The 72,061-nt window shown below is 35.9% G+C and overlaps 4 protein-coding genes and 1 pseudogene across 16 annotated transcripts; 4 read left to right on the forward strand and 1 right to left on the reverse strand.

Annotated features, from left to right (window-relative positions):
- Positions 1–28,338: 28,338 nt before the first annotated feature.
- LOC114174116 (1-aminocyclopropane-1-carboxylate oxidase homolog 1-like) lies at positions 28,339–30,706 on the forward strand. 2 transcript variants are annotated; one of them, XM_028058888.1, is made up of 3 exons: positions 28,339–29,057; positions 29,602–29,923; positions 30,290–30,683. In XM_028058888.1, exons 1-3 carry the CDS (start codon positions 28,513–28,515, stop codon positions 30,359–30,361), a joined length of 939 nt encoding a protein of 312 aa, XP_027914689.1. In that variant the 5' UTR covers positions 28,339–28,512; the 3' UTR covers positions 30,362–30,683. The 2 variants fall into 2 exon arrangements, with proteins under 2 accessions (XP_027914689.1, XP_027914681.1); XM_028058880.1 differs by having other exon boundaries at positions 28,342–29,057; positions 30,264–30,706.
- Positions 30,559–32,461, forward strand: LOC114188433 (annotated as a pseudogene).
- Positions 32,462–32,791: 330 nt separating this feature from the next.
- Positions 32,792–34,831, reverse strand: LOC114194371 (1-aminocyclopropane-1-carboxylate oxidase homolog 1-like). Its single transcript, XM_028084584.1, has 3 exons — positions 34,214–34,831; positions 33,692–34,013; positions 32,792–33,214 (listed from the first exon to the last, which is right to left on the reverse strand). Exons 1-3 carry the CDS (start codon positions 34,726–34,728, stop codon positions 32,963–32,965), a joined length of 1,089 nt encoding a protein of 362 aa, XP_027940385.1. The 5' UTR covers positions 34,729–34,831; the 3' UTR covers positions 32,792–32,962.
- Positions 34,832–37,098: 2,267 nt separating this feature from the next.
- Positions 37,099–38,847, forward strand: LOC114188440 (L-type lectin-domain containing receptor kinase VIII.1-like). The gene is made up of 2 exons (XM_028077024.1): positions 37,099–37,279; positions 38,618–38,847. Exons 1-2 carry the CDS (start codon positions 37,099–37,101, stop codon positions 38,845–38,847), a joined length of 411 nt encoding a protein of 136 aa, XP_027932825.1.
- A 5,238-nt stretch (positions 38,848–44,085) lies between these two features.
- Positions 44,086–49,483, forward strand: LOC114184939. Of its 12 annotated transcripts, none has more exons than XR_003604696.1 (8): positions 44,086–44,234; positions 44,330–44,531; positions 44,759–44,810; positions 45,745–45,893; positions 46,247–46,814; positions 47,005–47,101; positions 48,000–48,053; positions 49,237–49,483. XR_003604696.1 is itself a non-coding variant. In XM_028072358.1 (3 exons), the coding sequence occupies exons 1-3, from the start codon at positions 44,172–44,174 to the stop codon at positions 45,373–45,375; spliced, it is 507 nt and encodes a 168-aa protein (XP_027928159.1). In that variant the 5' UTR covers positions 44,093–44,171; the 3' UTR covers positions 45,376–45,738. The 12 variants fall into 12 exon arrangements, 2 of the variants coding, with proteins under 2 accessions (XP_027928159.1, XP_027928168.1); XR_003604697.1 differs by having other exon boundaries at positions 44,095–44,531; positions 46,247–46,303; positions 46,646–46,814; XR_003604695.1 differs by having other exon boundaries at positions 44,094–44,531.
- The last annotated feature ends 22,578 nt before the right edge of the window (positions 49,484–72,061 follow it).

Genomic DNA, 72,061 nt, shown 5'->3' on the forward strand with positions numbered 1-72,061 from the left:
TTTATAGATTAATATACTTATATGATTAAGGTTCTTAAAATGTTCTAAGTGGACAAGACACGTCCATTATGCACTCCTATAGTTGTGAGGTCGTTAGATGTTGATAAATGTTCTTCTTAGACCTCAATAAAATGATGAAGATCTTCTTGGTCTAGAAGCACCATATCTTAGTATCATAGAAACACTAATGTATCTTTCTAATTATACTCGACTTGATATTGCATTTGTTGTAAATTTTTTTAAGCAAAATATAATTCTTCAACTACAAGAAGAAAATGATTTGGAGTAAAACATATGTTTCGTTACCTTAAGGGTACTACGAATATGAGATTATTTCATCCAAATGATTCAGAATCAAACCTGATGGGTTATGTATATGCATGTTATTTTACATATTCTCACAATGGTTGATCACAAACAAGATGTTTGTTCACATGTGGCAACACAATGGTTTCATGATGGTATATGAAACAAACCATAGTAACAATATCATCTAATCATATAGAATTATGAGGAAAGTTATGGATATGTTTGGTTAAGGTCTATTATTCAACATGTACAAGAAACTTGCGGCTATCCCCAACAAAGATGACCATATATGAAGACAATAGTGTATTGAAAGGATGATATAGATATCCAAAAAATTCATTCATGTGAAAATCTGGCAGGTTTATTTATAAAGTCTTTGCCAAGAAGAATTTTTAAGCAATTGGTCCACAAGATTGGACTTCGTCATCTTAATGATGTAAGTTTACACGAGGGGGAGAAATAGAAGGTGTAAAGAACATTATGGTTTTTAGTTTTATATAAAAATATTTTTAATATATTAATGAAAAATTATATATATTTTAATATGAAAAAATATAATAATAAAAATAATTTTAATATGAAAAGATAAATTTGAATGAAAATCAAAATTCAAAATAAGATAAAAAATCCTATATTAAAATAAAAACTATATAAAATTATAAATATATATTAATAAAAAAGTGAAGTCATAAATAAATTAGATTGACAATTAATGCAAACATGATTTATGTTCACTTAAGTGGTGACATGTATTTTATATTTTGAAAACATGTGGTAGAAGTAAGTTTTAATTTTTAATGCACAATGAAGTAAAATAGTTAGAATTTTTTTATAGTTGTTTGAATTATGATATTGTTGTATTAGGACTTTAAAATTGTGTTATTTTAAATGATGAGTTTTGTTCATGTTCTCAGGGGACCAAGTTGTATTCCACAAGTCTGTTGTGTGGCTCTAGTGTTGAGTAGTCGGGTGAAATCTTCTTACTCCAATGAAGCTCTGATGATAACGTAGGTATGCTTGCAAAAGACACTCTGATTCCTAAGTCAGTGCTGGTGATGTTAGTGGATTCAGGGAATATTTAATGCATAATCAATGAATAGAACAATGTGCTATTTATACCTCTTTACCTGTGGGTCCTACTTGGAATGGGCTTTTGGGCCCAAATACCTTTTATAGTTGCCTCTGGATCCAAGGGTAAGGAGAGAAATTACTAAGAGATCCTTGAAGGGTTGATGGTAAGCGTAAGCGTTAATGGGTTGCCATTACTAGATATCGCATACTCACATGGCTGGATACTTCCTACTTGTCTTGACCACCTAGATAAACTGTAGTTGGATTTGGGCTACTTATAGTATGGGTTCTTTAATGCGAGGTAGGCGGTTTGAGGCAATTATTGACAACTATACACTGCATGAAGGGGTTTAGCATTCAGTGTTCAGCCCACTGGATTGCCAATGGCCGCACACTGCAGAGGAGAGTGTTCAATATGGTGTATGCGGCCTAGAGGATTGTTGGTGGCCGCATACTTGAGGAGGGAGTATCTAGCAAAGGGTGTGTGGCCTATGGGATTGCCTATGGCCGCATGCTGGTGATAGGGAGTGATGAGTGCGTATTTTTTCCCTCATTCAGTGTTTAATTCTGGGTATTTAATTGAATTTGTGTGTTTAAAGATTGATTTAATTGGGATTTCCTATAATTGGGTTTATTGAGCATGAGATACAAAAACATGTTAAAAATAGCTTTTTAGTTGCATAAATGTTCTTTGGATATTTTGAGGTGTGTTAATGCAGCTGCAGCTAAGTTGAGCTCATGGAGGTGTGGAAATAAATTGATTAAAGCTTCATGACACCTTAAAGATAAATCCAAGAATAAGAAATTATCAAAAGCACAAATATTCAGGCCAAGCATTGCATGAAGACGGCAAGAAAAACTTGAAAAAGTGAAGAAGTTTGGTTAAACCAAGAAGAGAGGAACAAAAAAAATTGGACCTTGCGGTTTTCTTTATCTTTATGATAGAAGATAATTTGGGAAAAATATATCTTTAGATATTTTATTTGATATTTTTAAATAATTATCTTATTTAATTATATCATAAAATATTAAAAGATATTAACTACCAAATCTTTTTAAATATGACAAGATTTTCTGGAATCTTTTTAGATCCACAACAAACAAATATATCTTGAAGATATTGGATTATTTAGAAGATAATTTGAGGAGATTGCAAATGGTTGATTGGAAAATTAATACAAATATTAATTGGTGATAATTTATCATATATCTTTAAGTAATTAATTTATTTAATTATATTAGATATTGATATTATCAACCAACTATATTTGTCAAATACTCTATATCTCTCCAAATATTTTTAAATATTTATATTTATCTTTATTTTAAAAGATATTTAAGAGATTTTAGCAACAGAAAAGCCCAGTCCAATTCCTATATAAAGAGACCAAGGGAGAAGCAGAAAACATTCTCGACACTTCGGAATTTAGGAACCCTTAGGGGGGCCTAATTTCTTTCTTCTCTCTATTCTTCTCTCTTTATTTTGCATTCATGGAGTTTTAAATTTCTTGGGTTGATTCCATTGTAATTTCATTATGGATTCTAAGGTTAGAATGAAATAATTTCTTTGTTCTTTTTATTATTGTTGAGGTTTAATTTCATCTATGCCTTTTATCTTTGAATCATGTAAAAAGTAATGATTTTAAATCTATATGCATGTTGATCATATGAGTTCAAGGGTTTTTAAATTTAATTGAGAATTTACTTTGATTTTATTTAGAAACTTTCATGTGATTAAATGAGTTTTTACCAATAATTGAGACTTTACTTTGATTAAAGGTATTTACTCTAACTACAATTAATTGAGACTTTACTTTGATTAATTAAGCTTTTTATTTGGTGAGGAGATAAAAGAATAGACATGATTAGACATAGTAAATTTGATTGAGACTGTATTCTAACTTATTTTATCTTTTAATCTTTATCCCTCATATTTTTATAATTTTATTTGACTAACTCTTGTATAGTTTTATAAGAACTAACTTGTTAAAAATCAATTCCGTGTTCGTTGGGAGATGACTTTGGGTTACTTTACCCTTACTATTTTGTTGACTACTATCTTAGCAATACTGACGTTGTTATAGTTTAGTAGTATTAATTTGATCGGGTCAACGACAGCGTTATCAGGGAGTATCTAATATAGAGGGTGTGCGACCCAGAGGGTTGCTGGTGGCCGCACACTCGGGTGTGGTTGGGACATCAGCCTCTCAGTCTAGAGGAGCGTAGTGACGTGTAAACTTTATGTGAGTGTCTTGTCGTTGGGTTTGTGTTGCACGTTTGGGGCCGTTGTATTTGTGTTGCAATTTTCATTTGTGGGACTTGGTTGTATACTCTATGGGTATACTGGCCTCCCAGTCTAGAGGAACGTAGTGACGTATAGACTTAATGTGAAAGTGTGTTGTCATTATGGTGCAGCGGGGCCGCTATCTTTCACGCTAGAGGTTGGTTGTTATCTGTTGTATTGTAGGTTGGCCGCTATGTTTTGCGATAGAGGTTGGCTGCTATCTTTCGCTATATTTGGGTCGTTATCTTTCGTGATATTTGGCCGCTAACTTTTGTTAGATTTGGGTCGTTATCTTTCATGTTAGATTAGGGCCACTATCTTTCCTTTGGTTTTTCTGACGGTTGGCACAATGTCAGGTGTATTGAAACATCGTGATTGACAATTGACAGAATGTCAGTTATATTAAAGGGACGTGACTTTTGGTTTTACTGTGTTGTCAGGGTGTGTTTTTCGAAGCATTTTTTGGCTGTTGGGCCTTAGGCTTCTAGACTCTTAGGTGAAGGTGAGGGGGCATGAGTGTGGTCTTTAAGTATAGTTTTGCTTATTTGCTCTTAGTCGCGATTTTGGTTTCTGGAATTCTGTTGGGATTCCTCTAAGTGTTGTGGTTTTTGTGCTTCCATATTTGCCGCTTACTGAGGTATGTCGACTTCTTCTAATAGTTCTAATTTTGGTGACTCCAGTGCTAGTTTTGGGGGCTTAGGTTAGAGTTTTGTAGCACGTCGTTCGAGTCTTTACACATCGAAGTTGAGAGAGAAGTTCGTGAAGATTCGGCCAGTGAGCATGTTGAATCTCTTTGGCCGAAGAGGGAAGGATATGATTGGGTGGCCGAGGGCGTTAGAGGATGTTTTTCGAAGTATCATTGTTATGAAGGATTATCTTGTTTCCTTTTAGATTTATGAACATGGTGAAGTTGTTTAAGAAAGCTTTTCAAAAATTCCCACTGGACATTAAGATAGCAAGCTATCTAGATGTGAAGGTTCATTTCTCAAACTCATAAAAGAGAGAAGAGAGTTGGATTCAAGTTCAAGTTAGAGAACAAAAATGAAAGAAGAAACAAATAAAATGGAAAGTATAGAAGGTGGTGCAATGGAGGAAGCACGCCACTCATCGGGGGGATCTAAGCCAACCAAACCCTATAAATGAGTGAATGGTGCCGCCACTTGCAAGCAAGACAAGGCAAAGGTGAGTTTCACTTCATGGAAGGAAAGCTCATGGAAATTTAGTGGTTGAAACACAAGGTTTATAACATCAAAATGATCAACCCTTTTACAAGACAAGGAGCCCCTTTAAATAGAAGTCCATAAGGGTCCTTTAGCAGAAAAAACACAAACATGAAAGGGATCAACTAGCAAACCCTAATTCCTAGGCTAGGAATGCCACACGGCCAAAATGAGAGGCATTGATTGGTGGATGCATTTCTATGAGGATTCTAGGCTAAAATGGGAAGGAGACCAAGTAGCTTTCAAAGGAATAATCCAAAATGATAAAAGGAGACAAGGTACATGTCTACTTTTGGTTTTACTTTATGCTTTTTTCTTTTCTCTCTCTTCTCCACATCATCCACATGCTCCAATCACCATGCGCCACCTAGCATGCTCTACTTTCTTTAATTACCTACAAAAATAAGACAAACAAAGATTAGCATGTTGGTTTAAGTTAAGCTAATCTTAGTCAAAGGTCAACTTTGGTCAAAGTCAACAAGTCAACCAAAATAAGTCATCCAAAGATTGGCTTGTTAGACGGGTTTAGTCATTTAAGAAGTTTAAAGATGGTTTTTTTCATGTGCATATTCTTGCGGTTGGACGATTGCTATATTATGACAATAACGGGTTTCCTAAGTTTCCGTTTTACTGGACTGAAACGCCTACTTGTTTGGACGCAATCTCTAAGGATATGTTGGACGCTGATAGTATGCGGGTGGTGGATGTGCTTAAGAGACTGCCGACCAGGATTCCTGGCAAATGGGTTGTTTGCTGTTACTTGACGGATAGTCCTGCCAAGGATTTATGTGGTATGTTTTTTGCATTTTTGGTTATTGCTGGTTTTGGACTAATCTGAAGAACTTTGTTTTGTGTATGTGTAATGGTGAATCACGTAAAGAAGGTTGGTGGTGAGGTTGATCTTTCTGCCAAGATTCGCGACAAGATGGCGAACGTGGCCAAGGCGGAGGGGCAGTCGCAAGCGTCGAACCTTGTTGGTCCAATTGTGGATACGTACCGCCCTGCGGTTGCAAAAAGGCCGGCTCCTTCCAAAATGAAGGGTTTTGGAAAAGATAGGAAGATGTTGCATGCCCTTGCGAATACCGAAGGCGTGGGGTCGAGTGGCTCGAGTAACCCGAATTTGGGTGGATTTGAGAAGAGCAAGATTCAGATGAGGAAGGGGGTGGAGATTAAGTTGAGTGATGCCAAGGTGGGCGTGGTAGAAGCAGCTGATTCTGGGTTGGTGATGAGAGCATTGAATGAGTACTTAGCTCGAGGAGTCGTGTTAGGCAGGAGGGTCACAACTATGCTACAGGAGGAGCTGGGTGCTGGGGACAAAAAGAAATTGGCTGAGGAGATCGCTTTGTTGAAGGGTTTGAGGGAGAGTGACCAAAAGTCTTGGGCTGAGGAAAAGAAGAAGTTGGAAGAGGCGAGTGAGATACACGGGCTGCAGTAAGCCATTTATTTTGAGCATGTGAACGAATTCCAGAAGGCGCTGAGGCAAGCCAACTTCTTATATAAGGAGGTGTTTGTGACCGACTACCGGTTTAACGTGAATCTTGATGTGTACGATAATCGTATGTTGGATATTGCGGAGATTAGCCGCTTAAAGGCTGAGTAGGAGGCGACGATGGTAGGGAATGAGAAGACGGTTATGACGACTCCTCTTGCCAATGCGGATGGAGTGATGCCGGAGGGGGAAGATGGTGAGGAGGAGGCTGAGGATGCAGAGGAAATGGCTGAGGAAGTTAACGACGAGGCTGCTGATGAATAGTTTGGTTATTGGGGCCGAGGTCGCCGAACTTTTGTTTTCGGTTATTGTCATTAGGGGCGAGGACGCCGAACTTGTTTTTTTAGTTAGATCTGGTTACTATAGTTGGGATGACGACTTATTGGCGGGTTGTAGGTATCTTTGTAAAGATGGATATTTTGTTGGTTTAGATGTTTAATGAAAGATATGTTTCACTTCCTTCTACTCGATCAGTTTTTACCGAATTATTATTTATTTTGTTTTTTCATCGTTTTGTGATTTCTGTTAAGTGGATGCGTGACATCTTGATAGCTTATCGTTGGACGACTAGTTGTTGTCATGTTTGGTTTTAAATCACTTCGGTGTATTCTTAGTGTTACAATGGATGGGGTGGTTTCCCATGTTTCTGGTTGCGGTGCTTCATTCATCGTCAATGGGTAGTGATTTTGGGAAATTTATTATGCGCTCAACCAGCGGCTCTTAGATTAGAGGCTAGGAGGTTGTTAGATGCACTCGACCAGCGACTCTTAGATTAGAGGCTAGGAAATACGTTTTTGTTGGAGATCGTCTAGCGGCTCTTAGATTAGAGGTTGGGCGGTCGTGAAATTAGTTAAAGATATGCTTGTAATCCCTGAACTTTCATTACTGGTAGATGCCTCGTTAAAACCTGCCTGGCCAAATCCCTCCTTAGGAAAAAATGCCAGGTTAGGAAAGAGTTCATCTTTTGATTATAGTGTCTAGCCAATACATGATTTAACTGAAATAAAACTTCAAGCGGGAGATGTTCCAGGTGTTGGGAATTGGTTCTCCCGATAGTCGTGCTAGCCGATATGCGCCATTACCTACCTCCTGCAGTACGCGGAATGGTCCCTCCCAATTTGATGACAACTTGTCGTCATGTTTCCTGGCTTTACTTACCATCCTCCAAACCAGGTTCTCTTTGTGGAAGGACCGGGGGTCAAGTTTTGAATTGTATTTTCTTGTTGCTCGAAGTTTGGTTGCCATGTCCTGGATGTGCGCCCGCTCTCTTCTTTCTACGAGTAGGTCGAGGTGTGTGTTCATACATGCTTCGTTGGGGTCGTGTTCGAAATGTGTTTGCCAAATTAACGGTTCTTTGATCTCTATTGTATCATTGCGCCGGTGCCATAAACTAGGCTGTCTGGGACCTCTTTGGTCGAGGATTGTGGGGTACACCTGTATGCCCAAAGTATTTCCGTGAGCTCCTCTGGCCATTTTCCTTTGGCGCCATCAAGTCTCTTCTTTAATTGGCCTAAGATGAGCTTGCTCGCAGCTTCTGCTTGGCCATTGGTCTGCGGGTATTCTACTGAGCTTGTAATGTGTTGGATGGGGAGGTTTCGGTAAAACTCTACCAGGCCTTTGTCAATGAATTGTCGCCCATTGTCTGTGATGATAGTGTGGGGTATGCCACACTTGCAAATGATGTTTTTCCAGACGAAACATTGGACTTGTTTGGTCGTGATGTTCGCGAGTGGCTCAACTTCAATCAACTTAGAGAAATAGTCGACTGCGACTAGGAGGAATTTAACTTGCCCTTTTCTGGGTGTGGAAGGTCCCACGATGTCCATTCCCCACTTGGAGAATGGCCAGGGTAATGATATGTGGTGGAGTTCTTCCTGATGCAGATGGGAGCAGGGCCCGTGCTTTTGGCAAGGTTGGCATTTTTTGACAAAGTTGGTGCAGTCTTGTTCCATTGTTGGCCAAAAGTACCTGGCCCGCAGGATTCATGCTGCCATTGTTTTCGGGCCGGAGTAGTATCCATAGGTGCCTTCATGTATCTCCTTCATGACGTAGGATGCTTTGTCGCTCGTGATGCACTTGAGTAGTGGTTTGCTGAAGCCTCTTCTGAAGAGTTCTTCGGCTATCAACGTGTATCTTGCCGCCATCCTGACCCATCCTTTTTCTTCGTTGGCGGGTACCATTGGACTTGTTTGGTCGTGATGTTCGCGAGTGGCTCAGCTTCAATCAACTTAGAGAAATAGTCGACTGCGACTAGGAGGAATTTAACTTGCCCTTTTCCGGGTGTGAAAGGTCCCACGATGTCCATTCCCCACTTGGAGAATGGCCAGGGTAATGATATGTGGTGGAATTCTTCCTGGTGCAGATGGGAGCAGGGCCCGTGCTTTTGGCAAGGTTGGCCTTTTTTGACAAAGTTGGTGCAGTCTTGTTCCATTGTTGGCCAAAAGTACCTGGCCTGTAGGATTCGTGCTGCCATTGTTTTCGGGCCGGAGTAGTATCCATAGGTGCCTTCATGTATCTCCTTCATGACGTAGGATGCTTTGTCGCTCGTGATGCACTTGAGTAGTGGTTTGCTGAAGCCTCTTCTGAAGAGTTCTTCGGCTAGCAACGTGTATCTTGCCGCCATCCTGACCCATCCTTTTTCTTCGTTGGCGGGTACCTCCCCTTTTTAGAGGTACGTGACGAAAGGACTCATCCACGACTCCTTAGTGGTGACCTCGAAGCACTCTGTTTGTGTTTGTATGGATGGGGTGGTGAGTACTTGCTGCAACAGGGACCTCTAGCGTCCTTTCTTTTTCGTGCTTGCGAGTTTTGACAAAAGGTCAGCTCTGACATTGTCGCTTCTGGGTACGTGTTTGATCTTGAACTCTTTTAGTTTCCCCACCAAGTTCATTACTAAATGGTAGTATTGTGACAGGAGGTCGTCTTTGACTTGGTACTCACCGGTGAGGTGTCCGAAAGTGAGTTTGGAATCAGTTTTACATAAGAGGCATCTGGCTTCCATTTCAAGGGCTAGGTGCAATCCTACGACAATGACCTCGTATTCTGCCTAGTTGTTTGAAGGTTTGTGATGAGTGCGTATTTTTTCCCTCATTCAGTGTTTAATTCTGGGTATTTAATCGAACTTTTTTGTGCTGAAGGATTGATTTAATTAGGATTTGTGATTATTGGATTTATTGAGTACGTAAGTAAAAAATAGCGTAAAAATTGATTTTAGTTGCATAAAATATTATTGGATATTCTAACGTTTGTTAATGCAGCTGGAATATAATTTAGGTCATTAAAAGTTTGGATTTGAAATATTCAAAGTTACAAAATAAGTCCAAAATCAGAAAATTTTGGAAAAGAAATAGTCAGGAGCTAAATGCAGCCCCTGTTTTTATTTACACACTCCTCCTGCAAGTGGACCACAAAAACCTGTTATGCACCCCCAGTTTTTACTAAGTTGTACCCCTTCTACCATTTAAACTCCACTCAACCAGACTATGCCATGTGGCAATCCCCAACTTTTAAATTTCTCCAATTAAAATATTCCATGTGGCATTAATCCTTGCACATGCATGTGAACCAATCAGAGTGTGCCATGTCATCATCTCCTCCATCTCACACATGAAACCCTAACCCTAATTTTCTCCTCTCCCACCAGCACCACCGGTGGCCGCCGCCTGCACCAAGTCCGGCCACCACAGTTCAGTCTTCTTCATCCTGCAGCCACGCCACCATCACAAATATGCACCACGAACTGCAACGCACCATCTTCCTCTTCCCATGACCAGATCTTCACGCGAGCAGCCTCCATAGCAGCAGCCTCTTCGTTCACGCTGCAGTAGCGCACAATCAACACCTTCATCTTCACAGATCTACGCTTGCGAGAACCTAGAAGCAACCGCGCCTGAAGTAATCCGCTTGGAACAAGTTGCAACAGCGAACTTCACACACCAGTAGCCATGGCAGCCTTCATGAATCTACAACAGCGGAGAAGAGACGCGAACCATTGCAATAGCTTCACCATCAATGCAGAACGCACCAATTATAGTGTTGTTTTCAGCCACCACCGTGCCTAAGTCTGCATATCCGCGCAACTGCCAAGGGACGGAGAAACATGGAGGCAAAAACCCTAGTTCTGGAGAGAGAGAGAGAGAGAGAGAGAGTCTCTACGCCACATGTCAGCATCTGATAGGGCAGTCAATTGGTCAACAAGTCAACTAGTCAAAACAATAGTCAACTCTAGTCAAATTCTGGTCAATATTGTAAAAATGGACAAACAAAAGGGGCAGAATTGGAAATTGGACAAAAATTAAGTTGCTAATTAATTAAATAAAGATAAAATAATTTAGCAATCGAATAGATAAAGTCCAAGTCCGATTGTAGCCTACATAAAGAGGCCAAGGGAGAAGTAGAAAAAGGGAAAAAGTCGGCACTTCGGAGCTTAAGATGTGGCTTCTTGATTTGTGTCTTCTTCTTCCAATCAATTCGTCAATGTCTGATCTTCTTCTTCCGTTCCATTATGTCGCAGGTTTAGAGCTCAAGAGGTTGCTTCTTGTTGTGTGTCTTCTTCTTCCAATCAATTCTTCAATGTCTCGCAGTGAGGGTTGTGCGTGTTCTTCGTGGGCATCGCAAAAAAATAGTGTCTCCTCCCCTACTGTTTCGTATAGGAGTGCGGGTGGAACCCCAATGTGCTATTGTGGGGAGGTTGCAGCGTTGAAAGTTGCTAAAACAGTTAAGAATTTTGGAAAACAATTTCTTGGGTGCCCTAACTACAAGGTATTAATTATTGTTTAAATTTTTGGTTTCCACAATGTTTGTTGGTGTTAAGCATTTTTGTGGGTTTCATTTCCTGTAACCAGCGAAGTGGTGCCAATGAAGAATCTAAAGGATGCAATTATTTCAAGTGGTTCAACGAAGACAATGGGGATGAAAGAGATGCAACCATACGAAGACAAAGGAGAAAAATATATGCTCTTGAAAAATCAGTTATGGTGTCTGAGAAAAGGATTAGGTTTTTAACATGGGTAATATGTTTTCTGGGACTGGTGAACGTAATATTGGTTTGTAAGTTGAGCAAAATTTTTTGATTTTGTTGTAACCTGGATGGAGTACAGTGGGTGTGGATGCAGTTTCATGGGTTAGAATGTTTGTATTTACGTTATGTTATTGTAATGGATTTTGATTATGGAATGAAAATAGCTTTGCAGTAAATTTTCCTATCACTTTATTTGAACTATATTTGGAATGATAGCATACAAACTGGAGCATCATATTCATCCAGCAATCATATATAGCCTTGTAATGAAACCACAAAAAACTATACCATGAAAGCACACAAACTGGATTACCATATTCATCCAACAATAATAAGGCAACCTATACATAATAAGCCAAAAACATTTCCATCCAGTAATAAGCCAATGTGTGCATAATTACCCAATATCATATTCATTGAATATTGTTCTGCTTACTCAAAAGATGGTAATTGATGTTCGTACCAAGTGGATGTTCAATATACATAATGCTTCTAAAAAAACAAACCAAAATACACCACCAGATTACAAAAGTTTTTTCCAATTTGATCTTCCAAACACAACAGCAAATAAAATTTAAATTCACATAGTATTGGACAATCACGGATTCAGTATTGGGCCCCTCCTGAACGACAATTTTTCTCTGTAGGTTGCTGTTGTAGTAGACTACATTTGATGGACTGCACTAGTCTAACTTGCTTGTGTTGGAAGAGTGTCATTGTGTGGCTGTGGGACTTGTGTAGTCTGACTTGGTTGAGTAGACTGAATTGGTGGAGTAGGCTGACTTGGTTGAGTATGCTCAGTTTATGGAGTTTTCTTACTTGGTTGAGTAGGGTCTGTAGGTGTGTTTTGTTGTGTTCCAAATGGAGCAGTTTCTGCTGGTGCAGGAGAAGCATGTGGGTAGCTTGTTCTTTTGTGGCCAATTTCTCTACATAAGGTACCACCTTGTCTCAGTTGAGTGTCATCCTTCCTCAATTCCCAAGCCTCCAATCTTCTTTTCTTTTTCGGTCTTCCTGGCAGGACCCTCTTTGTTGGAGGCAAAACATCATTTGCAGTAGTCATCTCCCACAGATGAGGTCCGTTGACAGGGTATATGAGTGACAAATATGTCTCTTCATAAGTAGATGCAAGAAACCAATGTGGAAGGAAATCTTCAGCATTCAGATTTAAAAATCTTATAGCAGTCAGCGCATGGCAGCATGGGATTGCTGTTATGGTCCACTTTCTACAGCTGCATTCTTGTTTGTCAATGTCAACCACAAATTGTTCTCCAATCATTGACATATGACTCACCTCAAACAATCTTTGTCCTGACCAGCTGTTATGAGTGCAAAAAAATAAAGTGAATTCACATTTCAAAATGAATTGTAACATTATCACAATAATGTATCAGTATTACCTTGGAAGCCAATATTTAGTCTTCGTTGCCTACTCTTCCATTCTCTTCTTAATTCATGGGCAGATTGTACCTTCAAATGTACTAATCTTCTTTCTATTGCTTGCCCATCTCTTCATGAGATAAATCTGAATTTCTTCCATCATACTGATTATTGGTTTGCTCCTTGCATCCAGAATTGTACTGTTAAACCCCTTAGACATATTATTCACCATAGTATCACATGTAGGTGTGGCTATAAATCTGGACCTAGACCAAAACCTATATTGAAAAAAAAAATTGACTTCAAAAACAGTTCACAATATATACAATGTACTGCAGGAATTAGTACAACATACCTTGGTGGGATGGCTAACAAGTGTTTGAATGCGTCTACATTAACTTCTTTAATTTCCCTCATGACTGCCTCCCATGCTTGAGAATGTGTGCAGTAGGCTGCTTTCCATAACAACAACTTCAGATTTTTTCCACGAAATTTCTTTCTGTAATTAGAATAGATGTGCCTCAAGCAAAACCTTTGGTCCACACCAGGTAACAATTCTTGCAATGCTGGGAGCAGTCCCTATCAAAGTAATGTAAAGTATAGCAGTATTAAAAGAATAGCAGTTGCATAAAAATTTGAAAAGTGACAGAAAAAGGTCAATAAACTTACTTTTTGTTGATCTGAAATAAATGTATAAGTGCAGCAAAGTTCAGGCCCACCAAGGTCTCCAATCAATAAATCCAAAAACTAATTCCATGTCTCCTTATTTTCAACCTCAACTACTGCGTATGCCAAAGGGAGCATCTGGTCATTTCCATCTCTTCCTACAGTTGTCAACAACTCACCACCATATTTGCCCTTCAAAAAATAGCCATCTACACCAATTATGGGCCTACAAGAGACAAAGCTGTCTTTGCAGGCCTTCAGACAGACATAAAGTCTTTTGAATATTGGGTTCCCTTCATTCTCTTCAACATGAACTTTCACAGTTGACCCCGGATTGGACCTTAAAAGTTCATTTGCATAATCATAAATGCGTTTATATTGTTCCTTAAATGATCCATCTATGTTTGTATATGCCATTGTCCTTGCCCTGAAGGTCATAGACCTAGAAACACCTATATTCCACTTCCTTCCAATCTTGTTTTTCAAGGCAGTCAATTTCACACCTGGATTCTCTCTTAATGTCTTCTCCAACCGTCCACTCAACCCTTTAGAAGTCATTAGCCTCACATTGAATTCACGACTACAAGTATGGTTGTTAATTATTTTCCTCAATTGCCAAGTGCTTTGGGCAGCCTTGTAAGCACAGTAGGCATACCACTTGCACTTACCCTTCGCACCTAAACACTTAACACAAATTCTTCTTTTGTCATTTCTAAATATTTTCAGCTTCCTCCCACTGTGCACCCCATAAGTCCTAATTACATCAGTAAAGTGTTCCTCCCAATTATAGTCCTCCATATTTTTTGGTTGAGAAAATATACTAAAACTCCCATATCTATCTCTATCTTCATCACTTGTATCACTATCTAATGTTTCAGATTGCCATTCTGTATCAGAGAATCCTCTTTGGTCCACAAGTTTAAGGTTGGGCTTTTGGGATGATGAACCTCTCACTCCACCAACCTTACCTTCTTTAATTCTGAATTCAAAAAAGTTCATCTTCAGATGCATCATCTCCTCCAATAGGTACATCAAACAGACCATCATCTCCTTCAGCAGCAGATAATTCCTCCTCATATTCATTCCAACTATGAACATCAAAATCTTCATCGCTCTCACTACTGCCCTCAGATGATTCCTCCTCGGACACCTCTGCACCACCATCCAACCCAACTTCTACAGCAGAATTATCCTCAGCTTCTACCTCAACCTCTGCACCATCATCAACCTTTGTGCCACCATCATCCTCTCCCACCTCTACAGCAGCTCTAATTCCACCATCATCCTCTCCTACCTCTGCACCAGCTTCATATCCACTATCAACCTTTCCAACCTTTGCAGCAGCTCCAATTCCACCATCCTCTCCAACAGCTGCACTACCTCCTATCCCAACATCCACATTAACTACTGGAGTAGATCCAATCCCAACTCCACCATCTACCTCAGTAGAAGGTCCAACTCCAACATCTTCTCCAACCTCTGCAGCAGCTCTAACTCCACCGTCTTCTCCTACCTCTGCAGCAGCACACATCAACTCCTTCATCAACTGTAACCTCATTACCACCATACTCCAACAAATGAACTATCTGAGGTTCAAATACCATGTGTACAACAAAAAGATGCACTTGGCCATTGAGTATGGCAATATTCACCATATGGCATGCCCCTTTGTCATCACTTAGCAACTCTAACCTTCCATCCAACACCGAACCTCCGCCCACTGAATACCACATCTCTTTGACGTTCACATACCCCATTTCCTTCAGAATGGACATTATTTCGAAGTAGCTCCACCTATCTAGGTCACATGTCAGGGTATTGCTCTCACCCACGTATTTTAGTGGTCGTCCATCTGTAATCTATAAAATTGCCCAAACAATAATACCAAATTTACAGTCAATACCACATACACACCGACAAACAATTTAAAATGGGGGACCACAACTTCAACACCGTCACTTTCACACAAACGGTGGACCACAAAATCGATTAAACAAATACACACCCAACCACATTACTTAAAAAGCACATTCAACCGACAAACGCGTATAAAAACAACACACTAAAGCATACCAACACACCAATTTCAAAGCAAACGCATTCGCATAAAAAAACCCTAAAGCCATGCCCTGAAGAGAACGAAGAACAGGGGTCTCAAAAAAACATACCTTTGATCGCCTTCTCCGAACGATTTCACCTTCTTCGAACAATTTCACCTTCTCCGATCGATTCGCCCTTCGATTTTGCAGAAACCCCGATCGTTTCTTCCTCCAGTCCTTCTCACTTCTCACTCACCTTTTCGGCTTTCCAAACTTAACACATTCGAAGACTTTATTTTTTAATTCAAACGCAAATTCATTTATTAGTTATTTTGAAAATACCACGTCAGAAATAAGTGCCATACCACATGTCAAATATTTGTGTCAACAGACCCTATTCATTCGTCAACGTTAATGACTCTAACGTCGTCAATGAAAATGTACCTGATTGATGCACTTAAAATAACTTGGATATCAAATTGAAACTTTTTTTTCGCCGGATACCAAATTGACACCCTTGACCCAAATTGGGTACCTTACGAGTAATTAAACCTATTTTTTTTATTCCAAGTCAGAATTCGGTCTTCAAGGATCCGAATTCTGAACTTGGTTTTTTTTTTAAATAAATTAGAATTAATTTTTTTAATAAAATAGATATAAGATTTATTTTTTATCTTTTATTTTTTGTAAAAATTTTACATTAAAGGTTAAATATATATTTTTTTAGAAATAGATATAGTATTGTATTTTTAGTTATTTTAGGTATTATTTGAAAGAAAAAAATAATAAATAATATTTTTTTCTTTTTAAATTTGTTGATTTAAAAATAGATTTTGTATTGTGTAGTAAGTTATTTTATGTGTAATTTGAAAATATAAAAGTCAATTTAATTTATTTTTATAATTTGCGTAGTATTAGTTATTTTTAATAGATGTTTATAAATATCAAAATTACAGTTATCTTTTAATTTCTGATAATTTTAAAAAATTGTATATTATAAACTTTGAAAATTTGTTAAAAATATTTTAAAAATGATGGAAATAACTAAAATAATTTAAAAGCATTTCATTATTGTATTTTAAATAATTTTGTTATTTGTTTTTGGTTTATGTAAAATAAGTAACAATAAAAGATAATAAGAAAATATGTACCATTGAATTGAATCAAGTACAAGTTTATTGAATACAATTAAAAGTACAACATAAACTAAGTGGTTTGATGTGAATTATCTAAGTACAGGGTTATTAGGACAATGATTTCTTGTGTGTCCTTCAATTCTACAATAGGAACACTCTTTTGATTGTCTTCCTTCCTTAATATCCATCCCAGTCCTAATTCTACTTGATTTAGGACGACCCCTCTCGCTCCTTTTTGTGGTAGGATGAGGCCAAACCTTTGGCCCTTGGTATGGTGGCCAATATTCTTCATGTCTTAACTCGTCAAATAAATTGTCATATGCTTTCATGATGACATCCATTCTATAATGGGGACTTATGTACATGTTGAAGTCATGATGTGCATGCTTGCAAGTTGCAATAACATGTGAACATGGTAGATGTATTTTTTGAAACTTTCCACAATCGCACCACTTTTCATCTAATCTGACTACAAATTTTCCTGCAGGACGTACTTCTCTAGGATTGACCATCTCTTCCACTCTGAATCTTGTGGTATTTCTATCAAATTCAACGACATGGTGCGTGTTTGACTTGGAGTCCGCATCGTGTAGGAAGTTGGTCACGTATTCAGAGTACACATGACCAACACTGGCCATTGTAGTTATTTGCCTACCTCTTTTTGTGAAGTATGTGTTGCACCTGGTGTACGTGGCCAATATTATGGATGAAATTGACAAATTCCTTGTCTTCTTCAAGACAGAATTTATTACTTCAACTAGATTCGTTGTTATGTGGCCCCACCTTCTTCCTTGATCATATGCAAGACACCACTGTTCCCTTGGAATTTGGTCTACCCAAGCTGCTGCTTCTGGGTTGTCTCCTCTAATGATGTTGTAGTAGTAGTTACAACGTGGCTCCATCAATGCGTACGCTACAAATATAATTATAAGAATTTATTTTCTAATAATGGGTGTGAAAAATTAACAGCCAAAAAAATGAAAAAGACAAATTTACATGTAATAACTTACCCATGTTGACGAGGTCCTTTTTCAGAGTTGTATTCTTGAATCTTTTTGTAAAATTTTGTGCAATGTGTCGAATACAAAACACTTGCACACAGTTCCCTTCAGTCCAGCCACTACTGGGCCTGTTGAATGCTGCACTGATTGAATTGTGGCGGTCTGACATTAAGCACAAATTTTGTTGAGGCGTAACGTGTGTCCTTAGGTTTTTAAGGAAAAAAAACCAAGCTTCGGCAGTTTCACCCTCTACTATAGCAAATGCAATGGGAAAATGTTATTTCTCCCATCTTGTGCAACAGCTACTAGAAGGGTACCCTTATACCTTCCATAAACGAAGGTTCCATCCACTTGCACTATTGGTTTGCAAAATGGGAAGCCATCAATGCATGGTTTGAATGTCCAGAACACTCTTCGAAAGTGTTGTTGGTTTTCTAGGACCTCCTCCCCGTTTGTAATTGGACTAGTTTTCAACTTGTATACAATCCCAGGCAAATAAGTTTGCATGGCTTGTAGTAGGCACGACAATCGGTTGTAAGATTGTTCCCAATTTTCGTACACATCTTCAATTGTTTGTTGTTTCGCCAACCATGCCTTTCTGTAGGTTGTGTTATATCCCATAGAGGTCTGGATGAAAGAAATTATTGTTGCAATTGGTGTGGATGGGTCTGACTCCACTATTTGCCTTACATGTTGAGATATTATTCTTGAGCCCATGTGCCTATGGTCTTGCGTTATGAGTTGTGTTGCACATGTGTGCACACCTTCAACCTGTCTAATTTACCACACTTGGTCCCTTGTACGTAATATTGCCTGACATTTCCAAGGACACACGTGTTGCACACATTGCACCCTCAACCTTGTCGTGTTTGAGTGTGTGGTCTTGTAGATGCAATGGTTTGTTATGTGGTACCTATTTAAAGCATCTAGAAGTTGTTCCTTTGTTTGAAACTGTAACATCCCTAAGGAATATTACTTAAAATAAATTAAATCAAAAGTCGCATTAATAATACTCCCAACGTGGGAAAATTTAAATTCATGAAAAGCACGCGCCAAAACTCATAACATAAACATTAAAGTGTTACAAGTTTCCAAAATTCATGTTCATAATAAAATATAGTAAATACATGAGAGAAAAAAACCCTAGCTCTAATCCCAAAGCTAGCCCTCACTCCGTCGGCTGGACATCCTCAGCTCCACCTATTTCAACATCTGCTCCCGTGTAACGAATCACACGATCATCGCCACACACAAACAGAAAGGGTGAGTTGAGAAAAATAAAATAACAGGTATACAATATGCAAAATAAATCATACACGCATCTTATTCATTCTACATAGTTCTTGGCCAAGACCTTAACCCCAAGGCTTTGTAGCCTTCAGATCACACAACAGGTTAGCCTTGGACTCGAGAATATGATGCTCACACGAACATGCCCGCTCGTGGTCCTATCTCTACGAACCTCCCCGCTCGTAGTCCTGCTCTACGAACCTCCTCGCTCGTAGTCCTGCTCTACGAACCTGCCTGCCCGTAGTCCAACACATGTGATCCACCAGCCCCGTACCTCCCCGCATGTGGCATCTCTCAACCATGAGCACGGAACATGCGAACCTACCTCGGTCGTATCCCCACGTGAGAGTAACTGGATATGAACCTCCCCGCTCATATCATCACATGTTAACCACCATCTATGAGCCTACCCGCTCATGGCACAGCATCTCCCGATCCAAGCATAGTGTCATTGTCAGTTAAAAGCAACACACACAACTCATAACCTGATACGCAAGCGCCTAGCGCATCACCCAGCACCGCCTAGCGAAACAGGTTCAGGCCACCTGGCAGTTTACGTCCCACCGTCAGGCGCTATGTCCTCGAACAGAAAGCTCATTGCCTCATGTCCGCCTGGCAGATCTCACCTCACCACCAGGCGCCAACCTCTGCAGACCCCCTTTTTAGGTCTTCGACCGCCTGGCGCACCCAGTCCAACCGCCAGGCGCTGTGACAGTACCATACCAGTCATGTTTTCGTCTCTTTTTCAAATTATCCCACACTTCCTTAATCTCTCCAAGGTAGCAAAACAATATTGGTTAACCCCACTCTCATTCTGGATTTCCTAGCCAACCTCTTGACTGATTACAGTACCTATAACTCCCATTCCAAACTCCCTATCACACCTACAATGCACCAATTTCTTCCAACATTATACCGTAAGCTCTCCTATTTCCTAATAAAAGCCACATAGTATATTTTCCCATACCACATTCTCTACTCAAATTGCTTTATCACAGTACCACACTTCCTACTCAGTTAATTCATAATTCATTCTACACAAATCATAGGTATAACCTCAAATCTTAATCCAACTATCTCTTATTCCAGCTGCGACACCAATAAGTGTGTTCATTCAAATCTGAGACTTGTCACTAAAATTCTTGTTCTTACTATTTCAAATTACACTTCTTACAATCTTACCATATCATGCTCATGCCTTCATACTTAATCCAATTTCCCTAATTTTATACTACAGGTTATTTATCTCTTACAACTTTATCAATATTTGTCTAAAAACATGACTCATCCCAATTCTACTCACTTCCACCCTCTTCTCCCTCTTTTAAGCACGCAAAAGATGTACTTGCACCCATGTCGCCTGGCGGCGTGCTGCTTGCCGCCAGGCGGTACACCAGTGTTCTGCAGAATCACAGGATTCTCCATTCCTATCACGTACTCAGTCCATTTTCCAATTTCCATCCCTACCAATTTCAGTCACCAAGATGCAACCATACTTGCATTACATACTAACTTTCTACTCTCAATTTGATTCATAAAAGTGGCTTTATATTCACCCTCATGTGCAACCCAAATCAATTCACACATTATCATCCCTCAACCCTTACCATTCCTTAATTTGGTAATCCATTTCGGTCCAAAAAGGTATCCAATAGAACTCACTCACATCAACCACAGAAAACACATACGCACTTGCACGAATAGCAACAAACAACAACAAAGACCGAGAACGATGTCGCGCTACCTGGCAGGAATTCATCGCCGCCAGGCGATTCAAACCAAAACAAGAACAAGGCTCATCACTGATGTGCCGCCTGGCGGTAGGGATTGAACCGCCAGGCGGTTTCTGGAAAAAAAAACCAAAAACTTCGATGAAACAGTGCACAAACTAACAGATAACATGCAATTTCGATCATGCGACACAGTGTAATTGATATAACTAAAAGAAAACACATAGAGCAACTCCCCTTACCTGGATCTCCCGCTCTCAAACCCGAATTGGTGAGTGTGCCTCGCAGCAAAACCTCCTCCTCACTTGTTTGCACCTGTCACACTGTTTTTCCCTTCCAACTCCTCTCTGCAGTACGCCCACACGAACCGTTATCTACCCAATGTTCACACTCCAGTCCTAATACCTCTCCTCTTGCTAATTCTCTCTCTTTTCTTGAATCAATACCTCTCTAATTACCCTTTTTACCACCAAAACGAAAATTAAATATAATGAAGGTTTAATGGTTAATTAAGTCCCCTAACAAGATGTTCCCAGCCCTCTGAATTACCTATCGATTGGCTGCTAGGGTTCCTAAACCCTTTCATATTCATACTAACGAAATTTTGGCAAAAAGAAAATTGATTAGTTCTCAACAAGGTTTGAACCTACAACCCATCACTCACCAAGTCAATTTCACAACCATTCAACCAATTCATCTTTCATGATAACTCCTACAATTTTTTAGGAATTTATCATCACGCCACGCATTCAATATATAATTAAACAAAAAGGCATAAATTAAATAACATTCAATTGACACACATAAGACTCGAACCCAAGTCCTCACACACAATAAAATACTCTCAACCACTTGAGCTAGTACTTATCCACGTCATAGTTCCACACATTAATTGCTTTAAATGTTTCCATTACCCGCCATAATTAAATAATTATTTAAATAACTATTTAATTTTTCTTGGGTCTTACAGAAACCTCATTCCTTGGGTCAATGTACCAACATCGTGCTCAAAGTTGTCATGCAACATTGTGTGGTGGTCATAAGCGTTTGGGAATTCCTAGTGTGGGGTCTGGTTGTATTCTTCATATAATTGGAAGTGTTGTGGTGGGTTATAGGGGACATGTGTCTGAGGGTGAGGGTGAGGGTGTTGTTGTTGTATGGGGTGGACATCTAGGGTTTGGTCATGGTCATCATGTTGATCAAAAAGTATATTGCCCTCATCTTCACTTAACGCGTCTAAGGATGCTGTAGGTAGACCTAGGTTTTCAACTTCTATGATAGCTGGAGGAGAGGACCTTTGGGTGTTGTGATGTGTAGGAGTTTGAGAAATAATTGAGGTAGACGGACCGGTTAGTAGTTTGGTATATGATTGTATATTGAAATTAAAAGTTGCATAAACATTTGATGAAGAAGAACATCATAAATAAAAATACATACTTCAAATAAGAAAATATAAACCTCAATCTAAGTTGAGGGACATGTTGAAGTTATTAGAAAAATCAAAATAAACTTCGTCATGGATTGTGTTGTTTTGTCTTGCTGTAATAAACGCCATTATCTCAATTGAAAGATGACATGCTTTTGCCATTCCCATGTAAAAAATGGACTCAACATCGTCATCTCCACACATCGTACAAGATCGGTAGTATGTAATGTCGCCCGATATGAAGATCGATAACTTGTAACGTAAGTCTACTTCATAGTCGTCCAATGTTGCACAATTGAATTCCTTGAAGATTGCCTGCTTAAGTTGGGACAGCGTCATGGTATTTGTTATGGTCACCCATGCCGTGTTGGAGCTAATGAATTTATCGGAATAGGTATCTTCAACATAGATGTTGCCATTGAAGTACATCAACACAGTGAATGTTGTAGATGTCATTTTTGGGGTAGGAGTTTGCACTTACTTGATTAGATTGATGAATGAATTGATGAAGGACATTATTTATAGCCTGAATGGCTCAGTGTAGGTTACAACAATGACAATTTTTGTTTGTTTATGCTAATGGTTTAGATTCAAAGTAGACTAATCGAACGCACAAGATTTAGATCCATTTTGCAAAACAACCTTGGATTGTTTTTCATAGTGGTTAGTGATGTAGTGATTTTCCCTATGTGTTGCAGCTTTAATTATTTGGCATGTGATATGTCAAGTTAAAATTAAAAGCACTGAACCTGATAAGTGGTAGGCTTTAGTCAATGTCATCACGTGATACCAACATCACATGCATAGTTAATATACACACTGCACGATGAATGTCAATCAAGCTTTATCCCACTTTACTTTGTCACGTGAACCCACTTTAATGGAGGGGTCAAGATTTTTTTTGACTATCAAGTAACCAATCCGCTTATAAATTATTAGGTCGTTTAGTTCATAACCATAACTGTTTATTACCAAAACAAGGATGGTGATCCATCACGAGAATAACATTCACAATAGTTTTCTTGTTGCTATTAACTATGAAGGTCGTATTAATTGTGCTTTTTATGTGTCTACTACTATGAATTTACAGATGTTGAAAGAAGAAATTGCAAGCTATCGTTGCTGCAATCAGGGAAGAAGAGTCAAAGATGTATGGTTTCACAAGCCTGTGTTAGGAGAAGGGGACCAATATGAAACAATTAAGCTCCTCACGTTCGCAACATGGTTACCTTCTTCCTTCCACTCCCACATGATCTCCCAATGAAGCTTTCAGTGACCTTACATCCTCCTGAAAGTGACAACATGGATGCAATAAACTCAGCTACAGGCAATAAATCGATGACTAAAACTTAGTTCTTTATGTGTTTAGGGAAGTCTGAGTAGTGTGTTTAGTAATCTTTGTGATTAGTACTTAATTTCCATTAACGACTTTAGTGTGTGCAATGTAACAAAGTATTTGTGTTTACTTGAACTTTTTTTTAAGTACTAAGTACCTATTTTTTTATGACATTATGTATGGATTAATATTTGATGTCGTATCTGAACTTACGTCATTGGTTTAATAGCGTCTTCTTTGCATGGTGTACATGAAAAAAAGTCTCCAAAGTTAATCATGACTTATGTGGGCAGTTGTAATGGTAGAAATGGGGAGTTATGTTGGATATTTTGGTCATCAATTGCAGTACTTTAAAAAAAGAAAAAATTAAATGTCACCACCAAAAGTTCACCCTATTTTATTTTTTTTAAATATGCACATTTGATGGTGGATATTCAATGTTTAGGTTAGGAAAATTGTATGAAGAAAAATGTGTGTCAGTGACTACATTGTGTTATCATAAAAAGATAATTTAATTTTTGTAACCACCTGCAAGTGCAATTCATAATTTGGAACACTACTTCCCACATATTAATTCTTGACTCCCCACTTACGGATGACTTGAGGATTTAGACAATTGTTAAGTAAGACAAGCACCCACGACAGATAACGGAAATTATATGATGGAAAATTTGTTTAAGAGACTGAATTGTGTGATCACAATACCATATTTAAATTTTTTTAAATATACACTTGCAGTCCAAAATTTACAATGGTATTTCCCACATATTAATTCTTTACTCCCCACTTACGGATAAGTTGAAGATTTTGACAATTTTGAAGCACCAGAAACACGTTTGATGGTGGATATTCAGTTTTTAGGTTATGGAAATTGTATGAAGGAAAATGTGTGTCAATCCCTACAATGTGTGATGACAATACGATATTTCAAACTTTTAAAAAGATGCAGTCCAGAATCTACAACACTATTCCCCACATATTAATGCTTAACTCCTCATGTGTGGATGAGTTGAGGATTTTGACAATTTTTAAGTAAGACAAGAACCCCTGTTAGTGAATGAAAATTGTAGGATGGAAGTAAAATATTTTAAATATTTTAAGTTCTTTTTAAAATTTATGTTTTCTAATTTTTAATTGTTTTTTCAGTTTATTATTTATTTTTTATGTTTTCATATTTCTTAATAAAAATAAAAAATGTATTCTACTTCATTTAATTTTATTTAATATTTAAATTGATTTTAAAATAATAAAACTTTGAAATAAAAAAAAAAGAAAAAAAAAAATATATATATATATATATATATATTTATATATTTTCGTTTTTTTAACATTTAAAATTTCATTATTTCATGTATATATATATATATATATTATTTTAAATATGATTTTTTTTAATTCTTTTTTTATTTTTATTAAATTTTTGATAAATTATATTAAAATAAATTTAAATTTGAAAATATAAAAAAATAAAATTCAACAAATTTTAAAAATATGATTAAAATTAGATATTTAAATTTTCAATAAAATTAAAAAAAAATTCAAATAAAATAGAAAATACTATACACATTAAATATATAAATAAAATAATTATAATAATATCAACAAAATAAATAAAATTAAAAATAAAATAGAAAAATAATTAAAATTAAAATAGTAAAACTTTAACTAAAAATAATATATATATATATATATATATATATATATATATATATATATATATTCATTAATCCCCTAATCAAGCGATTTGACTTTCTGAGAATCTTTTCACTAACTTGACCGTCGAAGTCCTCTCTGCAGGTAACCCCTCATTGGTCCAGCCTGTGACACTAACGGATGAGATACGCAAGCTGAGGAGGAGCTAGCTCGAGAGATTACGGATTGATGTAAGGTGATATTTGTGTCTAACTTCTCTTATTTGTCTCTGCAGGAACATATATATATATATATATATATATATATATATATATATATATATTCATTTTTTTTAATTTAAAGTTTTATTATTTTAATTTAAATTATTTTTCAATTTTTTATTTAGCATTTTTTTTACTTATTTTGTATTTTCTAAAGTAATTTTTCTTTTAATTTATATATTTTATAATTTTTAAAAAGAATTAAAATATTTAAAATAGAATTAATTTTTTGACTTCCGGCAATGTTTTTTTGACTTTCGGAGGTCGACTTCTGATAATAATTTTTGACTTCCGGAAGTTGACTTTTGGTGATACATTTTGACTTCCGGAAGTCGACTTCTGGTGATATATTTTGACTTCTGAAAGTCGAATTCCAGTGATATATTTTGACTTTCGGAAGTTGACTTCCAGCGATATAGTTTGACTTCCGGAAGTCGACTTCTGGTTATATATTTTGACTTCCGGAAGTCATATATTTTAATTTTCGGAAGTCGATATTCGGAATAAATTTTGGGGGTGTGATGTCCATGGATTTCCTTAAATGGTCAAAGGATTTTTTGAGAATTTAAAGAAATTTTGGAGGTGCAGAAGAAATACTTGGAGGTGTAGGAAGAAAGACCCAAAATAAAATAGGAAAGTGATGAAGAAAAATACAAATTGGACTGGCCCATTGGAAAAAAAGGTTTTTTCTATTTTTTATTTTTCATTTTCCATTAACAAATTCTTATTTTAAGAAAATTTCTTAAATAATTTTAATTATTATTTTTTTAATATTTTCGATGTTATTTTTAAAATTATTATTTAAAAGAATATTTTTTTTAATTTTGTAATTAATTAATTATTTTTTAAGGTTAAATACAAAATAATTAACTAATCCTTTTATTTGATTTTTTAAAAATTATTTTTCTTTTTTTTTGTTTTCCATTTTTTGGATTACTGAAACAACTAGTTTCTGAATTTATGAAAATAAATTTTGTTCACCTGGACAAAATTCAAAATTGAGTGTTGAAATCAATCTTATGCCTTTAGTCATAATTCTTATAAGTTTTTGATAGCCTTTTATTTAAGTGAATAAGTAGTATTTCATGTGATTTTATTTGAACTTGTAAAGACTAAACAATACTTCTTTCGTATATGTAGGAATGAGTATAGTGTAATAGGTTTCACTTGCATTTGTTTGATCGGGGATGAGTTTATTAATGCTAGGTTGGTTAATTCAGATTTACATACTTCTTTATTTAACTACAAATGTAAAAGGGAGTAAGATTTCACTTGCATTCATTAGAACATGTGAAGTTAAATAAAGTCTTAATTGTATATGTTACAATAGTTGAAAGTCTAAACAAATAACTTGATGCTTATGTAAGTTAATTTGAAATAATGACAACAGTCAAATTTGGTGTTATTGTCGGAGAATACGGTTTCAATTTCATCACATTACTGTTTCTTTATTTTTGTTTGCATAATCATCTTAACTTGTAAATTGTGTTGAACAAATAATTTTCGTGCAATTTCATTGTCTACATTTTAGTTAAGTCTTTATTTGTACGGTCCATTAAGAGTGGATGTAAGACAAATCCACACTCAAGTTGAGCCAATAGTTGCTGAGAAACAAAAAGATACTCAGGTTGAGCAAAGAGTAACTTATTGAAAGAACTGATTGAGTCAAGAGTGACTTATTAAAAAGGTACTCAAAAGGTTAGGTTGGATTAGCTACAAGTTCAAATAATAGTCAAGAGACTAACATGGAATGGTTACAAACTTATGAAATACTCAAATTCTACTTCATAATATTAATAAGTTTAATGACACTCAATTAATTAACTCAGAAGTAAATACAGTTTGTGTAAATGCAAGTTTAGTGACACTCAATTAATTTTTGTTGTCCAGTTCTTTTCATTTATTTATATTGTATATTATTTTTATATGCTCTGGCTTCGAAAAATAATTGTAAGAATATAATTCTAACATTAATTATCTTCTTGTAAAAAATATTCAAACTATAATTCAATCCTTGGTTTTCTATTCTCACAAATTAAATCCTTTCTAAAACTAAAATCAAAATTAAATCAATTCCACTCGAACTATAACTAAAATGTGGGTTTTTTATTTTCAAATGCAACAAGAAATAAAAAAATAATGGAAATGGTGATAGAAAGGACCACCAATAATAGGAAATCGCTGTCAGTACTTCACTTTAATTTTGTATCGCCTGTTTGTCATCTTTTGGGTTCATCCCCCAATAATAGATCTTTAAATTAAATTGTATTTTATATCATTTCAAACAAAGATTTCATTTATACATGTAATTAATTCTCAAGTTTTTAAAATTAGACCGGTGATCATTTTGAACGATAGAAATTGAATCGTTTTAGAAAATATGGTTAATAAATTGAATCGAACATTTAGAGTATTAAATTGAAAATATTTATTACTATTGTTACCTATTACAATTCGAAATTGTCACGTGATACCATAATAACCTGATACGTGATAATTTATAAATTTTTAGAAAAAAATAATTAAAAAATTAAAAAAAAAAATTAAAATTTTACAGTTTAACATGTGGTATGTATAAACACAATGTTAATTCAACTTAAAGAAAAGATAAAATTGAATTTTTTTAAATAATTGTGGAACTAAATTGAAGCAACCGATCAAGTCGAACCAAACAAAAAAATTAGGAAACTAAGTAATTATAGCTTAATCTTTAATCATGTAAAAAGTGTGACACTATATTTTTGTTGTGTAACTTAATAATAAATTAGTTCTGGAAATTTATAATTTAATATTAAATTAACCTTGTAAGAATAATTCAATATTAAATTGATTTTTGGACATTAAGATGATAAAATAGACATCAAAAACTTATTAACAGGACGTAGTGGTCACATTTGAATGTTCAGACACGAAATCAGAATTTTTAATTATTGTGTGATATTAAATTGTTACAGAACTAAAATAATTATTTTGCAATTTTAATTTAGGTGCACAGTGATATGATTCAATGAGATACAAATAAAAAAGCTTATCTAGTCCACTTACTGAAGCGATGCTGCTTGAGTGATATAATTTTCCATGTCTGTAGTTTATTCAGGGAAATTTGAAATGAAGACATTTCTCTATTTCTTCTGCTCCTCCTCAATCCTTTGAACCCTTCGCAGTTACTTTCGTCACAACTTTGATACATTGATAGCTTCAAAATATGGTGGCCACAAACACAAAAGAGTTGGAGGCAGGAACAGTTCCCAGCTATGACAGAAGAAGTGAACTCAATGCATTTGATTTTTCGAAGGTGGGTGTCCAAGGACTGGTAGAAAATGGTGTGACAAAGGTTCCACCTATTTTCTATAGTTCAAGATCTAATCTCAGTGAAGACTTTACCACGGAATCAAACTCAAAATTTGCTATTCCAACCATTGATCTCACAGGCATCCATGATGACCCCACTTTGAGAGATGCTGTTGTGATGAAAGTTAGAAATGCAAGTGAGAACTGGGGCTTCTTTCAAATTACAAATCATGGAATTCCAACTCATGTTTTGAACGAGATGATCAAAGGAATTTCCAGGTTTCATGAACAAGATGCAAAGGTGAGGAAAACGTACTACACACGTGATTTGAGCAAGAAAGTTGTTTATTTTTCCAACTACAGTCTTTACCAAGACCCATCTACTGATTGGAGGGACACCATCATATTTTTCTGGACACCTAATCCACCCAAAGCTGAAGAGTTGCCCCAAGTTTGTAGGTTTGTGGTGATATTTTCTTTAACATCGGTCTTTCGACTCGTGACTTCAACTTTTGAATAATTTCTTAGGATAGTCTCATATCGGTGATGATATCTACACAACAATTCTAGTTTGGTGACGGAAATATGATAAATTCACTAGTTTATTCCTTAATCATCCTGTCCTTGCCTTAGTAAGTGTCTTGCTGCTTTCCAATTTATTGCAGAAAATCTTAGATCAGACTTTTAAGCAAAATTACGGTATATATAGCCGGTGTAAACATGACTTTACAAACTGATTTTGTAACTTTAGGTTAGATTTAAAATTCACTTCTTGATACAGTATCAAAGTTATTTATAGTTCATTTTAGTAAAATTTATTGTTTATTGGACCTATCATGTCATCTGTCATATTATTGGAGTACCCATAAATATTTAATCCATGTTGTAGAGATAAGGTCAAATTAAACTTAAAATCTACTTTTTAAAAAAGATAAAAAGAGAAAAAGTCAAATGAATCAAACTTCTTTGGTATATTAAAACAACTAATGTTCTTCAATTGCAGAGATATTGTACCTGAGTACTCAACAAAAGTAATGGCACTTGCTTCTACTTTGTTTGAGTTAGTTTCAGAGGCTCTTGGGCTTGATCGTTTGCACCTTAAAGAAATGAAATGTGAAGAAGGACTTGTTCTTCTGGGTAACTATTACCCAGCGTGCCCTGAGCCAGAGTTAGCTATGGGAACTAGTAAGCACACAGATGGTGACTTCATGACAATACTTTTGCAAGATCAAATGGGTGGTCTTCAAATTCTTCACGAAAATAAATGGATTGATGTACCTGCAATACATGGAGCTCTTGTAGTGAACATCGGAGATCTTATGCAGGTGCGCTGATCATGCATGAACAACATTGCCATTCAACATTTTAAATACTTTTCTTTAGCTATGGTGTATTTTACAGCAAAGAATGTTAGTTTGAAATGTAATGCAAAATACTAACATATTGTTTCTGTTTGTATTAATATAAACACAAGTGTTAATGCACAAGGTCATTAATATAATCGGCTGATAACTTTAATTGAATTGGAAAACAAAACAAGTAAATGAAATCAGGAATTTCAATTGGATTCAAAATAATCCCATGCTTTAAATGAGTTTCTATATAATTAAATATGAAATAAGTTTAAGGATTACTTAAAGTTTTGTGATATTTTTGTGTGTGCAGTTAGTGAGTAATGACAAATTTATCAGTGTTCAACACAGAGTTTTAGCAAACAATCTTGGCCCAAGAACATCAATCGCATCCTTTTTTGGAATTGGTGATCAGTCAGCAGAGGGTGTCTCAAAAGTCTTTGGTCCAATCAAAGAACTGTTATCTGAAAACAATCCACCAGTGTACAGAGAAACTTCTTTAAAAGACTACCTGGCGCATCAATACTCAAAACGCCTTGGAGCTTCTTCAATATCATTCTTGAAGTTGTGATTTTGTGCAAATTCATGCAACACTTGATATTTTAAGAATGACTTGTGCTTTATCTCATTCTACTACTAGACTTTGGTACAAGACCATGTGGCTTCAAGAACTAAAAACGAAGTTATATTGCATGCTTTGAAAAAACGTATATGTTCATATTACAGAAATAAACTATGTACTTTGGTTTTATAATATAAGCTCATGTGGGATGCCATGTGCACTTGAGTCTGATTTTGGTATTTCTAATGTTGGACAATTTCACAAGCCCGTCTACCTCAGTCGTTAGAGTACAAGCTCTTAACCGTTCCTTCTTGCACACACATAATTGGATTACAACTGAGATAAGATACCTTCCCATTGCGACCTTACGTGTAAAACCACTAAAGATTGATAAACGTGTGTCAAACTTTTTTCTGTCCTCTTTCTTTAGTACACACATTCAAACTTCATTGGTCACAGACTAAAACAATAATTATGCATGTTTGAAACACCCACAAAGCTAATTGAATGAACTTATCATATATGACTTATGAGTAAAGAAGGTACTAAAATAAGTTTATAATCAAAATTAAAGCAAAATAATTCCTCATAACAATGATTCTTGTTAAGATATTGAACAGCCTTTGTTCAATAATTTAGTTATCCTTTGTGGACGGGATTTTGGAAATCAACAAGGATGCCACTAATTTATTCACCTTTTACGGAAAATTCCAAAGAAAACATTCTTCATCATCTATTCCATATACAGACTTTTCAATCCTGATGTTATGAACTCTTGATAGTTACATTCATTACTCATATTTGAGGCATTGCAAAATGGTAGTAACAGGCACGCGTGAGTCGGAGGCAGAAACAGTTCAAGTTATGACAGGAAAAGTGAACTCATGGCATTTGATGATTCAAAGGCTGGTGTTCAAGGAGTGTAGAAAACGGTGTATAAAAAGTTCCACGTATGTTATATTGCGAGCACTCTAATGATCTCTCTTGTGGCTTAGTAAGTGCATCGAATTCAAAGATCAGTATCCCCATAATTGACCTCACTGGCATCCATGATGATCCTAATTTGAGAGATGGTGTTGTGGGAAAAGTTAGATATGCATGTGAGAAGTGGGGTTTTTTTCGGGTCATAAATCATGGAATTCCAACTCCAGTTTTGGATGAAATGACCAAAGGAAATCGCATGTTTCACCAGCAAGATGCAGAGGTTAGGAAAGAGTACTACACTCGTGATTCCTGCAGTTTGTAGGTTTGTGATAATTGTAATAGCACTTTTAAAATTATTCATACTTGCAAGTATTACAATTTCCTGACACAGTATTCAAATTGTTATATAATATCATTACACTTGCAGAGGTATTGTGGTTGAATACTCAAAATAATGGTTCTTGGTTATGCTTTATTTGAGTTACTGTCAAAGGCTCTTGGGCTTGATCATTTTGACCTAAAAGAAGGGTTGTGCTGAAGGGCTACTTGTTCTGTGCAACTATTACCCTCAATGTCCTGAGCGTGCATTAACTATGGAAAACAGAGAGCACTCAGAACAAAATTTGTTCAGTGTTGGCCAATTGATTGAAAAAGGTTTCAAAGTTGCTTTTGAAGACAATTTTTGCTTGATTAGAGATGCAACGAATTAGAATATTTTAATGTAAAAAAATTAAAGAGAAAATTACATTGGAGGAGGAGCAATGTGTTTTTCCAGCAAGGAGAACATTACATTAGTTTGCCACAAGAGGCTAAGGCATTATCACCACCAAGGGATACTGCAAATGAAGTCCAAGAAAATGACATGTAAGGCTTATTTGTTTGGAAAGCACTTCCAATCAATAGGTTTGAGCTTCTAAGACAACATATTGGTGTTTGCAGATCCTGAGTGTTAGTGAAATACTTCAGGATTGAAACATGTCTACATTCAAAATTTGTTATTTCTAGAATCACAATGGTAGTGGGAAGTTATTCTTAAGTTTTATAAATTGAAATGTTTTTATTTTAAATTAACATGATCAGATATTCATTTGTTCTTCATCAAGCAAATTTTGTTTTTTCTTTTTCAAATTTCCAACCGTAAGTCTGTAAATTATATTGTTAATTGTAGGAATAACAAAATATCGACGGGAAGTGGATCAACTTTTTTCACAAGAGAGTTTGTTGTCTACGGTATGGACAAGGACGACCTCCAAAAGGAAATCGAGAAACCAATATATCAAAATCTAATTTCGTGTAAACTAGGTTTCCTAAGAACAGTTAAAATTTCGCAGAAGGAAGAGATAAAGAACTGTGGGTTGCAACGTAGAACATGAACGGTTATATTTCCAAACAGCAAGTTCCAAAATAACAAGACAAGTGACACTACAATATTTCAGTCCGAGAATACGATAATAATCATATTGAGCTTGATAAATGTTTGAATTTCTAATGCATCTATTGTGGTAATTCAACCACATCAATCCAACTCAAATCCTGAAGTGATGAAGAGCAGAGATCCCATCAAGGCCTTTATCCATGTAGTAGCGCACATATTCCTTAACTGTGAATTCTCTGTATTTGGGAGGATTGTCTTCTGATAATAACTCTTTTATAGGTCCGTAGAGTTTCTCTGATGATTTAATACCTTCGCTGAAAAAGCATGCAACAGATATTCTTGGACCTATGAGATTTGCCAGTACTCTGTGTTCTACACTGTTGAATCTGTCATTTGTCAAAACCTGCAGTTCAAGAAAAAAAAGTAATCATGTTACACTCATTTAAATTCAATGGACATATCATAAGAATTGTAAAGTTGTCAACTATATCTCCTAGGACTTTTCTAACAGATTTTCTATTTTAGATTGCTAGAAATAAGTCTTCTTTAGATTCTTATCTGAATTTTTAAAATTTCACGAAATATTTGCTAGAAGTATCATGAAATATGAAAAATTTTAGTGGCTTGGAAGGAAGAATGAAAGAAAAGGGTAAACTATACCAATTACTTATCTTAGTTTCTTTTATTACTGTACTAACTCCATTGATTGTTTGAAGAACATTATTACAGTGACAGTCCTCATGCATTACTATAATCTACTTAATTATTTGAAAAATATTATTCTTAGTTCCCCAATAATGTAACAGAAATAGGAAAAGTTTGTAATTTCAAAAAACTGGGGAGTAATTAGTGTAATTTACTGTAAGAATAAAGCACTTGCCTGGAGAAAATCACCAATATTAACTACAAGAGCCCCAGGTTCTGGGGCTACATCAATCCATGTGTTCTGAAAAAGAACCTGAAGACCACCAATATGATCTTGCAGAAGTACTGTGAGGAAACAATTATCAGAATGCTTGGTGGTTCCCAAAGTTAATTCTGGTTCGGGGCAAGCAGGGTAGTAGTGGCAGAGTGAAAGAAGCCCCTCAGCACAACCCATGTCTTTTAAATGGTTTTTATCCAGCCCTAGAGCTTCTGATAGTAATTCAAACAGTGCAATTCCAAGTTTCATCACATGTGTTCCATATTCCAGAAGTATATCCCTACAAGAATATGCACACAATATGCACACAGTATGAGCTAAACTTTCATCCAATAAATTATCTTAAGAACTATACTTTTTAAGTAATAATTACAAAAAGTATGTAATATTGTACGAAAACCTTTATGGTATCAATGCATTACTTAGATGCTTTATCTAAAGTGGCATAAAACTTAGGACACTGTACATAAAAAAACTTACCTGCATACTTCTGGCAAGTCCTGCGGTTTGGGAGGATTAGGAGCTAGATAACACAGAAAAGTGTCCCTCCAATTGAGTGCTGGTGAAGTGTAGATATCAAAATTGCTATTATACACAAAAGGTCTCATATGGTCCCGGGTATATAGATCCTTTTTCACCTCAATATCTTGTTCATAAAACCTGCGTACCCCATCTTCCAGGTCCTCCAGAACAGTCAAAGGAATGCCATGGTTGACCACTTGAAAGAAACCCCATTTCTCAGATGCTTCCCTTATTCTGTGAATAACATCTTGGCGTAAACTTGGATCCTTGTGAACTTGTGCAAGGTCTATAACAGGGATACTTTGTGCTGTGCTGCCTGAAGTTGAGACCTTCACATGTTCATCAGGTGGATGATGAAATAATCTTGGGATTTTTGTGATCCCATGATCAACAAGGCCTTTAACACCGGCTTTTGTGTCATCAAACCTTTTGAGTTCACGCACCCTCTCAGAGTCTGAAACTTCAAACCCCATGTTCCTTCTCTCTTTGTTGTGGTGCCAATAGTGATTCTTAATATTTTGTGAAGAGAGAAAGTCTTGGATTAGGTAGGCTGCAAGTCACTTTGTGATCCAGGTACTTCCACATCCACATTATTACAACGTATAGACTAGTCAGTCAAGTATTCTTTATTTTATTTCCCACCATGATTTGCACTATTACTTTTTTATACCACCGTTTAACAATCATAAATATTATTACCACATTTTTTAATTTTGTTTATTTCGTTTTTTATTGGTTAAATATATTTTTATTATTAAAAGAGGATGTAATAAGATGGATATGAAAAGAAGGTGGATATCAAATATTTTTTTTATTTCTTAATAATTTAATATATATTATTATATTATTACATTGGATTATAAGGAGGGTGTCACTACAAGAAAATTGGCTATTATCTAGAAAAATTTATTTGTAGATAATTTTATTTTATCTACGAAGAGTAGTCATAGATAATGTAATAGTTCATAGGTAAAAGAAAAGTAAATTACGTACGAAAATTTCGTAGATAACCATGACTCACTCGAAACCTTTGTCAACAAAAACCTCCACACTCACCGAAAAACTCCACACTCGAAACCCGTCACTCCGTCGCAGACACAAGAACTTGGCAACAAACTACTTATGATGTTTATTCTTTTGGTGTCACAATGTATGTATTTGAAAGTGTAAAGAAGGGGAAAGCTTTTCGGTATGATAAAATTGTGTGTTTTATGACTGTAAATTTACTTTGATATTATTTGTTTGCATAATTCTGATAACTAAGCTTTGAAGACTTCTTAGAAGGAGTGTAAGTCTTCTAGGAAAGGTATTGTGGGGGATGTTACTGGGGTGGTGACTACTTGGGCTTTTGTTCTTGCTTGCTTTGTTGGTGCATAGATTTGGGTGTATTTTAAGAATGAAGAAATTTGATCACTCTATTGATTCGAAGATTATCAGAATGCCTAAGGAGTTCAGCTACAAGGAGTTGAAATTTGCCACTAAGGGGCTCAATGCTAACAAGGTCATTAGACATGGCGCTTTTGGGACTGTGTACAAGGGTGTGCTACCTGAGAATGGTGACACTATTGTGGTGAAGAGGTGTAACCATATTGGTCAAGGTAAGAATGAGTTTTTGTTTGAGTTGTTAATAATTGGGAGTCTGAGGCATCGAAATCTGGTTCACCTTCAAGGTTGGTGCCATGAGAAAGGTGAGATTTTGTGGTGTATGACTTAATGCCCAATGGGAGTTTAGATAAGGCTTTGTGTGGGGCTAGGATGCCTTTATCATGGTCTCACAGGCTCAAAATTTTGTTAGGTGTGTCATCTGTGTTGGCCTACTTGCATCACAAATGTGAAAACCAGGTAATTCATAGGGAAATTAAAACTAGTAACATTATGTTAGATGAAGGTTCAATGCTCGGTTAGGCGATTTTGGTTTAGCAAGAAAAACTGATGAGTTCAAATTTTTGCCCTCATTTAATATTTAAATTTGGGGATTTAATTGAACTTTCTGTGCTTAAAGATTGATTTAATTAGGATTTGTGATTATTGGATTTATTGAGTAAGTTTGGTAAAAGTGGCGTAAAAATTGATTTTAGTTGCATAAAATATTATTAGATATTCTAACGTTTGTTAATGCAGTTGGAATTTATTTTTGGTCAATTAATAGTGTGATTTTGAAATATTCAAAGTTACAAAATAAGTCCAAAATCAAGAAATTCTGGAAAAGAATAAATCAGGAGCTAAATGCACCCCTAGATTTTATTTGCACACTCCTCCTGCAAGTAGACCACAAAAACCTGTTTTGCACCCCCAGTTTTCACTAAGTTGCACCCCTCCTACCACTTAAATTTCACTCAACCAGATCATGCATTGTGGCAATCCGCACCTTTTAAAATTAGCCAACCAGAACAAGCCACGTGTCATAATCCTCCACTCACCAAATTGACCACTCAGATCCTGTCACGTCATCATCTCCTCCATCTCACTCATGAAATCCTAACCCTAATTTTCTTCTCTCCTTCCACCACCATGGTAGCCGCTGCCGCACCTCTTCATCTCGCCGGCTACCACTGCATCACCATCACACCATTGCCGGCGACGCACCAGTCACGACAGCCGCCGTTTCCGACCACCGCGAGGCACTCCACACCACTACAGCAGCGACAGCACCACCATCTGCCTCACCATGACAACGCCATCTTCTTCCATCGTCAACCATCAGCGAGACATGCTTCATCTTCTTTGCAGTAGAACCAGATTCAAGTTCGCACCTCCACAACTTGCCGGAAATCACGAACAGCAACAACCACCCCGAAGTGCCACCCTCGCGCCGTTCGTAGCGCAACCACTTGCGCACCACCATGGCCACCGCAGACCAGGAGCAACGCGTTTCCATTACAGCAGCCACCGCAACGAGCCACCATCGCGACCATCTTCTCCGTAGTTTCGTCGTGCCTCCACACCACGACCCTCCATTACAGATCTGCGAAGCACTTCGCCGGAGCACCAACACCTCCAGCAACGTCGTCCTTTCACGCACCTGTCCTCGCCAGAAAAGAAGACCTCGCCGGAGCAGCCACCACGTTGGAGCAGCCGCGCCGTCACGAGGGAGGGACAATAGTGTGAGAGTGAAACCCTAATTCTGGATAGAGAATCTGCACTACCACGTGTCAACATATGATAGGACACTCAAACTGGTCAACTCTGGTCAACTGGTCAAAGTTAGCAGTCAACTCTGGTCAAAACTGCAAATATGGTTAAATGAGAGGGGCAGAATTGGAAATTGGACAGGAATTAAGTTGCTAATTAATTAAATAAAAATAAAATATTTTAGCAACTGACAGATAAAGCCCAAAGTCCAGTGGAAGCCTATATAAAGAGACTTAAGGGAGCAGAAGCGGGGGAACGGACAACTTACAACTTACAACTGAGACAGTTGAAAACTCTCTGGTTTTGGCAGACACCGTCATCCATCACATCTCTCATTCTCTCTTTTCTTTTATTTTCTTTCCTTCATCATATTATCATGTATTCCATCAAAGCCATGGAGGGCTAAGCTTTTAGGGTTGATTCCACTGTAATTTCTTAACTGGATTCTGAGGTTAGATGAATTTATATGTTTTGTTATTTTGATTATTGTTGTGGTTTTTGTTTATCTATGTCCTTTGCTTCTTAATCGAATAGAAAATAATGATTTTAAATCTACATGCATGCTAATCATATGAGTTAAAAGGTTTTTAAATTAAATTGAGACTTTACTTTGATTTTGTTTAGAAACTTTCATTTGATGAAATAAGTTTTTGCCAATAATTGAGACTTTAATTTGATTAGAGGTAATTACTTTAACTAAAATTATTCAAGACTTTACTTTGATTAATTAAGTTTTCTATTTGGTAAAGAAACAAGGAATAGACATGATTAGGCATAGTAAAATTAATTGAGATTGTACTTTGATTGAATTTACTATGGACAATCTAACAATTCTCACTTTTAATTGAGACTGTACTTTGATTAAAAGTGAGGATGCCAACAAATGAATTGAGTCTTTACATTGATTGATTTGTAAAACAACAACAATAATTAATTTAACAATAATCTCTAGATAACCAATGAAGAATCTTATTTAGAAAAAGCAGTGGAATTGACCTATTTACTATTATTGTGTTTACAATCTTCCGTGTCATTTTCTTTGCACATCAAAATCCTCCTATTTTTATAGTTGCTAGTTTTAATTGCATTTTTAAGAATCAAATATTTGAGATCAATTCCGTATTCGTTGTGAGACGACTCAGGGTTATCTTAACCCTAACTATTTTGTTCACTACAAACTAGCAATACTGAAGTTGCTAAAGTAGTGGTAATTTGATCACCTAACGACAGCGATATCAAAAACACAACATGATAAGTCTTCTGATGCCACTGTGGTTGCCGAAACAATGGGGTACCTTACCCTGGAGTATGTGCTTACTAGTAGAGCAACTGAGAAAACTGATGTGTTTAGCTATGGTGCGATGGTTCTTGTGGTGGCCTGTGGGAGGAGGCCTATTGAGAAAGATGTCGCTGCAAATGGTAAAGTTGGGGTTAGTAGCAATTTGGTGGTGAGTTGCTAACCGCAACTGATGCAAGGCTTGAAGGTGAGTTGCTTTTTTTCAAGTAAGTCAATGTATTATTTAGTCACACTATTTTCTTCTTTTTTTCATTATATATATACATATATATATATATATATATATATATATTATCGGTGTTATTATATAAATCTTTTATTTTTTTTTTGTATTTAGTAATTAGCCTGATGAGTTTAATAGTAATTAATATGGATATGTTATAAATATAAAAAATCTTGAGTAAGAAATATAGAAATATTTGCTTGTGGTACTTTGAAATTTATTATAACACATTTCTCCCTAACCAATGACATCAACTCTAAATGATCTCTAACAAGAAAACTTAAATTGTTAAGATCTATAATGTAACATCCGATCGGATATTACGAATTTAAATAATAAAATAAATAAATAATTAATAAAGCTCATTTATTAATATGACATTTCCCAAAATCACGGGAAATTTAAATCTTTTATTATCTCAACAATAAACCAAAACACATAATTATAAACACTAATATAATTGTCCAAAAATCTAGTAATATCAATGATTACAATTTATTTGAACACATAAAAACAATATAAAAACTCTGAGAAAATATCCCAAGAGTAGCCCCACTCCAGTGCTATGCCTCATCAGATCCACCTGCAACATCATCTATTTATGTATACCACGTATACGATTAGCGCCACACACAAGCAAATAGGGTGAGCTAATAGAATAAAACATATATATATATAGCACATTTATATATCACACAATCACACCAAAGGAATTCCCTCCTTTTACATGGCCATAACCATGCTAACCGTGTGCTACATCTTTTAGTGAGTACCTTAAGATGTCTTGCTACCATACCTATCGGCCACCACCGATAGAGCACATACGGAAAACCATGCGACGGATCACACACCGTAACGCCAAGTGGAGTTACCAATACGAACATAGTTCATAACGTCCCAAGACTACCAAACTCGTCAGCTAATTACTGAGGAAGGCAATCTATTTGGACCCATTCGTGCGGGCCACAACCACCACACTCACACTGGCAACACTCGCCAACCCGAGCCACAACTCAAGAGTTCCTCGTGTTCATCTGCCATCCCGAGCCACAACTCGAGGGATGCCATTCCGAGCCACAACTCAAGGAATGCCACATGCTTAACCCCTATCCCGAGCCACAACTCAAGGGTTACATTTCGAGCCACAACTCCAGGAACATCAGCAAGCCATCTTTAAAGTATCACCAAAGCATTGTAGACCATGCACCACACAGCAACCGGGATAAAACTCTGCTACAACAAAATAGCTTGGCGTTGCTCACAAGGCGCCAAGCGCTGCCCATTTCCAGACCGCCTGGCGGGTGACACGTACTGCCAGGTGCGTAGTGCCTTTGAACCACCAACATTGTAGTCATCGCCTGGCAGGACTACCCTCACCGCTAGGAGTACGCGTTCCAGGAGCCCATTGACTCTACAACTATCGCTTGGCGATTCCTACACCACCACCATGCACTACACCAGTAGTTGTGTAGTACTGGTTTTTAACTCTAGTTCAGGCACACTTGCACACGCCACTCCCACCTTGCCATTTATCCAGCTTACTATAAACTTAGTTACTGATAGGCTATAATAATTCTAGTTAGCATAAATCCTTTTATGCTTTTGCATTGCCTCACCCTCATCACATAGACCATTCCAATTATTCACACTTATTAGTATTTATTGAGTAGCATTATGCCCTCTCCCATATAATACACCATCTCAAAGATTTAATCTTTTCATAGAATGTTATATACCTTAGGTCTACCTATTCCATTCTCCATTAGAAATCTAACTCCTAATTGTACCATACTCTTCAACCCGCAGTACATTTAACTCAATCATACTCCTTGTTTCCTTAAGACAATTTATCCATTTTGCTTTACCTTCCAATTGTAACCCCAAAAGATATATTCCTTCAACCTTCAACCCATCTCATGCCTTACTATTACATCTTAAAGCATCCTAATTACAATATTTCCAATTTAGCATATTTTTCCCGTAATCTATTCCACTTAACTTCCAAGTGCACCCTTCTACTCGAACCACACTGCACCAATCACAAAAACCACGGACACCATTATCGCCTAGCAACAAGCCACAAGCCACCAGGAGGTGCATCATTTCTGGGCAATTCCAGAATTGGTCTCGCACTCTTCACGAGTTCTAACTCTAATAAACCCTCCCAGTTCATCAATTTTCCACTCAATTCACTTCCATCATTCACTTATGATTAATAATCCTATGTTAAACCACCAAATACATAGAATTACCTTATTTTTACTTACATAATTTAACCAATACGCAAAATCCCAAATTCTCGAACCCTAACATCATATTCACGAATTTTTCATCCAATTAACTCCCAATCACATGGATTTCAAGGTTATATGATGTTTAACCATTCATAAACAATTAGAACATGATTTCTCCCTGATCAGAATCCTCCCAGAACACAAAAAACATAAAAATCGAGTTAAGTCAACTCGCGTCGCCTGACAACTATGAGTAGCCTACCAGGCGGTTTCTGGAATTTTCCAGAAACACGAAAATTAACAGAGAGCAGAGGTTCATGGATAATTATCATATACATATATCATACAATTCATTCTTAGTATAAAAATTAACGCGTAAAGCTCCCCTAACTTGGAATTCGTTTGCTTAAATTTTGAATTATGAGTCTTCCCTTGAGCACCAATGTCCCCACCCCCCCTTAATGATACCTCCAATACGCTTTTCCCTTGAGCACCAGAACAACCACCAATTCTCTCTGAACTCCTTGGCCAGCTAGGGTTTCTATGCCCTTTCATCTTCATACCAAAGGAAATTTTGACAAAAAGAAAGTTTAGTTTGGGTTCACCAAAGTTTAAACCCATACCATGCCAAATGTCAAAGCAATGCATAACCATTCAACCAATTCATGTTTCATGCTAATTAATATAATTCTATGATTATATTATCACTTAACATGATCAATCATATTATAAAAAAAATAATAAATTAAATAACACACAAATGGCAAACATAGGACTCGAACCCAAGTCCTTTCACATAAAAAAAATACTCTCAACCATTTAAGCTAGTACTATTCCATGTTACATTAATCAATATTAAATGTCATAAATGCTCCCACTACCCACATTTATTAATTAATTATTTATTTGATTAATTAATTTTCACGGGTCTTACATATACCGTCTAATCCTAATAAAACTTGTTTAAAGATAATTTTGATGATAATAAAAGTACTTGATGAGTTAATAATGATATATATGTTATAATTATATGAACATTTCAAGGTGTTTTATGCAAATTTTAACATATTGTTTTCTAGAGAAGTTTACATAATTGAAGATTTGTTGAAGAAAGAGAAGACTTTAAAGGAATATAAACATGAAACATGATAAAAAAAGATAAAAGAGACGAAATAAAAAAATTTAAATAGTGATTTGGTCATATACTTTGTTGGTTTGATTCATTTTGGTCTCCTTATTATCTTGCACTAATGCAGAATACTATTTTTAACTCGCCTTATATGCCTTGGTTGTCCAAGAACCGAAGCATATAATGTTGCAGTGGCCTTTTTGCAATTCTAGCCAACTTTTATGTCTCGGTTCACAAAACACCGGAAGCAAAAAAGTGTTTTATGCTTCGGTTATCTAAAAATCGGTGCCAAAAGCGCTCATATGCCTTGGTTATAAAGACCCGAAGCCAAAAACGTGGCTAATATTTCAAAAATGTCACTAGAAGTTTCATATTTGGCCTCGGGTGGCAGAAGACCGGTGCCAATATGTGTTTTATGCCTCGGTTATAAATTGAACCGAGGCCATAAAGTTTAATTACGAGTTCAAATTGCGAACCCATTTCCCTTTTCTTCTTCTCTGCGCTTCTCTTCTCCGCTTCAACCTCCATTTCTCTCTTCCCTCTCCCTACAACCTGCACCTCCATTTCTCTCTTCTCTCTCATTACCACCACGCTACCACTAATCCGGCCACCGTCGCCTCCGCTTTCCTACACCTCCATTTCTTTATAGTGCCTTCTTCACCACTTTCCGGCCATTGTCGTGTCGTCGTTCCTCCAAGGTAAGTTGAAAACACATTTTTTTTTGTTTTTCGTTTTATATATATTAATTTTCAATTTGGATTACTAAGTCACAAGAATTTAAGAGCATTGAGTTTGAAATTGTGTGGCATTTTTTGAGTAGTTTTGTAAGATAATTGGGTTTGAATTTAAAAGCATTGGGTCTGAATTTTAGAGCATTAGTCTGAATTTAAAAGCATTGTAACAACATTACAATTCAATAGGTAATATATTTTGTTGAGGTTTTCAGTTGTTTTTTCTATTTTTTTTGTTATTTTTTACATTCTCTTATGATTTTTATTGTCTCTTGTAGCTCTCGAAAACGTGGGTAGTGTTGCATTGCATCATCTTCCATTGTCATTCGCTTTTCACGCTGATGAGTGCGTATTTTTGCCCTCATTCAGTGTTTAATTGTGGGTATTTAAATGAATTTGTATGCTTAAAGAGTGATTTAATTGAAAGTTCTAATAATTAGACTATTTGAGCTTGTGTGATAAAAATGTCTTAAAAAGTGATTTTTAGCTGCATAAATTATTTTTGGATATTTTAACATTTATTGATGCAGTTGAAGTTAAGATTAAGCTCATTCAAGGTGGGAAAATAAATTGATTGAAGTTACAGAACACCTTTAAATAAGTCTAAAATTAGCAAGTTTTGGAAAAATCACTAATCACTACAAAAAAATTTGCATTTAACGGGGGTTATTTAGCGAATGTTAATATAACCTTAGCAATTGATTAACTTAACTTAGCAATGGATTAACTTAACTAATTACAAAGGTTTAGTGTTAAACTTCTATAAAATAGTGTAGGTTTTCAAAACATCCGTTAAATTACAAAGGTTTAACTTTAAACCTCTAAAAAATAGTATAGATTTTTAAAACCTCCCTTAAATTACAAAAGGTTTAATGTTAAACCTTCAAAATGTAGTATAGATTTTTAAAACCTTTGCTAAATTACAAAGATTTAATTTTAAACCTCTACAAAATAGTCTAGGCACTAAAAAAAATTATTTTATTAACTGTCATTTTGTAGCAATTAAAAATACCGCTACAAATATTTTCACTTTTTTTTAGTTTTTCTAAACCGTCAGAAATTTTTTTTATATAGTTTCTTTTAATATTTTTAGTTCTCTTCTCCGTAGCTTCTCCGCTCTAGTTTCTTTCTTCAGATTTTTGTATTCTTTTCCTTTCTTCTTGAACATTGATGGTCGACAGTAGAGTGGAGGTGATGCAGCAATTTAGGAACCCTAGATTCAACCTAGACATGGTGAACTCATTTCCTCTCTCTTGCAATTTCAATCTCGCACATATCCTCCACTGGCCTTCCCCTGAAAAAGCTCACCCCATTTTTCCCTGCTATAGAAGCTCGTATCACGCGATTCCCTCCATTGGCTTTCCTTCTCACTGTCTCCCTCTCTTCATCACGCGGAAAACACCGCACGCCTATCTTCATCAAGTGAAAAACACTCCACAGCTATCTTCGTTGCCTTCTCACCGATCGTCATTCGATTTCGATTGTCACCCAACTAGTTCCATCTTCTCACTATGGTCGGGCTTAGATTCGGTAGGTATCACTCTTCTCGCCATCTACCTGTTACCTACTCTTGGTTATGGCTTGCCCTAGTGCATGTTTGGATTTATTGTTTGATTTTATTACTTGTGTCTATAATCTAGGGTTTATATGTTTGATTTCGTTACATGTTGATCAGTTTCTTGCTATTGCTAATTTTTGTTTGATTTGAGAATAAAATGTTTTTTATAACTAAGGTGTTGATGTCTCTGTGTTTGCAGATAGATGCAGGAACTGATCCTAGGATCTAAAAATGTCGTGTATTTGACCCAGGTCTTTTTTGTCTCTCCAATTAATGCTTGTTTATAGTAATTAATCTAACTCCATGGTGATTTTTTTGCGATGAACTCAGAGAAGGGGATGGGGTTTTCAATGTTTGATTATACATTAGTTTAACCTGCTAGGGAGTTTGGAAAACAATTTTATTTTCTACTATTTAAGAATTGGGAGTTGTTTTGGTGCGAATTAGATGGGTTTGTTCCTTTTAGTAAACTGTAAATGATGATTATGGGCACGACTTAAAAATACTTGGGAGACTGTTTTATAAATCTGCTTCCTTCTTGATCTACAAAATGACCGTTCCACAAATTTTTTTCATGAGAAACAGGAAATGAGATGAACAAAATTATAGTTTTGGTTGTGGTGCTCTATTTGAATGTTAATCATGACCTCAATTTCTAAAGGTGGATTTCAAGTTGAATATAGGGTCTGATTTATGTGATGTAGCTTACATTTATAGGATTGTGAGCTAAAGTGGAGGCCATGTGGTTCTTCTATTGATCAAAGCTCGAGGCTTGCATCCATGTTGGAATCCATAGAATGTCTTTGTTGCGGTTGAATTGGCCGAGCCAAACCATTTTACACCATAAATTTTGATAGTTATTTTGTTTTGTTTAAGGATGATTACCTTTATTATTTATACAAAGTAATATGCACTGTTTTACTATACCTTTAGTTGAAGTTGATTATATGTAGATAACATAGTACTGTATTGTCTGCACGATAACTTGTGATATCATTTGGGATAGTAAAATCTTATATTGTGTAAATTCAGAAATATATTCGAACTCAAACATGCATTGACACTACAGTTAAATTGACTATTAATTTAGTTCACCTAAATTAATAGACCTATTAGTGTCTGATATGGTATTTCGTCTCTTGATTTTATCAAATTGCTTTATGTTGATACATTGTGTGGTAACAGTAATAGAGAAACCCAAAGGTGATATTATATCAGTCTTGAAAGCTGATAAAGAAGATTTGGAATCATCACTCAACAAGGAGAAACAACATGCTCTTCAATTCAACCAAGAGCTGACAGAAGCTGAGTCTCGTAACACTGACCTTTAAAAGGTAAACTACCTTAATTGTTGAAGATACTTTTTAGTTTGGAATTATAGGTATGGATTCAATTCAGGAATCAAGCATTAAAGTGGGTAATGATTACTAGCAAATAAAAATTTGAATTTTAAAGAACTATTCTATTGCTCTTTTTCTGTCCAGAGCTTTGACTTATAGGACAACACTCCTTCTATTTTCTTTGAACTATACTTCTTTCTTTGGTCTTTTGGTCTCTAGATCAGTCGGTTGGGTTAAAAGACCCAAGCAAAATGGGGTGTATGATTGAACTGGTTGATTCAGAGTAGTAATTTTGATTAATTTCTAAACCAATTTCCACTTTCAAATTGTTCATGAAATTGCTACAGGGGCACTATGGAATCTTGCTTTCAATGCTGGTAATGCTCTACGAATAATAGATGAAGGTGGAGTATATGCACTTGTTGACGAAGAAGATTATGAAGAAGGATGATATTAAAATATGATATATGCTTTGTTAATTGAGTTTGTAATAGTTATACTTTAGAAAGATTATGCTTCCTAACATGATATGAATTTCAACTCCATAGTATTGATTTTTACGGGTTATTTTCCTTTATACCTTGTTTGTTGTCGGGGAACTAGAGTTTTGAATAAGAAAGGAGAAAACTTTTTTTTTTGTGGGATTGTATTTGAATGACAATGAAATTTGTGTTTTTTTTTGCCTTTTGGGCGTGTTTGTTTTGTTACCTTTGATTTCTTATTGAGGTTTTATGACTGGCATGTAGGGTGGCATCAACCATTGATGTTGTCTTGCTTTCACATGCTGATACACTTCACCTTGGTGCCCTCCCATATGCCATGAAGCAGCTTGGACTCTCTGCCCCCGTTTATTCAACTGATCTTGTCTACAGATTAGGCCTTCTCACTATGTATGACCAGTACCTTTCAAGAAAGGTGAAATTACGCACTGGTTTGTTTGGTTTTGCTGTTGAGAAGAAGATTTTTTGTGCTTCTTAGTTTGTAGGATGTTGGATCTCTCATGTTCTTATATGTTCACTTGTCTTTTTAATCACTAGATAGAATTTGGAAAATGTGTGTGTTTCATAGCTGGATGGTTATATTAAAATATTTTGCTCTTTTGTAGCAAGTGTCGGAGTTCGATCTGCTCACACTGGATGATATTGATTCTGCTTTCCAGAGTGTAACAATGCTAACATATTCTTAGAATCATCATCTGTCAGGTAGGTGTTTCAACTTTTGTTACAATGTCATGCATTGAAGTGGTGGCATGTATTTTGTTTCTCTTCTTCCACCCCACCATTCTATTTGTATATAATATAGGTTAGTATCTGGACCATAATCCCATTCAAACCTTTATTTATTGCATGAAATTAAAGACCATTAGGAAATCCAAAGTTCCCTCCAAACTGGAACCCTTTGTCTTGGCAATAGGTCTCTTGAAGCTAAGGATATTTCTCACAACGGAGTCAAAGATGAAAATCGCTTTGTTTTGGGCCAAGTTAAAAAGATATATTTGCCGCATGTTGAAATATTTAGTGGGGCTAAATGGCCAAAGTTTATGTCACGTAGTATAGCCTTTTAAAGGATCAATGGTCAATGCTGAAGATGTTCACCTAGTTTTTTATGTTTGTCATGCTATACAGTGAAAATATATTTTTATGTGACTCATGGTTATTTGGCAAATTGAAGAGGCCTGAACGATAACAAGTTCACATGTTTCTTGTCTCTAGTGTCTATAATTATTTGCATGAGCAATGGAAGATTTTTGTTAACTAGAGAAATTTGATTTGAAAGTTTAGTTTATTTGTGAATACACCTTATTTTCAGAAGTTAATACTTTTTTTGTAGTAACACTTTACATATTTTCACCATGTGAAATATTTGTCCGTGCTGTAGAAGTTATGATATAAAAGTGTACATTAATTAGTGATGTGAAATTAAAGCATGCATTATCAATTCATAAAAATAAAGCTTTTGGTGTGAGACAAAAAGTTGTCCACACTTGAAAGAAATTTGTAGTCTCCCAAACCTTGCATATAACCTTCTCGACGAGTATTAATATTCCCTCATTTGGGTCGTGTCATCTTTAATGGCATTTTAATTTTTAACCACTTTTAGGCAAAGGAGAAGGAATTGTGATTGCGCCTCATGTTGCTGGCCATCTTTTGGGAGGTACTGTTTGGAAAATTACAAAGGAGAAGAAATCTTCTCTATTTATTATATTGATTTGTTTTCCTCAATATAAATAAATCACTTGTGCTGTTATAGAAACACACGGCTTCAGCTCAATGTTCATCTTTATCTTTATTGTTTAACACTTTTAATTCCCCAACTCAAATCCCCCCTCCTAGTTTGCCCCTGAATTTTAAAATGGGTTAGAGCTTGTTATCTTCTTTGGGAACCATTGCATTTCTTCTTCTGCAAACAATACTCATTACTCATCTTACAGGAATTTTTTTTTATATTGTTGCAATTTCATTGTTAAAATATTCTTCAGAGTTGAACCAGTTTCTATTCATGTTGATGTCATTATCCATTACTGTTAAATTGTTACTGATAATGTCAGCCAAATCTTATTAAGCCTTTAATGTAGATGGTCACTTTTCATTTTAAATAATATTCAGTTGATGAAGGTCTATTACTGGACACTGCCTGCGGTCAACAAATTTTGTCATGCGTAAATTTTATTGCTTTTCATTTGTTCTTACACCTTAGAAAATATAGGTATGTGCCAATAACAACAGCCTTCTGAGAGGTGAGATAACTGGGAAGGACATTCCAACTAGGAATGATCATGAGGTCACCTGACCGACCTTACCCGAGCTAAAATTATTTAGTTAAGTTGGGTTAATAGGTTGAATGAATTTCAAAATGTATCAAGTAGAAGTAACCGGTTGTGTTTGGAAATTTTGTACACAACCAACTACATTAAAATACCAATAGCAACCGGTTGTGTTTGGAAATTTTGTACCCAACCAACTACATTAAAATACCAAAAGCACTTGATAGATATAATTTATTTCTTTAACTTTATTTTTCTATTCTTTTCATGATCCAACTTTGGATATAAGATATCAATTTTCTTTCAACTTTATAATTGTTAGATTTTTTTTCCTATTCTTTGTGGGTTCTTTTTTCCAGTTTTCCTTTTTATTTATTTTTAAATATTTTCTCCAATGACAACCCAAATTGATTATTATGGGGTCTGGTTAGCATCTATCTGAATAGTCATAACTTCACCTGATCAATTTTATCAGTCTGTGTTCAATCCTGCACCGGTAATTTGTAAGACTACATAACTTCTTTTATTTTTCAGAGTTTACATTTGTAATTATGATTCACATTTATATTGTAGGTTTCTGATCAAGGAAGTGTGTCGACTAATACAACAAGTTCTGGACATGAGAAAAATCATGTGATAGTTAAAGAATATAATATAATGTGGAAGTTAATTGAATCATTTAATGTTTTGAGAACCATTGCAGTACTTCATGATAGTTTTTGCTGACTAATATTATACTTGAATTTGAATTTGAATTCGTATATTTGTTGTACTTTGATATACATTTAGTCATCTATAAATAATGTCAATTTGATGAGTTTATATCTATTTAGGTATAATTTCATTAAATATAGATTAAAAAAATAGAATAAATGTAAATAATTGTGATTGAAAAAATATATATGAATACATAAATGATAAATGAGTAAAAAATATAATAATAATAATTTAAAAATTTATGGTACTTTACGAAGGTTTTGAAACCTATAGTATTTTACGGAGGTTTTGAAACCCATGGTATTTTATGGGGGGTTTTGAAACCTATGTTATTTTATGGAGGTTCTAAAATTCATAGTATTTTATGGAGGTTTTAAAGTTCACGATATTTTATGAAGGTTTTAAAATTCATGATAATTAACCGGGGTTTTAAATTCACAAAACTTAACTGAGGTTTTAAAACATATCTTAAATATAAGAGGATAAAAAACTTTCGTTATTGAATGGTGCTTCTTGGGGTTCATAAAAATCTCGGTTAACACGTTCTCTAGGGATGGTTTAGCGAGTGAAATCAAAACCCCGGGTAAAGAACTTAGTAGAGGTTTTAACCCTAGGTAATGTAAAAATAAACCTTCGTTAAAAATATTTTTTCTTGTAGTGAATGCACCCTTGATTTTATTTTACACACTTCTATTGCAAGTGTACCACAAAAACCTGTTCTATAGTCCGAATTTTACTAAGTTGCACCCATCCTACCACTTAAAATAAACTCAACCTGATCATGCCATGTGGCAATCCTCACCTTCTAAATCTCTCCAACCATATGATGACACGTGTCATGATCCTCTACTCACTAAACTGACCAATCACGCAACGCATCCAACCATCTTCACAGATCTACTATCGCGAGCCAGAAACGTCGGAATAGCCATGCACCTTGTGGAAACTGGTAGCAGACCTTCGTCACTCCGCGTTCACGTCAGACCAGGTCGTTGGAGAAGACGACCACCGCGCCACACGCTGTTGGAGCAACTACAAGCATCTACGAAACCCTAATTTGGGAGAGAGAAGGAGCTGCCACATGTCATCCTCTAAATGGACACTGAAATGGTCAAAGTTGGTCAAATCTGGTAAAAAAGTCAAAAACTGGTCAAAGGAAAGGGGTTTAACTGCAAATATTGATATTTTTGGATGTCTATGCAAAATTGGACTAGAGGATTGAAAATGGGTTATTTAGAAAATTAATACAAATATTATTTGGTGATAATTTATCAGATATCTTTAAATAATTAATTTTTTTAATTATATCATAAATTATTAACCAACTATATTTGTCAATAGTCTATATCTCTCCAAATATCTTTGAATACTTATCTTTATCTTTATTTTAAAAGATATTTGAGAGGTTTTAGCAACATAAAAGCTAAGTCCAATTCCTATATAAAGAGACTAAGGGAGAAATAGAAAAAAAAGGTCGAGACATCGGAGTTTTGGAACCCTTATGGTGGCCTAATTTCGTTTCCTTTCTCTCTCTATTCTTCTCTCTTTATTTTGCATTCATGGAGTTCTAAACTTCTTGCGTTGATTCCATTGTAATTTCATAATTGAATTTTGAGGTTAGATCGATTAATTTCGTTGTTCTTTTTATTATTGTTGAGGTTTTCACTCATCTATGTCTTTTATCTTTGAATCACGTAAGAAGTAATGATTTTAAATCTATATGCATGTTGGTCATATAAGTCCAATAGTTTTTAAATTGAATTGAGACTTTATTTTGATTTTATTTAGAAACTTTCATATGATTAAATGAGTTTTTACCAATAATTGAGACTTTACTTTGGTTTAAGGTATTTACTCTAATTATAATTAATTGAGACTTTACTTTGATTAATTAAGCTTTTTATTTGGTGAGGAGATAAAAGAATAGACATGATTAGGCATAGTAAAATTTGATTGAGACTGTACTTTGGTTGAATTTATTGTGGATAATCTAAAAGTTCTCACTTTTAATTGAGACTGTACTTTGGTTAAAAGTGAGAACGCCAACAAATTAATTAAGACTTTACATTGATTAATTTGTAAATCTATAACAATAATTAATCGACCAATAATCTTTAGATAACCAATGATGAATCTATTTTGAAAAAGCAATGGAATCAATCTATTTTCTTTACTATTGTTTTTATTTCATTTTATCTTTTAAATTTTATTTCTATCTTTGTTTATCTTAATCCCCTATATTTTTTATTTTATTTGACCAACTCATTTGTATAGTTTTATAAGAACTAATTTGTTAAAAATCAATTCCGTGTTCGTTGGGAGACGACTTAAGGTTACTTGACCCATTCTATTTTCTTGACTATTATCTTAGCAATACTGAAGTTGCTGTAGTTTAGTAGTATTAATTTGATTGCGTCAATGACAGCGTTATCAAATTTGGCGCCGTTTTCGGGGAACACGGTTAGAATTTTTATCATTTTAGTTCTTATTTTAATTATTTTAATTATTTTTATTTCTTTTGATTTTATTTTTTATTTTTTATCACTAACATTTTTTTGCTCTCAATTATTTTTCGTAACATTTATTTTATTTTCTTTACTTATTTTATTTTGTTCCTGTAGAGAACAAATAAGATATATCGGACACAAGCGTTACCTTACTCTGGTCCGCAATCTCCTCAGTAGGCTTCCTCCCGGCCCATACGTGTCGCCTGTGGATATCGCGGTGTGAATTGGTTGAACCCGAGGGGGGTTACCTGCAGAAGAGACTCTGAAGCTCAAGTCAGTAAAATCTCTTAGAAAGTCAAATCTCGTGATTAGAAGAGTAATGAATGCGTACCGTTAATTCGTGGGGTCCATGCATATTTACAGATTATTAATTATGTCTGGCCATGTCATGGGCTGGGCCCTTGTTTGGACCGTAAGTGGGCTTGGGCCTTAACCCAGGTCCCTTAGTTCGATCATCGTGGGCCCTATTGGTATTACCATTAATGTTCTGAATTTGCCAAGTTCTTGCTTAGTTTTCTAGAGTTACCGGCCTAGACCGGTTACTCTTTAGCGGCTTCGGCCGCTGTTGTTCTTTTAGTGTGTTCGGCCGCTGTTGCTCTTTTAGCGGCTTAGGCCAATTACTTTGATTCACTTAGCGTATGTATGGTGATTATTATTATTTACGTCCTTGGTAGTTACATAGACGGGTTTTATGGTTATTATTCGGCTAGGCCGGCCAGGTGTGGTACATATTTTATTTTGTTTAGTTTTTTTTAAGCATAATTTTGTTTGAGGAATTTTGTTGGGAAATTTGTGAAACTAGTTGGGAAACACTTTGGCTAAGGAAAGATAAGGTACTTAAGTTGTCCATTGAGACGCACCTCTCTTTCCTAGAAGCCTACTCAACAAGCTTTCAACTTATTTATTTTTAGAAAACCTCTTTCAAAAATGCAAAATAATTTTTCATATGAAAATAATCAACAATGTGATTTTCAAGTGAACTATGATTACTATCCATAACAACCACGTGATTCATATGATTATCAACAACCAATTGTCACACCTACTTCTGCACCTGATATAAGTGGGTTAACTTTACAACAATTTAATGATCTATATCCTAGATCATCTTTTTTGGGATATGAGCAACAACCATATTCTGAGTGTCCACCTCAACAACCATATGTTCCAAATAGTTTTCAACAACAATTTGTACCACCACAACAAGTTGAAGCAACGAATGGACCATCCTACAAAGAAGTTATGATACTAATGGGAGAAGTTATAGAGAAATTAGAGTCCAGGGATGAAAGATTGCGAGTTGATCACGATGCAAAAATATTGAGCAAGAGTGGTATGAAAATAAGAAAATATTGTTTGATATGTTGAGGGATGCAAGTAAAAACAACTTCATAAAATTACTTGTAACTTTTAATACCACCCTTCAACCCCATCAGAGATTTCCTGAACATCCAAATTTTAACGCACTTCGTCATAAAATCAAAGATATGCTTCTGAAGTTGGCCATCAGAGCTGAACAAATGTTTGAAGATTTGAGTCAGCTAATGAATGATACAGTTAGAAAGGTCACTTTGGAAGATATGATGAATATGATGACTGAAATGATGAAGATGAATCAGACAGATCAGAAAGAGATGATGAATGCCGCCACACAAAGCTTGCAAAATCAGTCTGAAAAATTGATAGCGGAATCACATCACACTGATATATCTACTAATAGACCTAATGATACTAATAGTAATATGCCTACTGATGGACATATCAATTTTGCGAAAGATGTTGCTGATGAAGAAATTAAAGATTCTCACATAAACATAGCTACTGATGGATATGTTGATGATGCTCAATGTGAATACAAAGTTGTACCTGTTGATGAGGATATGAGTACAAATGATCATTTTCAAGAGCAAAGTTGTGAGAACAATACAATAGAGGAACCAAATGCAGTTGAAGAGCCAACGATATTTGAAGATGCAGCTGAAGCATCTACTATTGCAACTGACTTGGTTAATGATGAAGCAGTAGAGTCAACAACACCAGGTGAAAATTTTTGCTCAGAAGATGAAATTATGAGGATTATTGATGATCTGCTTAACCATCCGAATGCACCTGATAATGCTCAAGATGAGTTGAAGCCACACACTCCACACATCAAGTTTGTTGATGTGAATGATGTAAATAAGTTTTTAGTGGTTATCTTTGTTGACATGGCTGTAGAAAAAGAATAAAGGTTGTTGCAACAGGTAAAAACCTTAGATTCAAATTCTTTTGAAATCATTGTTGATAGAAAAGTTAATATGCATGAATATTTGTTTTTTGTTTTTGATTTTAATAAAAAAATAAAAAAAATTCAAAAATATGTTTTTTTGTTTTTAGTTTTCATAAACTTTAAAAAGTAAAAATTAAAAAAATGGTACAAGCTGATTTGTACTTTGTAAAATTAAAGAAAATAAATTTTGACATATGACCAAATTGAGTCAGAAGTCATAATTTTTTTCGTTTCCTCCCAAAATAAGTCCATCAAAGACATTTTTTTTAAATAAGTGTAGGGGAGACAAACTGTAGGTAGGATTTTTTTTTGTTTTTTGTTTTTATTTTCATTTAAAAAAAATTGTGATTTCTTTTCGAGAAAATTGTGAAAGTATAAACTTTTTACTAAGTGGAACTTTTAAACAATATGTCTCTTAAGAAATCCACCAAAAATATTTCTCTGTTTTCAATAAAACATATTGACATTGGATTTTTAGGATTTGATTCAGTAATTGGGATGATCATAATTCTGGTAAAATAAAAGTCATGTTGATATGAGTGGATTGTTTTTATGATTTGCTAATTGAGTTGATTTGAGAATTTCTTGATTAAATCTTTTGTGAAAGAGTTTAACCTTGTAAGTCTTGAGTCTTAATGCAAAGGATAGACCGCCATGTGCCATTCCTATTTTTTTCTTGAGTGACTTGCTCATGTTTGTTTATACTCAAATGTTTAACTTGACTCTTTTGTTTTGCATCTTAGGTAAATATGCATGATTTGATATGATTAAGGCATTTCTTGTTTTTAGCTACTTGGCCAAATAAGCCCACCTTGATATTAATCCATTGGTAGCCCCTTTGAGCTTTTAAACCTCTTCCTTTTTTCTTATTTTAAGCCTATTGCATAACCTTGAAAAGAAAAGACCATATTCTACCTTAGGAAGAAAGAAGGAGCTAATGGTTGTGTTCAGGAATGGTTGAGGAATAAAGTGTGTGGGTGAGTCTCTCACTCACAAATTAATAAAAATGACAAAAGAAAAAATTGTTGATGAAAAAGTGTTGAAATAATTGCTTTCTAAAAAAAAAAGAGCAACAAAGCAATTGATGAAGAAACAAAGGAATATACATGATTAGGCAGCCCTCCATGGTTTTGATGGAATACATGATAATAATATGATGAAGGAAAGAAAATAAAAGGAAGAAGGAGAGATGTGGTGGATGACGGTATTTGCTAAAACCAGAGAGTTGCTAAGTGTGTAAGTTGTTTCGCTTCTGCTCCCTTAAGTCTCTTTATATAGGCTTCAACTGGACTTTGAGCTTTATCTGTCGGTTGCTAAAATCTTTTATTTTTATTTAATTAATTAGCAACTTAATTTCTGTCCAATTTCCAATTCTGCCCCTCTTATTTAACCATTTTTGAAGTTTTGACCATAGTTGATTGCTGGCTTTAACTAGTTGACCAATGTTGACTAATTGACTGTCCAATAGCAGCCTTACACGTGGCAGAGTGCTTTCTCTCTCCAAACTAGGGTTTCTCTCACACTTTGGCTGCGAAGGTGCGGTGGTGCGAGGTTCTGGTGTTGTTCCGGCGAGCGCAGTGGCTACGCGAATCTGATGCTTGAAGCTGCCATGGTTGTTTGCTGTGTGCTCGCGTGGTGTTGTGGCAATGGTGGTAAGATTTGCGTCAATGGCTGGAGATGATGGCGCAAGGTGCAGATTCGTTCACGGTGTGCGAGAAGATGAAGCTGTCTCGCGTCTGCAATGGTGCGAGGTTGGCTCTGTTGCGAAGCTGCAGGAATGACGCGGCGGCGTAGTGTGTGATGATGGAAAACGCTGTTGTGTGCTTGCGATTTCCGGGAAGATGATGAATCGAAGGTGCAACTCTGATTCGTGATCTGGCGTTGCAGCTACGAAGTGATGCCAGTTTCGCAGCTGCAATGGTTCAGAAACTTGGTGCTTGACTCCTCTCTTCTCCGGCGAGATGGTTGCTGGCTCATGGACTGCTGCTGGAGACGCGCTGCTGCTGTGCGTTGCAGGTGCGGTGGCTATGGTGGCAGAGCTTCTCTTCTCCTCGGGTGGCTACTGTTGCGTCGTTCACTATGGCGTGATGATGTAGGTACTGCTTCGTGACTGGTGCGAAGTGAATGGTGTGTTGTTGCAGTAGCTCACGGAAGGCATCAGTGGTGTAGATTTGCGTTTCCAGCAAGGTGAAATGGTGGCCCAAGGTTGCAGATCTGGTATAGGTTGGATGCGCGAATGGTGCACGATTTCCGGCATGGTGAAGCGCAATGGAGGTGCTAGAACGTGAATGGTGGCCGGCGAGAAGAAAGATGGTGGAACTGTGGTGGCCGGAGGTTTGACGATGAGATTGGCGGCGGCGACTGCCATGGTGATGGAAAGAGATGATGAAAATTAGGGTTAGGGTTTCATGTGTGAGATGGTGACATGGCAAGATCTGATTGGTCATTTTGGTGAATGGAGGATTATGACACGTGTCAGCATATGGTTGGCCTAATTTGCAAGGTGGGGATTGCCACATGGCATAATCTGGTTAAGTGGAGTTTAAGTGGTAGGAGGGGTGCAACTTAGTAAAAACTAGGGGTGCAGAACAGGTTTTTGTGGTCCACTTGTAGGAGGAGTGTGTAAATAAAAACTGGGGATGCATTTAGCTCCTGATTTATTCCTTTCCAGAATTTCCTGATTTTGGACTTATTTTGTAACGTTGAATATTTCAAATCCACACTATTAATGACCAAAAATAAATTCCAGCTGCGTTAACAAACGTTAGAATATCCAATAATATTTTATGCAACTAAAATCAATTTTTACGCCATCTTTACCAAACTTACTCAATAAATTCAATAATCACAAATCCTAATTAAAGCAATCCTTAAGCACAAAAAATTCAATTAAATCCCCAAATTTAAATATTAAATGAGGGCAAAAATTTGAACTCATCACTCACCCACACTTATCCTTTTGCATTCTTGGGCAAAATTGAATAATTTCAAAACTTTATTCTGAGTTTTTTTTTATTTCATATTTTCACTGGATTAAAGGAATGAATACAAATGGAAACAGATCAATCTTCTAGAAATCATGTTGTCATGCACATATAAATGGAAAGATTCTGTTTTTCACACATGAGTTAATCTTTTGAGTTTACAAGATAATCAAATATGAAAGAGAAACACTCAAGTTAAATGTATATTTTCTCACCAAAATTTGCTCAAGTGTTTTGGCTTGTGTTTCCACTCAAAATACCCATGCAAGTAAACACTTTCAATGCTTAGCAAGACTCTAATATTTACAGCTTTCATAAAACATGCATTCAAAAATCATGAGGACTTTTCACAGGTTATAACAGGGCCAAGGCAAAGGTAGGAAATTTTTTTAGGATTTTAGTGTTTTTGAAATAGTAAGGTAGAAAGAATTATGGAGCATAGTTTCAAAAACAATCCTTTTTTTATGTTTTTTTTTTCTCTTTTATCCTTTGTTGCTCTTTTTTCAGACAATAATCATTTTTCATTTCAACACTCTGTCATCAACAATTATTTTCCTTTTGCCATTTTTATAACTTTGTGGGGGAAATAATCACCCCCCACACTTTATTCCTCAACCAATCTTAACATAATCCACTAGCTCCCTCTTTCTCCCTAAAGCAAGGAAAAACATGGTCTTTTTCTTTTTAAGGTTTAGCAATATGCTCAAAACAAGAAAAAAGGGGTTTAAGCTCAAGGGGCTACCAATGGATCAATGTCATGGTTAGCTTATTTGGCCAAGTATCTAAAAACAAGAAATGCCTGAGTCATATCAAATCATGCATATTCACCTAAGATGCAAAACACAAGAATCAAGCTAAACATTTGAGTATAAACAAGACATGAGCAAGTCACACAAGGAAAAATAGGAATGACACATTGTAGTCCATCCTTTACAATAAAGCTCAAAACTCACAAGGTCAAAAACTCTTTCACAAAAGATTTATTCCAGAAACTCTCAAATCAACTCAATTAGTAAATCAAAGAAACAATCCACTGATAGCACATGACTCTTATCTTCCCAGAATTATGACCGTTCCAATTAGTGAATCAAATCCAAAAATCCAATGTCAATATGTTTTATTGAAAGCAAAATTTTTTTTGTTTTTTATTTTAATTTTTTTTAAGAAAACAAACAAAAAACAAAATTAGAAAAGAGAAACAAAACAAATAGAAAACAAAATCAGAAAAGGGGGAAATCTCCCCACACCCCCACACTTTATCCATGCATTGTCCTCAATGTATTCAATATGTATATAATGCAAAGAAAAAGTATGAAGTGTACTTACCTCCTCAAGGTGGAAGGTATGCGGGAGAAGTCAAGTTCATCCCATCCATCTTCTTATTCAGCATATCTTGATTTTCATTGAATATCCGAAGATGATGCCCATTAACTTTAAAAGTTCTTGTTGAGGATTCTTCCTTGATCTCCACTGCTCCATAAGGAAAGAATTCTGTAACAATGAATGGTCCTTCCCAAGTAGAACGCAACTTACCACTCATGTGACCAAGCTTGGATTTGTATAGTAACACCTTTTGGCCTACCTTGAAATCTTTTCTAGCCACAAGCGTTTGGTCATGGAAGTTCTTCGTTTTCTCTTTGTAGAACTTTGAGTTTTCATAGGCTGCAAGCCTAATCTCCTGTAGTTCTTGCAACTGAAGTTTTCGCTCACTTCCTGCTTCTTCCAAATCCAAGTTGCATGCTTTCACAACCCAATAGGCCCGATGTTCAATCTCCACAGGTAAATGACAAGCCTTTCCAAAAACCACCCTAAAAGGCGACATACCTATAGGTGTTTTGTAGGCTGTCCTGTGTGGCCAAAGTGCATCATCCAATCTTGTGGCCCAATCCTTTCGACTAGGCTTCACTACTTTCTCTAGTATCTTTTTAATCTCCTTGTTAGAGATCTCTGCTTGCCCATTAGTTTGGGGGTGATATGGTGTAGCAATGCGATGTGTCACCCCATACTTCTTCAACATGTTCTCAAGTAGCTTATTGCAGAAATGAGTCCCCTGGTCACTGATGATGGCTCGTGGTATCCCAAACCTACAGAAAATGTTAGACATGACAAAATTCATAACAACTCGAGAATCATTAGTCCTTGTAGCTATGGCTTCCACCCATTTGGAGACATAGTCTACAGCAAGCAAAATATAAGTAAACCTAGAAGAAGGAGGAAAAGGACCCATAAAATCAATACCCCAAATATCAAATACTTCACAGTATAGCATGGGTTGTTGAGGCATTTAATCCTTTCTTAAAATGGATTTGGCTTCCCTTTGACACTGCTCACAATTTTCATATACCCTCTGTGCATCTTTAAAGATAGTAGGCCAATATAATCCACAATCCAACACTTTCCTACTTGTTCTTTGTCTGCCATAATGTCCACCAAAAGGAGACGAATGACAGAACTCAAGCACATGAGGTATCTCGATATCTGTAACACACCTCCTTATGACTTGGTCACTACCAATGCGACATAAGATTGGGTCTTCCCAGATATAGTACTTTGCCTCACTTTTTAGCTTGGTTCTTTCATATTTGGAGAAGGAAGGAGGAATAGCAAAAACAACCAAATAGTTAACAATGTCAGCAAACCAAGGTTTTGGAAACATACCTTTGACAACAGTCAATGCTAGGAGGACTTCATCAGGAAAGTCATCTTAAATAGGAATGTTATCTTCTCCATTTTCAATCCTGCTAAGATGGTCGGCTACTAAGTTATGCGCCCCACTTCTGTCTAGAATCTCAATGTCAAACTCTTGGAGCAGTAGCATCCATCTAATCAACCTTGGCTTCGAATCTGCTTCAGAAGGAATTTTAATGCTGCATGATCAGTGTAAACAATTACCTTGGAACCAAGTATATACGGTTTGAATTTGTCCAAGGCAAACGCAACTGCCAATAATTCCTTCTCAGTTGTGGTGTAGTTAGCCTACACTGTATCCAATGTTTTGGAAGCATAATATATCACATGTGGTAGCTTCCCATCTCTTTGTGCAAGTACCGCTCCTACTGCAAAGTTTGATGCATCACACATAAACTCGAATGGTAATGTCAAGTCAGGTGGCTGGATGATAGGAGTGGTGGTTAGCGCCTTTTTCAAAGTATCAAAAGCATCTTTGCACCTCTCTTGAAAGTCAAATGGTATATCCTTTTGTAGTAAGTTGGAGAGAGGGTTGGCTATCTTGCTGAAGTCCTTGATAAACCTCCTGTAAAATCCTGCATGTCGAAGAAAAGATCGAACCTCTTCCACAGAAGAGGGGTAACGCAATTGTGAAATAATATCAATTTTAGTAGGATCTACAGATATACCATTCCTAGAAATAACGTGACCTAAAACTATACCTTATTCCACCATAAAATGACATTTTTCAAAATTTAAAACAAGGTTAGTTTTTTCACATTTCTCCAAGACTCTAGCAAGATTAGACAAGAAATGATCAAAAGATGAACCATATACACTAAAATCATCCATAAAAACCTCAATACAATGCTCCAACAAATCTGTAAAAATACTCATCATACATCGCTGAAATGTTCCAGGAGCATTGCAAAGGCCAAATGACATTTTCCTATAAGCATATGTACCGAATGGACAAGTAAAGGTAGTATTATGTTGATTTTCTAGGGCAATACAAATCTGAGAATACCCAGAGAATCCATCAAGAAAACAGTATTGAGACTTACCTGCCAATCGATCTAACATCTGGTTCATGAATGGTAAAGAAAAGTGGTCATTCCTGGTGGCCTGGTTTAGTCTTCTATAATCAATACAAACCCTCCAGCTATTCTGAATACGAGTAGGAATCAACTCGTTCTTCTCATTTTTGACCACGGTGATCCCAGATTTCTTAGGGACCACATGTACAGGACTCACCCAAGTGTTGTCAGAAATAGGATATATAATACTTGCTTGTAGCAACTTGGTGACTTCTTTCTTCACAACCTCCATCAGCTGAGGATTTAGTCTCCTCTGAGGTTGCCTTACTGGCTTAGCATCCTCCTCCAAGAGTATTCTGTGCATGTAGAAAGAAGGACTAATACCAGGAATATCTGGCAAGTCCAACCTATTGCTTGCTTGTGATCTTTGATAACCTACAATAGCTTTTGTTCCTACTAGTCAGTAAGCAAGGCAGATATAATAACATGGAGTTTCCCATCCCTCTCAAGATAAGCATATTTCAAATGAGATGGTAAAGGTTTCAACTCCAAATTGGGTGGCTGTTCAACAGATGGCAACATTTTACTGCCTAAGGTAATTTCAGCCACCTTAGCATCACACTCGGACGCCACAAAGGTATCATATAGTGACACCGCGTCCTCAATATCACCTGTTTTACAATTTTCTCTTTTGTCTAAAATCGAGCTCGAAATATTCGAAAAAGAAAAATCTAAAGAAGAAGAAAAACCAGATAAAACGTCCAAAAGTCCAAAAGTATAATTGTTCACTACATTACTCAATAAATCAATACAAAACAAATAAAGGTCTTCGGTCGGGTGCTTCATGGCTTCTAGCACATTGAACTTCACCTTCTCATCTCCTATCTCCACAATTAAGGATCCTGCATGCACATCTATCTTGGTACGTGTTGTCATCATGAATGGTCTTCCCAAGATGATTGTGGTTGAACTCATTCCTTCATCATCCTTCATGTCTAAGATGTAGAAATCTGCAGGAAAAATTAACTTGTCCACACGGACAAGCACATCTTCTAGCACACCTGCAGGATTAACTGTGCTACGGTTGGCCAATTGAATGACCGCACCAGTAGACTTAAGACGTCCAAGATGAAGTGAAGTAAAAACTGATAAAGGCATTACATTAATGGAAACTCCTAAATCTAACATAGCATTATCAAATTTAGTACTTACTATAATGTAGGGAACAAAAAACATACTTGGATCCTTACATTTTTGCGGCATTCTGACTGCAGGTTTCTTAATTAAGCTAGAGACGTTTCTTCCCATGTTCACTACCTCTTTGTCCATAATACGCCTTTTATTTGTACATAATTCTTTGAGAAACTTGGCGTATTTAGGAATTTGTCTTATAGCATCCAACAAAGGGATGTTTATCTCCACTTTCTTGAAAGTATTCAAGATTTCTTTGTCTAACTCCTCCATCTTTTTAGTTTTTGGTTTCAAACGGTTTGGATAGGGAGGAGGAGGGGAATAAGGAGACAAATTTTCAGAGGAAGTATTAGGGGATACCAACCTGGAGTTATCACTAGGTGCAGGCATTTCAGATGTTGCTTGTGTTTCTTCATCTGATCTTCCGCTTTCATTATCAGGTACAACTTCATTTTCCTTATCTTCATCTTTTTGTGCATCCCCAAGGCCTTGTATTTGCTTACCCGATCTTAAAGAAATAACACTTACATTTCGCGGTTTAATTACAGTTTGGGCAGGCAAATTGCTTGAACCTTGTTGAGACTTCATCTGATTTAACTCATTTGCCATTTGTCCAATCTGGTTCTGCAAATTTTCAATTGTTGCTTCCATCGTCTATTTCAACTCATTGATTTGTTCCTTCATCATGTTAGCCATCATTTTCATCATTGCTTCCATGTTTAAATCACCAGAGGTTGCACTTGGTTGTGGTTATTGCCTCTGTTGAGGTGGAACATAGACTTGTTGGTGTTGAGGCTGTTGATTTCCCCATTTCTGGCTGGGATATTCCTTCTAATCTGAGTTGTACTTGTTGGAGGACAAATCATAGTTGTATTGCTGTTGAGGTGGTCTATTATTGCCATAAATGTTTGCAGCATATGCTTGAGGTTGTTCACCGTCTAGCGTCCTTGTCTCTTTTAACATAGAACAAGCCTCGGTAGGATGATTAGTAGAAGCACAAATTCCACATAAGGTAGAAGGGATAGGTTTTTTCTGTAAGTCTGTCAAGGTCCTTACCATGGCCGCTAAGTCATCCAAATTCCCTTCTATTTTCTTGTGATCTGCAACAGATGAAGCTTCTACTCCATGGGTTCCCTTCAATAGAGTTATAGAATTACTCCTGGTGGTAAATTGTTGATGGTTCGATGCCATATTCTCAATTAATTGTCTCGCATTTGTTGGTGTTTTGTCCACCAATGACCCTCCACTTGCAGCATCTATCATTTGTCTTTCCATGATACTCAATCCCTCATAAAAGTACTGAATGAGGAGATGCTCGTTTATTTGATGATGAGGACAAGAAGCACATAACTTTATGAATCTTTCCCAATACTCGTGAAGATTTTCTCTTTCTTGTTGCCTTATCCCATAAATATCTTTGCGAATAGTAGCAACTCTAGATGCTGGAAAAAACTTTTCCAGAAATAATCTTTTCAGAGTCTCTTAGGTATTGATGGATCCTGGAGGAAGGCAACATAACCAATTCTTAGAGGCATCCTGCAATGAGAATGGAAAAGCCTTAAGCTTAATATGTTCCTCTGTCAAGTGATGGTACGGGTCTTCTCCTGCTAATCCATGGAATTTAGGTAGAAGATGGATTAATCCAGACTTAAGCTCACATTCTCCATCTGGATATTGGATGCACATATTTTGTGTAATTGCTGCATCTGGTGAAGCCAACTCTCTTATTGTTCTTTCTTCCATTCTATCTTCTTGAATTTCTGGTTCAGGTGATGGATCAGAAGATATGTTAATCACCGTAGGTGATTCTAGTGGTACACTTTCAGTGGTAGGTTCAGATGATGGCGGTGCTCTTCAGTAGAACACTCAAGTTCAAGTCTCTTGCGTGATTTATGCAAGTTCTTTTCAAGTTCTGGAACAAGTTGATAGAATTGACCTGGGTTGGCTCGAGTCATGCACTACGCAGTCCACCTGAAAGTGTTCCTCTATTTTTTTTTTCTTCTTATTCTTGTTTTGGAGAAAGATTTCAAGAAAGAAATAAGTTAAGATGTCGTTGGGTCTACTCCCAGGAAAGAGAGGTGCGTCACAGTGGACAACTTAAATACCAAGTCTTTCCTAGAAAGAGTTTTCCTAACTAGTCTCAAACAAATTTCTTAAAAGAAATTCTTAATCAAAACAAAAATAGAATTTTGCTTGAAATATATAAAAAGAAAACTAAAGACTACAAAAAACACAAACTCTATTAAACGTATATGCGTAAAATAAATAAATGAATAAAAACAAAATCAAAATATAAGAAATACTAACCGTATTCCCCGACAACGGCGCCAAATTTGACATCGCTTTCGTTAGGCGATCAAATTACCACTACTTAACTTTAGCAACTTCAGTATTGCCAAGTTAGTAGTGAACAAAATAGTTAGGGTTAAGATAACCTCGAGCCGTCTCACAACGAATACAAAATTGATCTCAAATATTTGATTCTTAGAAACATGCAATTAAAACTAGTAACAATAAAAATATAGGGGTTTTGATACGCAAAGAATGAATGACATGCAAATAAAAGATCGTAAACACAATAATAGTAAATAGGTCAATTTCACTGCTTTTTCTAAATAGGATTCTTCATTGATTATCTAGAGATTATTGTTAAATTAATTATTGTTGTTGATTTACAAATCAATCAATGTAAAGACTCAATATATTTGTTGGCATTCTCACTTTTAATCAAAGTACAGTCTCAATTAAAAGTGAGAATTTTTAGATTATCCATAGTAAATTCAATCAAAGTACAATCTCACTTAAATTTTACTATGCCTAATCATGTCTATTCCTTTTTTCTTCATCAAATAGAAAACTCAATTAATCAAAGTAAAGTCTTGACTAATTTTAGTTAAAGTAATTACCTCTAATCAAAGTACAGTCTCAATTATTGGCAAAAACTTATTTAATCAAATGAAAGTTTCTAAATAAAATCAAAGTAAAGTATCAATTGAATTTAAAAACTTTTTCACTCATATGATTAGCATACATGTAGATTTAAAATCATTATTTTCTATTCAATTAAGAAACGAAGGACATAAATAAGCAAAAAAAAAAAAAACCACAACAATAATCAAAAGAACAAATAAATTAATTCATCTAACCTCAGAATCCAGTTAAGAAATTACAGTGGAATCAACACTAAAAGCTTAGCCCTCCATGGCTTTGATGGAATACATGATAATAATATGATGAAGGAAAGAAAATAAAAGGAAGAAGGAGAGATGTGGTGGATGACGGTATTTGCCAAAACCATAGAGTTGCTAAGTGTATAAGTTGTTTCACTTCTGCTCCCTAAAGTCTCTTTATATAGGCTTCAACTGGACTTTGGGCTTTATCTATCGGTTGCTAAAATAATTTATTTTTATTTAATTAATTAGCAACTTAATTTCTGTCCAATTTCCAATTCTGCCCCTCTTATTTAACCATTTTTGCAGTTTTGACCAGAGTTGACTGCTGGCTTTGACCAGTTGACCAGTGTTGACCAGTTTGACTCTCCAATAGCAACCTGACACATGGCAGAGTGCTTTCTCTCTCCAGACTAGGGTTTCTCTCACACTTTGGCTGCGAAGGTGCGGTGGTGCGAGGTTCTGGTGTTGTTCCGACGAGCGCGGTGGCTGCGCGAATCTGATGCTTGAAGCTGCCATGGTTACTGGCTGTGTGCTCGCGTGGTGTTGTGGCAATGGTGGTGCAGATCTGCGTCAATGGCTAGAGATGATGGCGCAAGGTTCAGATTCGTTCACGGTGTGTGAGAAGATGAAGCTGTCTCGAGTCTGCAATGGTGCGAGGTTGGCTCTGTTGCGGAGCTGTAGGAATGACGCGGCGGCATAGTGTGATGATGGAAAACGCTGTTGTGTGCTCGCGATTCCGATAAGATAATAAATCGAAGGTGCAGCTCTGATTCGTGATCTGGCGTTGCAGCAACGAAGTGATGCTAGTTCCGTAGTTGCAATGGTTCAGAAACTTGGTGCTTGACTCCTCTCTTCTCCAGCGAGATGGTTGTTGGCTCACGGACTGTTGTTAGAGACGCGTTGCTGTTGTGCGTTGCAGGTGCGGTGGCTATGGTGGTGGAGCTTCTCTTCTCCTCTGGTGGCTACTTATGCATCATTCACGGTGGCGTGATGATGTAGGTGCTGCTTCGTGACTGGTGCAAAGTGAATGGTGTGCTGCTGTAGTAGCTCACGGAAGGCATCACTAGTGCAAATTTGCATTTTCTGGCTAGGTGAAATGGTGGCCCAAGGTTGCAGATCTGGTAGAGGTTGGATGGGCGAATAGTGCGCGATTTCCGAGATGGTGAAGCGCAATAGAGGTGTTGGAACGTGAATGGTGGTCAGCGGGAAGGAAGATGGTGGAACTGTGGTGGCCGGAGGTTTGGCGGCGAGATTGGCGGTGGCGGCTGCCATGGTGATGGAAAGAGATGATGAAAATTAGGGATAGGGTTTCATGTGTGAGATGGTGATGTGGTAAGATCTGATTGGTTATTTTGGTGAGTGGAGGATTATGACACGTGTCAGCATATGGTTGGCCTAATTTGCAAGGTGGGGATTGCCACATGGCATAATCTGGTTGAGTGGAGTTTAAGTGGTAGGACGGGTGGAACTTAGTAAAAACTAGGGGTGCAGAACAGGTTTTTGTGGTCCACTTGTAGGAGGAGTGTGTAAATAAAAACTGGGGATGCATTTAGCACCTGATTTATTCTTTTCCAGAATTTCCTGATTTTGGACTTATTTTGTAACTTTGACTATTTCAAATCCACACTATTAATGATAAAAAATAAATTCCAGCTGCATTAACAAACGTTAGAATATCCAATAATATTTTATGCAACTAAAATCAATTTTTACGCCATTTTTACCAAACTTACTCAATAAATCCAATAATCATAAATCCTAATTAAAGCAATCCTTAAGCACAAAAAATTCAATTAAATCCCCAAATTTAAATATTAAATGAGGGCAAAAATTTGAACTCATCAGCAATAAACGAAAAAGAGTAGTTTTTCAAATTATGCTCCATTATTCTTCTTACATTACTATTTCAAAAACCCAAGAGTCCTAAAATTTTTCCTACCTTTGTCTTGGTCCTATTATAACCTGTGAAAAGTCCTCATGACTTTTGATTGCATATTTTTTGAAAGTTTGTGAATATTAGAGTCTTGTTAAGTATTAGGAGTGTTTACTTGCATGGGTATTATGAGTGAAAACACAAGCCAAAACACTTGAGAGAATTTTTGTGAGAAAATACACATTTAACTTGAGTACTTTCTTTCATAATTGATTGTCTTGTGAATTCAAAAGATTAACTCATGTGTGAAAATAGAATCTTTTGTTTGTTTATGCATGGTAACTTGATTTCTAGAATATTGATCTGTCTCAAGTAAGGTTCATTCCTTTGATCCAGTGTTGATGTGAAATAAAATACCTCAGAACAAGTTTTGAAATTGCTCAATTTTGTCCAGGAGTGCAAAAGGATAAGTGTGTGTGTATGATGAGTGTGTATTTTTGCCCTCATTCAGTGTTTAATTCTGGGTATTTAATTGAATTTGTATGCTTAAAGAGTGATTTAATTGACAGTTCTAATAATTAGGCTATTTGAGCTTGTGTGATAGAAATGTCTTAAAGAGTGATTTTTAGCTGCATAAATTATTTTGGATATTTTAATGTTTGTTGATGCAGCTGAAGTTAAGATTAAGCTCATTCAAGATGGGAAAATAAATTGATTGAAGTTACAGAACACCTTTAAATAAGTCTAAAATTAGCAAGTTCTGAAAAAATCACTAATGCACCCCCGGTTTTATTTTACACACTTCTCTTGCAAGTTGCACCCCTCCTACCATTTAAACTACACTGAACCAGGTCATGCCATGTGGCAATCCTCACATTCTAAATCTCTCCAACCATATCATGACACGTGTCATGATCCTCCACTCACTAAACGGACCAATCATACACTGCCACATCACCATCTCCCAAAATGAAACCCTAATCCTTAAATGAAACCCTAACCCTTATTTTCATAATCTCCATCCTTCTCGCCGGTGAAACGTAGCAGCCACCACCATCTTCTTCCACGCACCTGTACCATGCTTGAGCAAGTGCCATGAGCGAACCAGATCTACATATGTTCGTTGTCAGCCACCGTCCCACCTGCAACGAACCATAACCACGGCCAACCTCCATGGAAGCCACCGTGTCACGCTCAGCAGCACCACCTTGACAACCAATTTTTGTTTCCACACGAACCAACACATGGGCGATCCAGATCTGCACGCGTGCCTGCACCTGCAAGCATCCAACCATCTTCACAGATCTACACTCGCGAGCTAGAAATGTCGAAACAACCTTGCACCTTGCAAAAACCGGCAGCAGACCTATGTCCCTCCGCGTTTACGTCAGACCAGGTCGTTGGAGAAGACGACCACCACGCCACACACCATTGGAGCAACTACAAGCATCTGCGAAACCCTAATTTGGGAGAGAGAAGTAGCTGCCACATATCATCCTATCAATGGACACTGAAATGGTCAAAGTTGGTCAAATCTGGTGAAAAAGTCAAAGACTGGTCAAAGGAGAGGAGTTTAATTGCAAATATTGATATTTTTGGATGTCTCTGCAAAATTGGACTAAAGGATTGAAAATGGGTTATTTATAAAATTAATACAAATATTATTTGGTGATAATTTATCAGATATCTTTAAATAATTAATTTATTTAATTATATCATAAATTATTAACAACCTATATTTGTCAAATAGTGTATATCTCTCCAAATATCTTTGAATACTTATCTTTATCTTTATTTTGAAAGATATTTGAGAGGTTTTAGCAACAGAAAAGCTAAGTCCAATTCCTATATAAAGAGACCAAGGGAGAAACAGAAAAAAAAAGCTCGGGACTTTGAAGTTTTGGAACCCTTAGGGGGGCCTAAGTTCGTTTCCTTTCTCTTTCTATTCTTCTCTCTTTATTTTGCATTCATGAAGTTCTAAACTTATTGGGTTGATTCCATTGTAATTTCTTAATTGGATTCTGAGGTTAGATCAATTAATTTCTTTGTTCTTTTTATTATTGTTGAGGTTTTCATTCATCTATTCTTTTATCTTTGAATCACGTAAGAAGTAATGATTTTAAATCTATATGCATGTTGGTCATATGAGTCCAAGGGTTTTTAAATTGAATTGAGACTTCACTTTGATTTTATTTAGAAACTTTCTTATGATTAAATGAGTTTTTACCAATAATTGAGACTTTACTTTGGTTTAAGGTATTTACTCTAATTATAATTAATTGAGACTTTACTTTGATTAACTAAGCTTTTTATTTGGTGAGGAGATAAAACAATAGACATGATTAGGCATAGTAAAATTTGATTGAGACTGTACTTTGGTTGAATTTATTGTGGATAATCTAAAAGTTCTCACTTTTAATTGAGACTGTACTTTGGTTAAAAGTGAGAATGCCAACAAATTAATTGAGACTTTACATTGATTATTTTGTAAATCTATAACAATAATTAATTGAGCAATAATCTTTAGATAACCGATGATGAATCTATTTTGAAAAAGCAATGGAATCAATCTATTTTCTTTACTATTGTTTTTATTTCTTTTTATCTTTTAAATTTTATTTCTATCTTTGTTTATCTTAATCCCCTATATTTTTTATTTTATTTGACTAACTCATTTGTATAGTTTTATAAGAACTAATTTGTTAAAAATCAATTCCGTGTTCGTTGGAAGACGACTTAGGGTTACTTTACCCTTTCTATTTTCTTGACTACTATCTTAGCAATACTGAAGTTGCTATAGTTTAGTAGTATTAATTTGATCGCGTCAACGACACCGTTATCACACGCTCTCAGGTTCCTAATTCTAATATTTTCTTATGATTTTGTAGTTTGTTATGTATTAGTTTTATATTTTATATATGTGGTTAATTATTTGTTTAAATATGTTTGATTTTCTTATAGTGTGAGTTAGCCTTAGTTTCTTGTTTGAGATTCAATACGAAAATTACGTATTGTCCCCGAGTTTTCATTTTGAAGATGATACATTACTTTTTAAAATTAATATTAAGGGATACAATACTAATAATTTAAATGTATTGAATCTTGAATTGTCCGATTGGACAATTTAAGAAGATTAATTGTTAGTTTTGAAATGGTGAATTTAGCCAAGAAGGTGGGGGGGGGGGGGTTGAATTGGCTTTATAAAACTTTTTCGAAAGCTTAAACCTCTTTTCAATTGAATTTAATGGACTGGAAAGTTTGGATGTAAATGCAGCAGACCAGTAAACTTTCAGTCGATTAAAAAATATAAAACAACAGACTAAATTGTTCTTGATGCTATGTAAATGAAGCAGACCAGTAAACTTTCAGTCGGCTAAAATACTGGAGAATTATGTCGAATGCAGAATTTGCGAATTCAATTCAAACAACAATCTTTTACATACAAGAGATGTTCCAATCAATAAAGCCTCAGATTACACAAGAACACATTAAATCACACCAAAGATCAAATTGCTTGATTTTCTTGAGTTTTTAAAGAGTTTCAAAGAGAGGGAGATGAGGGAAAGAAGAATGCACAACTATTTTTATACTGATTCACTCAATCACAAAGCTACATCTAGTTTACCAGGACAACCTGAGCCTGGTTTCCACTATATTCAAAAGTTTAAAAATCACACAACAAGATTACACTTTTGAACACTAAAACACATAAGATTTTTGACTCACAGAAAAATCCAGACACACAACCTACAAGAATCACACTTGCAGATCTGAAATCACATCAAGCAAGCCATCCAGAGGTACAAGAACATCCAAACCTGATAGTGGCTGTCCCTAGCCAACCATACATGTGTTCTTCAAAGCACGAGTTCTAGTTGTGTATTGTAGAGAGAGAACACTTCCCAAAGATGAATGACACAGTTTCGTTCAGAAAAACTCAGATTCGCACCTCTCCTCGCGAAAACACAACTTGTATAGTCTGGTTTAAGTGAAAACAGTCGATTGAATTTTCCGTACAGTCAACTGATTTCACCTTACTTAAGTGAAATCAGCCGATTGAAAAATAATTCAACTGACTGAATGCATTCATACCAGAAACTATATACAACAAGCCTTTTAACTTGTTAAAAATCGTTTTAACATATTAAAAGAGACACACTAAGGCACACAAGACATCTAACCTATGTCATATAGCCTATCAACAATGTATAACACTAACACATTACATTTAACATGTTATATACAAATTTAACACACTAAAACTTAATCTTCAAGAGGATCTTCATCAAACACTTAAGATCTTCATGCACATGGCTTTATCAATTCTTTGCTTTCAAGCTTGCTTGTGCCAACAATCTCCCCCTGAATTGATGAAGCCAATATCCTCGAGTTGAATTGATGAGCTAAGATCCATAGAGAAACCTAAAAAAACTTTTGCATACAAGATACAAATATTCCAAATATACAACCAAGCAAAAGCACACAAGCATACATACAAATCACATATGCATATGCTCCCCCTATCATTAATAATATGATTTAACATCAAATTTTAGATTAAGTTTGCAGTATTATATGATTCCAACATATTTATTTCAGATTTTCCAATTTTAACATAAATTTACTCATTCTAACTCATTTTTCTCCGCATTTGGATTCATCAAATGAAAGTAAATGCATAAATCAATTTGGAAAGATGAAAATTTTCATTAAAGCAAAACATAGGGGTGTATCAGGGCATATAAATCATGAAGCTAAAAACTGATATAATGATGTTTGCTAATGCGAAAACTCCGTTGTATGTCGGTTCAACTAAGTTCACGCGGTTATAAACAGTTTTAAGACTTATGAATTTAAAAGCGACCAATAGTTGGACAGGTAAAACTTTCATAGAATTGCTCGTGCTCTTGAATGAAATGCTTCCCGAGGAAAATACTCTACCCATTCGAAACTATAACGCTAAGAAAATTCTTTGTTCAA

This window comes from Vigna unguiculata, chromosome 1 (genome assembly GCF_004118075.2).
Source record: "Vigna unguiculata cultivar IT97K-499-35 chromosome 1, ASM411807v1, whole genome shotgun sequence".
In the NCBI taxonomy this organism is placed as follows: domain Eukaryota; kingdom Viridiplantae; phylum Streptophyta; class Magnoliopsida; order Fabales; family Fabaceae; genus Vigna; species Vigna unguiculata.

What these genes read in the sequence shown, in the direction of transcription:
- LOC114174116 (XM_028058880.1), top strand. Translation starts at nt 28,513, where the DNA reads ATGGTGGCCACAAACACAAAAGAGTTGGAGGCAGGAACAGTTCCCAGC. An exon ending in GAGTTGCCCCAAGTTTGTAG is followed by an intron (nt 29,058 to 29,601) that starts GTTTGTGGTGAT and finishes CTTCAATTGCAG; the next exon opens with AGATATTGTACCTGAGTACT. An exon ending in ACATCGGAGATCTTATGCAG is followed by an intron (nt 29,924 to 30,263) that starts GTGCGCTGATCA and finishes TTGTGTGTGCAG; the next exon opens with TTAGTGAGTAATGACAAATT.
- LOC114194371 (XM_028084584.1), bottom strand. Translation starts at nt 34,728, where the DNA reads ATGGGGTTTGAAGTTTCAGACTCTGAGAGGGTGCGTGAACTCAAAAGG. An exon ending in GACTTGCCAGAAGTATGCAG is followed by an intron (nt 34,014 to 34,213) that starts GTAAGTTTTTTT and finishes ATATTCTTGTAG; the next exon opens with GGATATACTTCTGGAATATG. An exon ending in ATATTGGTGATTTTCTCCAG is followed by an intron (nt 33,215 to 33,691) that starts GCAAGTGCTTTA and finishes CTTGAACTGCAG; the next exon opens with GTTTTGACAAATGACAGATT.
- LOC114188440 (XM_028077024.1), top strand. Translation starts at nt 37,099, where the DNA reads ATGGCCACCGCAGACCAGGAGCAACGCGTTTCCATTACAGCAGCCACC. An exon ending in CGTCGTCCTTTCACGCACCT is followed by an intron (nt 37,280 to 38,617) that starts GTCCTCGCCAGA and finishes ACCTAACGACAG; the next exon opens with CGATATCAAAAACACAACAT.
- LOC114184939 (XM_028072358.1), top strand. Translation starts at nt 44,172, where the DNA reads ATGGTCGACAGTAGAGTGGAGGTGATGCAGCAATTTAGGAACCCTAGA. An exon ending in TATGGTCGGGCTTAGATTCG is followed by an intron (nt 44,532 to 44,762) that starts GTAGGTATCACT and finishes GTTTGCAGATAG; the next exon opens with ATGCAGGAACTGATCCTAGG. An exon ending in ATGTCGTGTATTTGACCCAG is followed by an intron (nt 44,811 to 45,276) that starts GTCTTTTTTGTC and finishes TTACATTTATAG; the next exon opens with GATTGTGAGCTAAAGTGGAG.